The sequence below is a fragment of the Chinchilla lanigera genome, unplaced genomic scaffold (assembly GCF_000276665.1).
Source record: "Chinchilla lanigera isolate Chin_1 unplaced genomic scaffold, ChiLan1.0 scaffold00022, whole genome shotgun sequence".
Lineage (NCBI taxonomy): Eukaryota > Metazoa > Chordata > Mammalia > Rodentia > Chinchillidae > Chinchilla > Chinchilla lanigera.
Genome location: NW_004955423.1, coordinates 4,565,958 through 4,638,046, shown reverse-complemented (window position 1 = coordinate 4,638,046; position 72,089 = coordinate 4,565,958). Strand labels below are relative to the sequence as shown.

General features: G+C 40.1%; 1 protein-coding gene across 5 annotated transcripts; it reads left to right on the top strand.

The window, feature by feature from the left end:
- Positions 1-26,038: 26,038 nt before the first annotated feature.
- Positions 26,039-52,145, top strand: Lrrc8b (leucine rich repeat containing 8 family, member B). 5 transcript variants are annotated; one of them, XM_005385088.2, is made up of 6 exons: positions 26,046-26,175; positions 32,470-32,522; positions 40,591-40,693; positions 40,932-41,129; positions 42,162-44,326; positions 51,569-52,145. In XM_005385088.2, the coding sequence occupies exons 5-6, from the start codon at positions 42,188-42,190 to the stop codon at positions 51,839-51,841; spliced, it is 2,412 nt and encodes an 803-aa protein (XP_005385145.1). In that variant the 5' UTR covers positions 26,046-26,175; positions 32,470-32,522; positions 40,591-40,693; positions 40,932-41,129; positions 42,162-42,187; the 3' UTR covers positions 51,842-52,145. The 5 variants fall into 5 exon arrangements, with proteins under 5 accessions (XP_005385148.1, XP_005385145.1, XP_013369911.1 ...); XM_013514457.1 differs by lacking the exon at positions 40,932-41,129 and adding an exon at positions 35,485-35,746; XM_005385091.2 differs by lacking the exon at positions 40,932-41,129 and having other exon boundaries at positions 26,039-26,175.
- Positions 52,146-72,089: the final 19,944 nt, after the last annotated feature.

Sequence of the window (72,089 nt, the reverse complement as noted above, 5' to 3'; positions counted from 1 at the left end):
GAAAGGATTTCATTCCCCTTCTCCTTTAAAACTTAATTCCACTGTATTATATTCAGAAATCTCTGCTTGATTACCTTATGCTCTTGTGCTGCATACACACAGTAACTATATTTTAAAATTCTTGTGACAAAAAACTCTAAATACTAAATTTCTTTGGGATTTAGTTATGGTTTTTGTTAATGTACAACTGATCATAAGAGCAAGTATGTTAAATCTTGATGAATTAAACAGGTAACATTTTATTGCAAAATTATCTCTTAATGAGACATGAAGTTAAAAATGGTTTATGCATTGGTAAGCATTGTTTATTGGTAGAATAAGATAGATTCCATAATCAGATCAAGTGCTTTTTAAGAAGTACTTAAGAAATCTTTCCACATAAATAAGTGTATGGGAATGAAGACAGTATAATCCCAGTCTATTTTTATTTTATGAAAAAACAACAGACTTCATAACAAAATAATAAGAGAATAATAGTTAATACACTGTGTATCATAATCTTAAAAATAGTTACTCAAAGTTCAAAACTCAAACATAAAAACACCTACAATAAGGAATAGTAGCACAAAACTTTCTTTTCAGTGAACTAAGAAAAACTAATACCTGTAGTATAAATGAAATAAATTAGAATATAAAAATATTTTTGATGCAATAGAATAAGTAATTTGAATTACTTGAACTTCTCCCTACTTCCTGTATATCTTCTCTTGTGTTGTTTATTTGTGTATTTTTTTTTAGTTTCTCATATAGGAGAAACCATATGATATTTAAGCTTGTGTGTCTTATTTTACTTCATGTTATATTCTCAATTTGCATCCATTTGCCTGCAGATGCCTCAAGAGTTTCTTTATGGCATAGCAGCCCTCCACTGAGTATAAATACCACATTTGCCTTATCCATTCATCTGTTGATGGCTATAAACACTGTTCCAAGATGTAGCTATTATAAATTTTCTGCTATAAACATGGGTATGCATATATCCCTGTAGTATGGTGATTTTTAACTCTTGTGAAGATACCTAGAAAGGGCATAACTGGGTCAAGTGGAATTTCTAGTGTTTTTAATTTTCTGAGAACTCTCCACACTGATTTCCATAGTGTTTGTACTAGTTCACATTTCCACTAGTAATGTGGAAGGGTTCCACCCCACCCCACCCAACCCCATCCCATCCCTGCATCCTCAACAACATTTGTTGTTACTAGATTTTTTTAGTGATAGCCAGTCTTTCTAGGGGAAGATGGTAGCCTACTTTTTAAACTACTGAGTATAAGTTACCTAGTGATTGAACACAAAACTGATTGTCAATGTCCTAATGCTGACAATTTGATCAGGTTTTCTTCTGCTATTGCTCTAAGCAAAATATTGGAAACTTTCCCCTAAGAAGGCTTTGCTTCTCAGTCTTGGAAGTCTTTTATTTTCTCAACATCTCTAACCTTTTGGATTTTTCAAAATGACCTTTTTTGCTTGGTCACCTAAAATTTTACACACCAAAGCCAAATACCATGAGCTAATTCCTACGAAGTGAGTGTTTATCCTTGTTAGTAATGTGGGAAAAAAAAAGATGAATTTGGAAAGAGGACAAAAGGAAATAGCTGGAAAGAACCAGCAAACATCAAATGTTTGCCAAGAGATGCTTTTAGGGAATGCTAGATCTGGAGACAGATGCCACTAGAGTAGCTCTTCATTCAAAAAAAGACCACAGACCTCATACCCTAGCTAAAAGATCACTGGTTTGGGCGGCTTCAAAAAAAGTGTACCCCAGCTAGGTGTGGTGGCACACAGCTGTAATCCCAGTACTCAGGAGGCTGAGCAGGAGGATCGCTGTGAGTTTAAGGCCCACCTGGGCTACAAAGTGAGTTCCAGGCCAGCCTGAACTGCATGGTGAAACCCTGTCTCAAGAAGGCAAAAAAAAAGAAAGTACCCTTTGTGATCAAATTATCCATCAATTCTAAGGGGTAAAAGGTCTCTGGAAGGCCAGTTTAAAGATTTCCTCTTGGTGGTAGGACATTCAGTAGGAAAAGAACATGGTTAGATGATATCTTTCTTTTAAATATATCCAGTAGAATCTCATAGGATACCAGAGTGATTTATCATCACCATACATTTTATGAACATATGAACAAACTTTGCTAGAACAGGCAGGAATTATACTGTTTTTCTGTGTTCATTATTAAACTAGCTACAATAAGAACTTTGGTTAAATCATTGAGTACTTAACTGGTAGTCGTCTGGATCAGTGGGGGATTGATTTCTAAGAAAAATCTTTTTTTCCTAAGAAAAGTTTTAATCCTAGTGAAAAGAAAAATGCTTAACATTTTATTTAAAATGCTAATTTCTTCCCCCCAAGGAGGTTATGAAACATGGCATGCAAAAATGTTTGTTCTCAGGCTGGAGTTGGAGTAATGCAATCTGAGAAAGGCTGAGCAGCATGGTTTGCAGTTGACCAAGCTGTTGACCTGTTGAACCAGAAGACTTTCCTGAAGTCTTCCAGTTCTTGCACACTCCCTGTACCCGTGTCGGAGGACACTTCACAGCCATTCCTCGCTATCTTGCTTCTCTCCCCAGATTATAGGAAATCTCTCCTGCCGCCATAAGGGGAACCTACACTACATCCTTAGTTACATCACTTCTAACATCCTGTTGATAGTTCCATTTATTATCCTCCTGACATGCAGAACCTGGGCTGGGTATTATCCCTATAATACAAATGTAGAAACTGAGTTCCGTAGGGGATACATGGCTTATCTAAGCAAATGTCATACTTAGTGGCAAACTCAAATCCTGATAAAGTGACTTTTCCTATGATATTGTTTTATAAAAGACTAAGGATTTAGAAACTTCCTGCAAAGTGATGATATTAAGAGTCAATGAAATACATGTTTGTAAAATGCCTCGTATACTACAAAGCTCATAGCAGACTCCCAGATTTTTAAGCAAGAAAATGTATTTGAGTCTTTGTTCTGATATACTTCATTTTACAGATCTTTAAAAATTCATCAACAGATTTTTTTTTTTTAGCACTTAATATGTGCTAAGTATCATACCAGGTACTGGGGATATATCCAATAGTAAAGAAAATAGACAAAATCTTGCTGTGTGTACCAAATATCATAAGACATGCTATGAAGAAAAATAAAGTACAATGAAGGGCTGGAGTGGTAGGGATCGTTAAAGTTAAATACTACCATTTAAGTCATGGTATTCTGAAGTTAAGTGGAAGAGACCCAAAAAAGTATCTGTTGTTAACCTTTTCTCTTCTAGATATCCTTGAGGGTCTTTCCTAAATACACACATGCTCATTTGCATAAAATTATAACATACCTTGCAATCTTCCTTAAAAGGGTACCACCCCACTCCACCCCACCCCACCCCTGCATCCTCAACAGCATTTGTTGTTACTAGATTTTTTAGTGATAGCCAGTCTTCCTGGGGGAAGATGGTAGCCTCTTTTTCAAACTACTGAGTGTAAGTTACCTAGTGATTGAACACAAAACTGATTGTCAATGTCCTGTTGCTGACAACTTGATTAGGTTTTCTTCTGCTATTGCTCTAAGCAAAATATTGGAAACTTTCCTCTAAGAAGGCTTTGCTTCTCATCTTGGAAGTCTTTCTGAGAATCCCCCTCTCAAAGCTAATGTCTCTATTCCACTTCAGATACTTTATTTTATTGACAGTAGGACTTTAGGGTTGAGAAAGATGAGGTAAAAATTGTCTAGGGGATCAAGTCAAGGATCAGAAATTTTCACAAAGTTGTCAGTTGCCTTCTTCATTAAAATCTGTAACAAACTAGAGTGTCAAGTTCTCTAAAGGCACTAGGGTCAGTGGCTTTGACCTTTGTTAGCCAGAGATGAAAGCAATTATGGTTTATAAGAGCATCGCCCGATTATGTTTTTGTTATTTTTAATGCACTGCTATAGTTTGAATGTCTCTATCCACCCCACAAGATTCATTTGTGGGACTCTGATCCCCAAGTCGGTAGTGTTGAGAGGGGAGGCTTTTGGGAGGGGATTGGATCATGTGGGTGAAGTCCTCATAAATGCGATTGGTGCCCTCATTAAAACAAAACAACAAAAAAGCCTTTTTAGTTAGCTTTTTACAACCACAACAAAGTATCTGAGGCAGTGAACCTCAGGAAACTTACTCATTTAGTGCACTATTTTGGACGCTGAAGGTCCCGACAGTGAGAGTGCAGGCACTGGCTCCATAGTGGTTGGTGGAACATAAACAGAGGAAGGATCCCATCTCCAGCCAGGTGACAGAGAGAGCAGGAGGGGAACCAGGCTTGATCCCTACAAAAGTGTTTGCGAGAGAACAGCTCACAAACCCGAAGAATCACTCAGTAGGCTCCACTTCTTAAAGGTTCCATTCTCTTCCAACAGTACCAACTCCTGGGGACCAAGCCTCACACATGGACCCTCAGGGCACAGCTACATGATGTCCAAACCATTGCACAGCCCAAACTGTGCTTTTTAACATGGGAAGAGACAATGAAAAGTCACTGTCAGATCTGTTAGTACTTTGCACTTGAACTGCTCAGGCTCCAGAAGTGTGAGAAATAAACATTTGTTTTTTGTGGGCTACCCAATTTATGGAACTTCACTGTAGCAACTTGAACAGACCTAAGACGTGCATGCACCGTGTTTATTTACATAGAGTAAAACCTGCCAGTGAAGGGATGGCTCTTTTTCCTGTTTCCTTGCCAGTCACACAGGTGACATTGTTAAGTATTCAAATGTTCCAGAAAATAGCAAGAAGTCAGGCTGCTGGCAGTAAAAGAAAAAAGCAAAGAAATGGAGACCTTGGTGTGGAAGGTTTGCAGTTGAAACATTGAAAGAATGGATAGGAACCTTTAAAACCTCTTGATTTTAAAGAATGAATAGAAAATGATCGAGTGCCTTTGAAGATTTCTGAATGAACAGGCAGCAAATGAGCTAGTAAAAGCTTTGTCCCTCTAGAGGCAGTGACTCCCTGAGGGTAAAACAGAAGTCACCCCCACCAAGTAATTTCCTCTAAGGAGATTTTATACAGTGGCTTGGAAGATAAACTTGTCACTGTCAGGAAAATACTCCTTGTTGCAACTTATCTTTGCCACCATACTTCCTTAACAGATGTTTCAACTTTTAACACTAAAAATATTGAAGTAGTAACCATCCACACTGTGGAATTAGTATAATTTCCAAAAAGAGATGTTGTGTAAAGGTGTTAATTGGCATCTTCAAGGTTTTCTAGTAAAACACATTTAGCTTTAAAACCAGAAGCCTAGCAGGTCTGCCCCTTGTAAACAGATATTTTTTGTGCTTTTAGGGTACTTTCTGTTGTTGTTCTCATAAACCAAAGGAAACTTACTTTTTCAATTAGAGGTGCCCCTGAATGTGCTGAGAACTCTGACAGAAGAAATTTTAGCCTTTTCTCTTACTCAATGAAAGGTCCCTTTTTCAGTGTTCCCCTCGCACCCACCCACATTTTTTGGAATTTCTAGGGTACTTTTTCATCCATGTGCCTTGTTTCTATGGTGATAAGCACCATAAAAATCAAGAACAAAACAGATATACTAAGCACCTCCTGCATGGCTTATTATGCTGAAAAGGGATCTAGGTTTTTCAGGCATTCTTTATCAATGGCAGAACTGGACCACCCCAACTGGGAAAGAACAGAGGAGATAGGGGCCACTTTGGGCTGTACTACTCACATTGGCCTTATTTCACCAGTCCTTTCTCTAGCCAGGAATCATGATGGCAATGAAAGAGGTTGTAGTACAGAAATCAGAACCATAGACGTAGTCGGTGTGCCACAGAAGACAGATACTTCCAGCGAGGTGCATTACATGGCAGGATATCTTGGACAGTTTAATGCTTACCAGTCATTAATTCAGTTGCCTGATTTTTGTATTTCTCAATTTAAACTGATAGAGCTCTACAGAAAGATGAGGATTTTACCTCGTTAAGGTACTTAGTTTGCATTTGATTTTCTTTTAATAAAAATCAATCCTAATTGGTAATAGCTTACAGTATTTGCTTCTGGTCATTGACTTTTTAAAGAAAATAGTCAGTGCATGCTTATTTTGTGTGCATTTTAAAATTACAGTATTCTTTAGACAATATGAAAATTAATGATTTCCATAGATTGCAGAGTGTCTGCAGTTGGTTTTTAACCTTGTATATGAATGTTAATTTATTCATGTATTACATCTTTGTGTATTGTATTTCTACATGTCCTTAATGAATTATCCAAAAATTAAATACGGTATCCCAGTTACTCATTTTCACTGTCTGAACAATTATTTTTAACTTAATTTATCATTTTTGAATTTTTGTATTGCTTATGTGTTTTGCTTAGATTACATGCAATTTAAAATAATTTAATGTGTGTGTGCGTGTGTACATACATAGTCACGATTCACAAATCAAATTTTTGGAGCTAATGAAGCTGACTGTTTCATAAGTCTACTGAATTGTAGCATGAGACCGTGAATTTCCTTTCAGCTCTAAATTGTTTTTGTACCTGGTAGGCTCCTTTCTTTTTTGTGAGGTGGACCTGTATTTGTCAATTTTGTTAGTTGTCAAAATGGCTCCCAAACTGATTTGAAAGTATAGTTGGAGCCAGCCCCACACTTTGACTTTGAAAACGCCTGCATAGTGTATCCCTGCTTGCCCGGGTCAGCTTCTTCCCGCTTGTGGCATGAAGGAGGAGCACACTGGACTGACCAGTGGCTTGACACAGTGTCCCTGGCTGACTCTTGTCGGCCTCTGCCTTGGAGGAGGATTTGTAACCTTACAGACTGCACACAGCTTCCCTAGGAATCATCCAGGAGCACCAGTAAGGTTTTGAAGGAAAAGTGTTAACAGATTTGTTTAGGGAAGTAACACTGGCACTTGTATGGAGGATATTTTGGAAGTGAGGGAGATCATCTTGGGAGATAAATAGGTCAGGGAGATGGAATAGAGGAGACTGATATAAAAAATTTGAAAAAAAGCCATAGAATTAAATATTCCCCTTTTTTATCATGAGTCCTATGATAATTGCATCAAACTATTATAGCTTTACTAGTTTTACTGTAATGTTAGACTTTTCAGTCCTTTCTCAGAGAAGGAATGGATTAAATTCACCAAATCCTCAAGTTTCAGGTTACCAGGGAGTATGTATTATATTATCACAACTCTTAATACCATAGCTTCTAAATGTGACTGCAAATGAGAAGAGATTTGGGAGAAAGAGTGCTTGTTGTGTGGCAAGAATAAAGACTCCTTTTGCAGTAGCGAGTTCCGCTGAATCCGAGTGATTCGTGTGCAGGGCAGCTCATTGTCACCAAGGCTGGAAGACTTGGGGCGTGTTGGATAGCTTTCATGGCTTGAGGAGAACAGAGGCTGTATTTGTGAGGTGTTCCTCTTTCATGGGCTACGATTCTCTGATATCCCTTGGGCGGATGTCGTTTCCATGGCTTTTGACATTATCATCAATGTAAAGGTAGAAAGTAGACCAGGTAGAACATTCCTGTGTTTACCAATTAATAACATGGCATTCAGAGAGACTGTGTAACTCGGCTTGGGTTAAGGCAAAAGATGGGAGTAGGCAGGATTCTCTGTCTTTTTGGGGACCTGTACTACTACACTTTGTGGTTGAAGTAGCCAACTTCGGGCACTCATTTGGACAGAATGGCTTAACAATGCCACTAATCAGATTTTACTGATAATTGTATCAATTTCTCTCTTGATATTTAATTATATCGTTTAAATTCATGATTTAAATTATATTAATGTGATATTTGGATCTTTTTAAAAGTGCTTAAAATTTTGAGAGCATTTGAAATTCCAACATAAACCCAAGGCTCTGCTAATGTACCAGAAAGATGGAATTAGATGAAGTTTGTCTTGGCCCTGAACATACCTTGACCTTCTGGTTATTTTTTTTTATTTTTTGAACCTGTGTGTAGTTTAGGTGAAGGCCTTTTGTTATGGCAAACTTCTGAACTCTGTGCTGCTAACCATGGCCTATACCCGCCTGCATTGTGGCTCCTGTGAGCATCAAGGTTACAAAGTAAGGTGATCGTGCTTGCCCTCCTTCATTTGGAATACTTACGATTGTAATGATATAATTGCATAACTATTTAAATCTGGTCTTCATCACCAGACTGTACATTCCATAAGAGAGGGTTAATGTCTGTTTGGCAGTGTCATCGGTCTTGGTTACCTTTTGTTCATTCTCCACTGCCATTCACCATGTAGTGGCCACTCATTCTTCGCTGAATGAATGATTGGTTAGTCTGTGGTTCATTCCATCCAGTTAAATTGCTTTTTATTTCCCTCAGAGATGTCTTTGGGGCCAGGCATGGTGTTGCATACCTGTAATCCCAGCACTTTAGGAGCCTGAAGCAAGAGAATCACAAGTTCAAACCCAGCCTAGGCAATTTAGTGACTTAGCGAGACCTAGTCTCAAAATTAAAAAAAAAAAAAAAAAAGAAAGAAAGAAAAATAGCCTAGGAATGTAGTCAGTGTAGAGGCCCTAGGTTCAGTCCCAGTGCAACAAAATAACAATAACAAAAAGATCTCTCTGAGGATTAGTCACACTGATGCTGTTTCAAGTATAATAGTTGTATAGGCTGAGGTAAGTCACATAACTCTCATTTATCTCTTATAAAATGAAGAAACCCTCATGAGATTATTGGCAACATTAAATAAGTTCACATGAAGTAGTTAGAGGGCCTAACATAGTTATCTCATGATGAACATCAGCCTCCAGGATTATTACATTAAGCATGTTATACTGCATCAGCCCAAGCTCAACTATATCCTCAAGGCTGTGGGATCTCACACTGGGTTTTTAGGAAAGTTCTGCCTTATTTGTCTTTTAGTGACTTACAATTTGTCGGTTAACTAGGCTTAAATTGCCTTGCTCATTATTTTTAAGGTAGGATACAATTACTTAGTGCTGAAAAATTAGCCTTACCTAGTGGTAATAAGAAAATCAGCAGAGCTAGGTGTGGTGGCACACGTCTGTAATCCCAGCACTCAGGAGGCAGAGGCAGGAGAATTGCTTCAAGTTCGGGGCCAGCCTGGTCTCCATAGTGAACTCAAGGCCAGTCTGAGCTACTGAGACCTGTCTCAAAAAAAAAAAAAAAAAAAAAAAAAGCAAACAAAAAAAGAAAGAAAAGAGAAGAAAAGAAAACAAAAGAAAGAAAATAGAAGACATAAGAGCTGTCCCAGAACCAGAGTACAAAAACCTCTGAATTCAACCTTATTCAACAAATGGCCAAGGGGGTAAACTGTGGTCCTTCCATTTTTAATATATTTTGAGAAATGTGGACTATAACCTTGAAAAGGCTTTTACACTAATTGATCTCAGTGAGTAACAGGAGGGCATAAAACCTTATTTGTTTATGTCTTGTATACCCTGTCCAAGCTTGTTTCTTGTCCTGTATACATGAAAATAGCAAATCAATTGCTCTAGTACTTTCCTTATCTTAAATCCATCTGTACAAGAGAAAGGTTATTTCTAACAATATGATCTTATTTTGAAAAACTCAAACCATGATTTTTAAAATTGTGTGTGTGTGTGTGTGTGTGTGTGTGTGTAAGTAACAAGATGTAAGGATACACGGTTACAGTTACATGGTGTGTGCAGTAAGTAGGGTTTATTGAAAACAGGAAGAGCACAGGAAGGAAATATACAGTTTTGATTCTTTTGTGTTTTTCCTCTCTGATGACTTCTCAAGGGATGTTACATGATAGTCTTTTTCTTTTCTTGTTTTTTTTTATTAAGAAAAGTTCTTTCAAAACAAAATGCTTTCTTCCCTAATGAAATTTTGTATGGTGCTTTATTTTCAATGTGCTGGGAATTTTGCAGTGTTCTCTGTCTACTCTTGTGATTTTGACCTAATAATCTCATTTGGATTTACCAGGCTCAGCAGCTGTTGTTTTTATCGGCTATTGCTAAGTCATATTAAGGTTCAAAATTGAAAACACTTTCTCCACTGTTGACCTAAATTATTCAGAGTTTTATAAAATTTAAGCCTTTTTTCCAACTCCTAAATTTATTTTTTACTTATAAGAAAACAAAAAATAATAATAATATTCCGGAAACTTTTCCTTAAGTTAAACCTGCTGTCTGCACATCTCTCACAAGATAGTAATGAAGTTGGCAGTGTGGTTTGGAGAACAGAACTTCCTCAGCATTCCACTTTTCCTCTATCTACTGGAGGGAAAAGGGCCCTAATTGTAATTTCAATAGTATTCAGCATAATGTAGTAGACACTGACAGTTTGATATTAATGATAGTGCTTTGGTGAAGCAGAGTACAAAGTTGAGAAGTTAAAGATTTTGAGAATGCCCTGAGAAAACATAAATTCAGAATTATAACTGCTTTATTGGGTGATAGTACAGTTCTATTTCAAGAGGAAAACACAGGTTGAATTTTGCCTTTTATGTAATTTAATTGTTTTAATGTAATGGATTTTTCTTATGTAACTGAAAGTATATTGCCCCCTTTGCAATCTCTTATTAAGAGTACTTCAGTTTGTCTAATTGCATCAGTGGTTTTGAGGTCTGAGAAAGACAGCAGGTATGCTCTTACATTCCTGCAGGGTTGTATTCTTGGCTACGAATCCCATCTGAAGTCTGTAGTATCCATCACATCCCCTTTTATCCTTAGGGTTTTATTCTCCTCCTACATCCAGGATCCAAAGTGGTAGCTGTTTTTGTTATCTGCTGTAGATATGGTCAATCATTTCTATGTTTAGAGATAATGATGTATATACATCTCTGTGTGTGTGTGTGTGTGTGTGTGTGTGTGTGTGTGTAATTTGATTCTGACAATTTAGTGAGGGGAATGGCTACAGCTAACTACTGTTTTATGCGTGGGCTCAGAGAAACCACATGACGAACTCAAATACCATGTAAATAGAAGGACAGGGTAAAAAAATAGGCTTTTGAACTCTGTGTCACGCTGTGTTTGCATATCCTGCCCCATGCCATTCCCAAGACATTTTCTACGTAAAACATTTGGTCAATTTGCTGTACAGAATTGTTGTACCAAAATTTAATTAGTTCTGTAAAACTAAGTTAGGTCCTTGCCTACTAAGCATGAATTCTTGTACTATGTGTGTAATGAAAGAAGTTTCCTGCTTTTCAGGCCAATAACATTGTGACTGTCCAATTTAAGAACAATAGAGCAAGAAGGTAGATGCACTAAGAAGACATTTGGCCTAAGTACAAACCCAGTGGGAATAGCGTAGAAATTCAGTCTTTCACGATGAGATAGGACCTGGAAAAATGAAGGAGGGAATAGAAGAGAGATACATGAGCAGAAGTATCCAGGAAAGAGTGCATGCAGTATCAAAATAATCATGGATTAAGTGATTCTCCCTGGATTCACTTCAAAACAAATTGGCATGGGTATGGCATGAGTTGATCATTGTTAGAGGCAGGCAAATGATATATGGAGGATTCTTATGCTGTTATATAAACTTTTACATGTGTTAGAATTTATTCTAATAGTATTTTTTGAAATAAAAAATGGTGTATACCAGTAATGGCAAACCTTTTAGAAACAAGTACCCAAACTGCAACCACAAACCAAGTATTTATTGCAAAGTGCCAGTGCTGCAATTCAGTGTGAATACTGAGGTTTTAAGGTCATGTCAGCACAGGCACAGGTTTGAGGGATATGCCAGGCACAGGCACAGACACAGAAGATTATCTCACATCATTGTAGCAGTCTTCTTCCTCTTAGGATCCATTAGCTTAAGATTTTTCCCAGCAGTGGTCACATTTTCTCTTTGTCCAAGTCCCTCTCCTGTTCCTTTTTGCCTCTTTTCTCTTGGGGGCCTGAGAATGAGCAATACAAACAAGTTAAAAGCATTACTGTGATTCCCCAGTGATAGGAAGCTACATATTCATGAGGGCATTTGATCTAACCTCCTAGAAACAGACTTTAGCAACAAGCTCAGTTACACCCAGAAAGTAGCACTGAATCATTTGGAAAGGCTGTTGGGTGTGACTTTATGAAGCAAAGTTCCCTGTTTCTTCCTTCCTGCTTAAATACTTACTTACCGGTAAGGGAAAAAGAGGGCAGAGAGAAACATGTCAGAGAAATTTGGGTTGTCAGTAATCCTAAGACATGGTTAATTATTTGGATGTCATTAGTGGTATGGTATAGCTGACAAACATAAAGTCTATGAAAACTATTTGCTATATTTTTAGAAATTTTGTAAGCCAATTGTTAAACAATTTAAAAATAAAAAATTAAAGTATTAAAGATAATACTCAAATTTAGGACTTCCTAATTCTTTTACTATAATTTGCTACTATCTGCTCTTCAGGTCATTATTCATCTCTAATGTGTCTGCAGAGGGAAAGTACTAGGGAGTGATATGTTTACACATCTCTTCTCAACTCCAGGTTCAGCGACATCATGTTAGGAGTTTAAAATTGGTCGTGGTGGGTCTAATTACACCATGGAAAATGACGGAGACCAAAAATCAGACCTTTTCGTGTGTTTCAGAGAATTGGTTGGTGAATATCTACCAGCATACCACTATGGTTATAATATTGTGGTTGTATTTTTAAAGACTCTTTCTGCTTTACAAATATATATTGAAATAAAGACAAGCAAAATATATCTAGAATTAGTTTGAGAAAATCCAGTGAAGGTGGATATCATGATTGTTATACCTTTGGTGGGCATATGGGCTTCGTTGTACTATTCTTCCTACTTTTGTGTAGGTTTGAAATTTTCCATAATAAAAATTGAAGTGGTAATTGAGGAATATTAAATGAAAAGAAATATTGCCATAGAGTATGTCCCAGCAGACACAGAATTCCAGTCTGGCTCTTGTCTGTCCCTCGAATTTTGATGCCAGTGTTCCTTGATAAAATCTTGCTCTCAAATTTTAGAACCTTTATTATATAAGTGGTTCATAGATTATTGAATTTAAAGATCTGTTTCTTATTAAATATAATCAAGAAATTACTATGTGCAGTGTATCATGCCCATAAGGGCCCTGGAATCTAATAGTTCCCTCCCTAAGCCATAAAGAGCTCTTTCTTCACAGAGGGGGAGTATACATTTGCTGGACTGCAGCCCTGCTGAGAAGAAACTCAATCATACAAATAGGGAAAAACAAATGATTATTCCTCAGTAAGGCTACTTGTGCCCGCATGGCAGCTGTGTATGTTTTAGATTTATTTTCAGTCTAGCTGATTTGAGTCATTGCCCAAGAAAGGAATGCTGTCGAGTGAATTGTCTTCTGTGCAGATGATTGGAGTCATTCTAATATTACCTCACCAATACAACTGATGTCTTAGAACTATTGACCTGTGAATTAAATAGTCCCAATTTAATGGCAAGAAAGCACAGCCTATATTATATACTGACTACATTTTGCAAGGAGAACAAAAGTACAGTATTTTTTCTAACGTACTTAGATATCAAATGGAAAAATAGTAGTATAAATTACCTGAAACATCTTCTTCTAGAGTTTGAAGTTTTAGTTTTATTCTTAATATAAATTTGGAATATGGTAAGTTTCATGTTAGAGTCTATTAAATAATGACTCATAAAAATGAAATTCAATTGACCAGAAAAAAAGTATAGTATTAAAAATGAGTGGGAAACAGGGTGCTAAGGAAAGTATTAGGTTTTATAACAGGGATAGAGAAAGACATCAAGAACCTTCAGGGAAAAGTAGTCCAGAAAATCTCTTTTGTAGTTTTAGGTAATACGAGTTCATGGTCTGTAAAGAAATACAAGCTTAGGCCGTTCTCAGAGTTTACTCACAAAAAAGAAAAAAAAAAAAAATCAAACTCTTAAGCCGAGAAAACAACAGATGTCCATCTCAGGTAACCTGGGGTCAAAAACGAAACAAAAGCAGGGGCTGAAACAGATACTGCAAACAGGAACTGAAAACAGGGAAACCAGATGTCAGAAGAGGCTGGATGGGAGAACTGTTACATTTCCTCCTCCAAAGACAGGGCTGGGCAGACAGATCACTTGGAGAAGTGGGAACTGCAGGTCACCTTGGACTGCAGTCTGCTCATGTTAATGACTTCGGTCGAGTTACCCTTAGTGCCCAGCAAGGCCACACCACACTGTAAGTTCTGAGCATGTTTCTTTGGAATATATGAATATAAATCATAGCTCAAAATTAAGTTGGAACATGCGACTGAGACATGATTGCTAAAGAAAAGCACATGTTAAGTTAGCAAAGTGGGATAATCATAGACTGATTTATTCACTCTACTCAGATGTTTACTTGGCCTCTACTTTCTGGGCTTGGTGCTGGGGAGACCTCAGTGAACCCCACGGAAAGAAATCTTGTGCTCTTGGAGCTTACCACCTGTGGGTAAAGACAGACAATAGAATCAATAACTGCTGGGTACATTAAACCGAGATAAATTCTGCGGAGAAAAACAGAACAGGAATAATCCTTCAGTATTACATTCCCCAAGGATACATTTTCCAACTCTACCAAAGCTAGCCAAGAAAGGACATTTATATTTATAAAATATAAAGCATATCACCTCTGAAATCCATCCTGTTTTTGTTAACCCTGTTAATACACCAAACATATTCAGTATGTCTACAACCAGTAGTTCAAAGCACAGATTAAAGTTGAGATGGCTTGGGAAAAGTAGTAGCTTTTTTTCATACACATAAAAGTTGAAAGAAAGAAAGAAAGAGAGAGAGAGAGAGAGAGAGAGAGAGAGGAGAGAGAGAGAGAAAGAGAAAGAAAGAAAAAGGAAGAAAAAGGAAGAAAGAAAAAAGGAAACTTATGTCCTTAAATGTTTTGTTAGACAGCTGGCAGTTCATAATCAGGAAGGCAAAAGCACCTGCAATTGAGAGGCTACAAGTTATTTAAAAACAAAATGTCCCCTACTGCTTCCAATTGGGCAGCCAAATAGCAGCTATTTAAAGAGGTGTTTTGGAGGCTGGGGATTTAGCTCAGCGGCACAGTACCTGCATGGCAAGCACAAGGTAGTGAGTTCGATTCCCAGTACCAGAAAAAAAAAATTAAAAAAAAAATAAGTGTTTTGTAGTTGTGTGCATATATGTTTTATAACATACAGACTATATTTTACTCTGTTCAGTTTTCACAAAATCCTCAACCATTAAGTGGAAATATTGGGAAGGAAGTTATTAAATAAATCTCTTAATGTGGAAGATGGTCCAAGGTAAAAATGAACAGCCCGACAAGTAGATTCGTATTCTACTTGTTTTTTCAACTGCCTGCTAAACCTTCTCCCTTGAAGACCCAAAGGTACTGCAAACTCATGATCTTCCTCCACTTCGACATTGTTAGCAAAATCATGGTGGCTACCATCCTTGAGTCCCAGCTCTCTTAATGTCTAGTCTAACACACATTCTTCTGTTGAATGGTGAAGGAACCTTAGATTCCACACCCATCAGCTATTTAGCAGAGCACCTGCTAGAAAATGCTTAAAAGTCATGGTAGTAGGTTTGCTTTTATCCCCTCAGCTGTTCACTCTCATCCATGTCTTAGTTTAAATCTCCTTTCTTATTTAGCCCCTGGACTACTGATCTATATGATCTTTTCCCTGTGTACATTTCCCTTTTTTATTAAATTCTTTATGCTGCTACCAAAGTAGCAAATTCTTAATTTCTAAATGTAGAATTCAACACCAACCATATGCTGTCACTCCCTTGCAGAAATAACTTCGATGGTTCTGTAGCGTGGTCCACATAGCTCTTTATGGTCTAGACCTAAGTGGCCCTTGCATCTCACCTTCTGCAGCTTGTCTACTGGGTTCACTCTTGAGAGCAATAATGAGTCAAAATTTAATAGGAAATAGGGAAATAGATCTTTTGCAAATGGGAAAAGGACCAAGAGATGGAGGGGGAGGGAGGAGAAGGGGAATAAAAATAAGATGTGTTATGTACATGTACCAACTCCCCATGATGAATGTAATCATTACATACTGCAAACATGTTCTAATAAAAAATTTTAAAAAACTGAGCTATGTGAAACCCTTAATAAAGGTGTAACACCTTAATTATGTTAATAATTAGCCTAAGTCAAAGTGAAAGAAAGATTCACACATTGCTTACTGGTCCCCAGTGAGTATTGGAACATTAGCACATTAAAGAGAGAGCCTTTCACCCGCCCAACTTCACGCCTTTTTCCTTCCCTGTTTCTCCCGTCAGCCAGCACCTGCCGGGTTTCCCCCACAGTTCCTCCTAAGTTTCTTCGCTTCTGGTGGTCCTCCCTGACACTCCCCCGTTGTGGAGCCTCGCAACTCTATTGCTGAATCACTGCAGTAGGGCCGGCCCTGGCGCCCATCTTCATTCTTTGGCCCTGCCTTGCCCCTGCCCCGTGTATCTCCTGTGTCCCTCCAGGTCAGTTTTCCTGAAATAGTTCGTTCTTTTAGAATCTGTAATGGTTCTGTGTTGTATATCAGGTCAGGTATACTCTACTCTGGAATCTGAAGCCCTAGAGGGACTCACAGTCTCATTTATTTGAAAAGTTGTCTCTGGCTGTGCAGGTCCTCTCCTAAGTGGATCCTGTTGCTTCATTACTCTTCATTGCCCAGGACTGCTCTTCCTGCCCTTCCCCGAGTGGAGCTGTGTGCTCCCATTCCTGTGTGTCCCTGAAGCCTGGGAAGCACATTAACAATGCTGCTTTCTCCATTCCCGACTGCTGTCAGTCTCAGCAGCAGCGTCGGACGGCTGCAAAAACACAGTGCTTGAAATCAGAGCTTTTAGGCTCAAGCTCTTGCCCACTGGCCACGTGTCTTTGATAACTTATTTTTCTCTCTCTGAGCTGTTATCTTTACCTTAAAATTAAGGGCGTGGTTTAAATAACTATTTGTGAAGAATGCCCGTTTACTGCAAAGCTGTATATCAGTATTCAGTTAGTCAGCTATAGCATTTAATGCTTGATTACCCATTTTCCTGTTCCCTGTTCATTTTGTGTGTAATACTGACAGTCTTCCTAAATTGTATTAGTGTTTAAGGGTAGAAATTAACAAGAAATATTCCTTGTCCTAGCCAGCCCATTCCTTAGCAAATTAATAAATTCTCCCTATCAAGACAATTGAATAAGCAATAAACAACAATAAAGTACCACCTTCTAAGGCGAAACTATGGTGTTTGGTAAAGAGAGTGTGGGAGTAACAGGAAAAAGGTGCCCAGGGGCTGACCTGCCTCATACTAACTCCTATGGTCCACAGAGGCTGTGGATTATATCCCAGGTGAGCTCTTCATCCTAACAGAGTAGCAATAGAAGGAGCTTGCTTTCTTAGGCAGGACACTGTCCATGCCACTTACTATTGTCTCAAATATTTATTGAATTCACTAGATACATGATTTGTGTATTTTATGTGTATGTCTATGTACACACATGCATACCAATAGATTTGTCTGTCATTGTGTATATCCATGGTTACTTTTTCCTTTTAATTTTTTTTTTTTTTTTTTTTTGGTCTTTTTGAGACAGGGTCTCGCTATATAGTTCAGGCTGGCCTTGAGCTCGCTTTGTAGCCCAGGCTGGCCTTGAACTTGCAACAGTCCTGCCTCAGCCTCTGGAGTGCTGGGATTACAGGTGTGCGCCAGGCTTTCCTTTTAAATGTAATTCTGATATGTAGCAGCAGTTTGTGTGCTTTGTCTGCAGAATGATATTGATACAAGGGATGATCAAAATACACACTGAATGTTTAAATTTTAAAAATTTATTATAGTAAAAGACACACTACCATTAATCTCCCCTCAAAGCACGTCCCCTCTTTTGAAAGACACACATCCCATCATTCTCGCCACTTTTTGAAGCAGTTCTGGAAGTCCTCATGAGTATCTTTACAAGATGTGGTCAAAACTGCCAACTGCCATCCAACTGAAAGGCAGGCTTATAAAAACATTACAGTGTATCCTCACCCATTTTACTTACCAAATCTGGTACCATGCAACTTCCGGCTTTTCCTCAAAGTCAGAATAACCATGAAAAATAAACATTTTAATTGACTTAAGGCATTGAGGTTTCTAGAACAGCACAGTGTAAAGCTACTCACAAAAGAGGACTTCCAGAACTCCTTAATACTGTGGCCAGAATGATGGGATAAGTTTGTTGTAAGTGAGGGAAGATGTTTTGAGAGGTATTAGAGGCAGTGTGTCTTTTATGTTAATGTTTGTTTTAATGTAAACATTCGCTGTAGTTTTCCATCATAATGCGTATTTGGATTGTGCATTGTCAATAGGGCCTAGCTGATCATTCCTGAAGTTGTGGATAGTTCAGAAAGTACTTCCATATATAGTTAGATAACTAAGAAACATTCACCAAAATGTTACACTGTATGTAGTATCAAGCTTTCTCAAATCCTGCTTAAAATTTAAAACTGAGAAAAAGTAAGTTTGACATTTAAGGTGTCAACATGATTGATTTGGGAACTACCCACGGGATTAATAGAGTGCACTTCCAGTTGTGTCTGAGTGGGTCACAGAGGAGTGACACTGAGGTCTATATCTGGTCCCTCACCCCTTCTTCTCTAAGCAGTTTTGCTCCACCACGCCCTTCCACCATTTTGGGTTTCCACCATGGAATCAGTGGATTATGGACTAAATCCCCTGCAACTATGAGCTGAATCAAACTTCTGTTCTTCTAAGTCATGGGTGTCAGGTATTGTATCCCAGGAAGCTGACTAATACTATGAGTTCATTTTATTTTTATGTGGATATCTTGTAGGCTTTTCCCTGTACCCAACTTTTCAGGAATAAGGGGTATGGCAATGGAGCCAAAAAGTTGATGGTTCAGTGTTCATCTTTGAAGGGAAATTTTACTGTAACAAGTTTTTTTAACACTCCTTGGGCAGCAGACATACTGACTAGGTACTATTATAACTCTTATTATGCCTGGATCACTGGGTCTTGGTTAAAAAATGAATAAATCAAACAGTAAAATACAGTTCCTGTTTTTAGGGAATTTATAGTAGAATAAAATGTATGTCAGTAATCCCAGCAAAACAATTAGAAATAGAATTTGCCTTTTATCTAAGAAGTAAGATACTTTTGTTCCAAAGCAACTCTTTAAAGACTGAAATTGTTTGGTGTGAGAGTAGATTTACTAGCAGGAAAATAATAGGTTCACCCCAGCCTCCAGTCACCAAGCATGTTGGGTGAGTGTTCACATTTCAGATGACCCAGCCTGGCTGCAGGAAAAGATTTTTGCATAAAAGATTAGGGAAGTTGCCAGACAACATTATGAAGATTTATGCTTTTGAAATTCCTCTTATTTCTGCTTTGATTACATTGGTGTTTCCAAAGGCATGGGCTTCTAAATGAAATTTTAATAGTGCCCCAGCTAAGTCCTAATGTATTCTTTCATTTTACTCAGCTTTCACAGTATGGTCATATTTTGTTTCACTTCCTCATTTGTCCACACAAGCCTATTGGTGGGAAATATTTAAATACCATGTTTATGAAAGATGTTGTTTCATAATGGATAAGGACTCTTCCTTACTTGATTTAAGATTTAAGTTATATAGTAATGTTTATAGAAATAACATTTCTAATACCTACCTACCTACTCTTAAAACACAAGGACTCCTTTGGCACTGAAATTAATTAGGTTACTGTGTGATAAACTCATCTGTTTTACAGAAGTGTTTGATTAAGTACCAGTTGTGAAACAAATGAAATGTTGGTCAATAATTAGAGTGATTTTAATTTGATTTTGAACAGAGCTTTGATTGCCTGGTGAATGATACAATGCCTAATGATTTTTCCAAAGAATAAGGGCACTGTATATTCTAAAGGTGATGGCTTCCTTACCGTAATGGATCCTGGTGCCCTTTTATGTGCATATTTCAAATAGCTATTCTTGTGTGTTTTAGCACTGCGTGAAATATTTGGCTATTCTAAAAGTGATATTTTTATTATAAAGCATTTAATTCCATTGAAGTACTCAGGTACTTTCTAATCTAAAAAAAGAAAAACGCTAATCAAATCCACTTTTCTTTTGGAAAAAATCAGTTCAGATTTTCAGGAGAAGCCTACTTCCTCAAAATCTAATTGCTTTGTCAAGTTGTGTCATTTTACTGACTAATCTAGAAGTTTGAGTTTTTAAATAGCACAGCTATTTTTTTTTTTACTTGGAATTTTCATTTTGAAGTCCATTTGTTTTCTCAAAGTTATTAGATATATACGCTAATATAAAATTAGACTTGCTGCTCCTGATATCAAACTTCATGCAGTGAGTTCTTCATGATTTTTCTGAATTAACTTCCTCAGTATATAATGTCCCTAAGTATATTTTTCCCATCATTCCCTTGTTCAGATACTATCAGTCACTTATTAGTGCTTATATGATCAAGTCTAGATTTATTTCTGTTTATAAAAGTCTTTGACTCTTAAGTCTAAAAGTGATATTTTTATCCCCAAAGCAATAATTTTTCAGGTGCCTGATATCTTCTAGGCCTGGATTATGTCCTAAAAAATTCTTAGCCTGACATGTGCGACTTTAATATTTGACCCTAATATACTTTTCATTCTTACCATCTTTATATCTCAAAAATCCCACTCCACCAGTATGTCCTTATGTTAACTCCTTTAATTCACCTTGGCTTTTTCCTGCACGTTTTTGTTCTTTCATTCCTTCACACAAAATATTATGTACTCTATTGTTAAGCCCCCTCTCTTCTATTTGATATCCTCTCAAAACCCACCTGTACATTTCTGTGAATCCCTCTTGGTCCAGTTCATCATTCCTGTAGAGGGATTGTTATTCCTTTTCCAGTATATTGCCCAAAAACACAGCTGTATAATCTCTTTGATCTTTCTTATATTTGTGCCTTCTTTCACAAAAGCATAAGCTCCTCGAGGATCAGGTCTGATGCTTTGCACCCAGAAGAGGCCTGGCCATGACTGTTGAGTGTAGTTGGGTCAGAGAGGGTGCAACACGTAACATTCTGCTCTTGCCCCTTCTCTTGGTGACCCGTCTCCAGCAATGACCCAAGTTGGTGACACATAGGGCCCTCTTCATTTTTACCTCTGATCAACTAACAGTGACTAAGTTGTTGTCTTTCCTGACTGGATAAAACTCTCCACAATAAAAGCAGATGATGTTGTCAAATATAAATAGGAAAATATTTTTTGTGTGTGGGTGGGGGCGGGGAGAGAGAAAAACACACCATTAGCTTTCTTGGCATGATCTTTCTGCCTTTTAAATTTGGTTGCTAAGAAATAAGTGCAGATTCATATGCTCTGCAGAAAGGAAAAACTTAGGTCACTGACAGGAGACTATGCATATTGTGCCACCCTATTTGTCACTGAACCATGACAACAAGGTCCTACCCTGATTTAGAAGTCATGTGTTAAACTTCCAAATAGAGAATGTGGCTCTGCCTCCTGGAGAGCCATCGGAACTCTAAAATTCCTAGAGAGAAGATGGGCTTTTCATTTGCTAACCAAGTGAAGCTATGGAATCCTCTGAAGTGTGAAGCCAACCCAATTTGACAAAACTCGGCCTGTCACCTTCTTTGCAATATGGGCCTTCTAGATGATTCTGGGTGTTTTTGTGAGTTCTTATAGAAACCTCACCTTAGTGCTGTACTGTGCCCACAGTTGCCCTGAATTATTATTATTAATGATATGGTGGAGCTGAATCCCTCTTCTTACCGGTAGGGCTCACTGGCGTTTAGTCTCTTCTAAAGGACTCAGGGACTTTTGCATGTCGTGTGGAATTTGGTAAATGGAAGGCAAGATGATGTGAAGATTGTAAGCAATTGTAGTTTTTGCTCAAAGCAGGAAATCTAATTTTAACTCTTATTTGTTCAATAGATATGCTGCAGCAGTTTTTGCATGCTGTTATGTTTTTTTAAAAGAGATTTTAAAAAGCATTAAAAACAATACAGAATTTCAAAACAAGATGGTAGGAAATCAACAATAATTGTTATATTGGGTGTTGTCATCTTCAAAGTAGTTGTTCAGATTACCAGGTATAGGCACGCAAAATTGATGTAAAAATTTTTTTTCCTAGATGTCCTTCCGAAGTCTCACGGAATTATAGGGGGCGCTTTAGGGAGGGGATTGGCTGATAGGGCCATTATGGCTGACTTGCTGTGGGGCACTGTGGGCGTGACCTCTGGAAGGTTACATCTCCCTCCCAGCTCCTCTCCTTGACTCTCTGCTTCCCCACCGCCATGATGTGAGCGCTTCTCCCTCTCCTGTGCCCTTCTGACATGCTCTCCTGTCTTAGAGCCAGCGGACTATGCATTGAAACCTCTACAGATTATGAGTCAAAGTAAACCCTTTCTCTTTCAAATTGTAGGTGGCTGGATATTGTGTCTCAGTGACAAGGAAAGTGACTGAGACTCATGCTGGGCCAGTGATCAACATAATTCATACAGACCGGACCTCAGAGAACGTACTGTGGAATGGGAATAAACCTTTAATGGAGCGGTTATGGGTAGACGGGTGATAACTTATGAAGGGAAGGAATAGAGAACATCAAAAACATGTTGTAAAGGAACTAACTGGTGAGGGTATCAAAGAGACATCCCTTAAAAAGCAACTATATAAGTCATTGGCTCAGGACATCAGTGACTTAAATGACTGCCTTATTTGGCTTTGAAAGTGAGCCCGACCAGCTGAGTGAATTCCACGGCACTGCTTCACCATGAGATGGTTCTTATGTAACTCTGTGCTCTGTGTCTAGATTAGGAATAGATATTTGGTCATTGCCCTGGTTTTATGGTATATAGCTCCTAAGCCCTTGGGATTTCCTCATAGGAAGACCTTGACATTCCCAGTGAGCCCTTCAGCCATTCCTGAGTTAGTGCAAATGGAGTGATTCATGTTGAGCCCTTAACTTCCAGATGGGGACTTGTCCCCAGAGGAGTCAACTCTGTGATCCAGGGGTTGAAGCGTTCAGTCTTACCCTGGCCCTTGAAAGAGAAGAGGAACTGGAGGTTTGCAGTCACTGGCGGCCAGTGAACTAAGCAATGATCCCTATGTAATGAAATCTGTAAAAAAAAATCTAAACCAAAGGATTCAAGTAGCTTCCAGGTTGGCGACCACATGGAAGCACTGGGAAGTGGCACACATGGAAAGGACAGGAAAGTTACCCTGGTACCTTGCTTTACACATCTCTTCCATTTGATGGTTCCTGAGTGTATCATTTATAGCAAACTGATAAGCAAAGTGTTCTTCTGAAGTTTGTGAGTCATCCTAGTAAATCATCAAACCTGAGGAGGAGGATGTGGGAACACCCACATTGGTCGTCACATCAGACAAGTGTGGGTAGCTGGGTACCTGGAACTTAGGATGGCATTGAAGTGTGGGCAGCATTGGGGCACCTAGCCATCAAGCCTGTGCAGTCTGGCACTGCCGCCGGTAGTTAGTACAGACTGACATTGAATGTTAAGGCACCCAGCTGATGTCAGAGAAAGTATTATCAGAAGGGATATGCCATTATGCTTCCCCAGAAGTAAACGAGACATTTTTCCTCTCTGGTTGAGGAGCAAATGGCAATTTATGATTTTGACCACCAGCAGTCACTAACCAAGTTGGAGATATGAGTTTGGATTAACACTGAGGTGAAAGTAGACATTTTACCTGAAACAGAAGTGATGTAATAGCCTGTTATTTCAAAACAGACCTGTTTCTCTCTTAGAGGTCTTGCCCAATGCTTCATCACTTCCCACACCTTCTTCCAGGGAAAATAGAAGTTGGAAGAGATAAGCAGTCTTGTCTGGCTAGAAGGTTTTCAAAGGCCTCTGGGTCGGGCAGGTGGGAGCAGCTGTGCTTCCCTGGCACTGTGAGCCCCAGATTTTGAGTGGCCATATTGATTCCTTTCTATTTCCAAGTTCCCGGTATACAGACAATGTGATCCATTATTGGTCCATGACTGAAAGGTAGATTTGAGAAAGAATTTTGTGCCCAAGTTGTTTTATCGCAGTGAAAGGGATTACTAATGTACTGTATTTGGGCCACATATTATTGTCTGTGGACTCCTGGGCCTCTGGGCTTTTTTGAAAAGTTCCTTTTGACTGTGTAATAGGACTTAAATGTTATAGGTAGTCAGTGACCTTGCAACCCTTGCTGCGATGTTTCCTTGGAACCAAAGTGTTGTAAATAAAGCTGACTTCCTAGGTTGTTTTGCTCTAGTCGAAGATAATTTCCCAATTGGCAAAGACATCTTCTCTTTAAATTATTTTACCAGAAAAGAATTGGCCTTCTTTGTAAGAGTTCCCCTTTTCATTTGTCGCTGTAATGATTTCAGAGCGTTTCCACCGTATTTATTTTACCATTAGTATCAACTCTTTGGCTGGAATGCCTGTGTTTTAAAGCTGAGAGGATGAGGGTCTAGATTTAAGGCCACGCAGATGATGGTGGAGGCAGACCCTGGACTCACTCAAGTGAACATTCACCACTGTACCACTGTGGAAAGCCAGCCACTGGTGGAAGCAGTGGAAAAATGATGTGAGACTAAATTCACTCAGCACTTGGCCCCTGGGGCTTGTGAACAAAAGACAGGAAAGTAAATTAAAATGGAGACATAGCTTTTACCTAAAGTGGCTTCAGAACATTTACAGGGCAGCAGATCAGCAAGTAGAAAAAATCTCTCCGTATACCTAGGAATGACTGTGATAGCAGTGACTGCTGCAGATCAGTAAGTGAAGAAAACTTTTGCAAAGATGCCCCATGTTTGTGAGCGCGGACTCGGTAACACATAGACAGAGGCAGAGTAAATAAAGCTTTAAACATCAGTATTCTTCCCTTCATAGCAGTGGTTTAGACTATGAAAGTCCACAGCACAGCCGGCATGATGAGGTGAGAAGTGACTGTAATCTAACTTGTGGAGTTCTTGAGTAGCCACAGCAACCCACACCCACATGGTGAAGTGTCCCAATGATCAGTGGTCACTGTGACTATTACCAGAGCTTTTGGGTGGAAGCCCCAGCTCCCAGGGTCCCAACAGACCAGGCTTGGCCTCCTGTCCCCAAACTCCAAAGAAATGAGCAGTTGTGCAGGACAGAGAAATAAGCATAGCCACGTGAGAAGAGATACAAAGGCTCTCAAGGTCTGTCTTCAAGGTCCTGACAGGAAATTTGAGCTTTTATAGCAAAGACAAGGGTTGGAGGTTTGCATAGCTGGCAGAGTAGATAATCCTGGTGAAGCTGTGGTCTGATAGTTATCTCAAGACTGGTTCTGCAAGGTGGTTCCAGGGAAGACCGTAGGGCTTCAGGAAGAAATCCAGTTCCTATGAAGTGATTACTTAAGGGACAGCCTCAGTTCCACCATGGGATAATTGCTCCCACTCAGAAGGGAGGGGGGTGTGATCTTATCATGGGTTGATTCCAGAAAAGCTCTGCTTTTCCTGGAATCTCAGGGGACTGCAGGTTTAGGACAATGCCTGTAGATTTCTAGGACAGAATCTTGTGCAAGCTGGCAATTGGATATCCCAACAAATCTTGAAGATATAATAACTACTCTTACAATTATATCCTCAGTCTTAAAGGGGGATGAGATAGGCTAGATACATTTAGTACTAATAAACATTGTATTACTGGTTTTTAGACAGACACTCATGTGACTAACCTTCATACATGTAGAACTAAGCAGGGATCTGACCAGAGTTTTAAGGTAATAAAGGAAACAGATACAAAATGAAGGCAGACATGCCCAGTTTTTTTCTGATTTTAGTTAACCATTGGGCATCACTGGGCACAGCTACTAAATCCCTTGTTATATGGAATATACTGACCAAGCCTTGTGCAGCCTTTGGGAGTCAAATCCTAGCATTCCTGGGAAGGAAATGAGCATAGCCACATGCTGTGCTATCTTTCAACTACCCAAGAGCCTAAAGGTAGGAAGCAACAGAAGGGCCGTTTCCCATTACTTTCCATCACCCGGTCTCATAACAAATTGAGACATAGTCTTAATTCTTCCATACGCCTCACTGATGTTGACTTTCCTTCCTGTGACAACCCACCTGCATTTATTACGTTCCTGTCGACCTCCAGTGTACTGCAGTTCATGAGGAAGTAGAGAACCTATTTCTCTCTTATTAAATGAATTTTCATTTGACAGGGCTCACTGTCTCCCATGCGTGCTTTTGGTGGGGATTTTGACTCCACACATCCACAGAGCAAGGAAGAAACAAGCCAATCCTACAAAAATGAGGTGTTTATGAAAGTCTCTGGAGTTGATCTGTTTATTGCATGGAAGTGCTCAGTAAGTAAGTCTGTCACTAAGCCCAAAGGTTGTGGATGCTATCTTTGAACCATTTCCCAGCACATACATACGTGCACACACTCGCACACATGCACACACACACATACACTCAAGCATCTCTGCCCTGTGACCTACCACTTCTACAAAATAATTGTAGGTTTTAAGGACATATATTATGCTGTCTTTAATGCCTTCTGATAGGGAAAGGCTGCCCTTCTAAGCAAGGGGATTTGGTACTTCAAATCTATCTAAAGTTATTACTGTACTAAATGTTGTAAACGTGTGTATGCTTCAGTGGTTATGTTAGGGAAAAGAAACCTTATGTTCATTTACCTCAGTAGTCACTGCAAAATTTTTTACTATCTTAGCTTTATGTGTGGCTATTTATCTACAAAAAAAAAGACCTAAGCATTTTTTAACAAATCTGGGAAATTTATCATCTCTCCTAACTAAGTCCCTTTAATTCACAATCACAATCAGAATTGATAACTAAATATTTGGAATTTATTATAGTATACTATAAGTCATAGACAAAGCAAATTTGACACATTAAAATAATATTTTTATATGTTGGTATATTTTCTAGAACATTGAGGGCTCATATATTTTAAAGCACTACAAACAGTTTTCCTATTTTATATGATTATAGATTTTTGTGATAAAATACATATACCAAACTACACTATTTTAACCATTTTAAATGTACAATTCACTAGCATTAGGCAGATTCACACTGTTCTACAACCATGATAATTGTAGATTTTAAAGACAGCCCTTGGCTTGGGGTTCACTGGTTATATCTGACTTGTCCGCAGCAAAAATCTTGACTGAGATGACAGACATTGTGTCAAAAGGTGAAGATGACTTCACAGACCAAGCTTTAAATGATTAATCTTAGATAAAGCCACTGTTCTGTTAGTAAGTTACCATTTTAAGGGCTTAATTTATACCTACTTCTGTGCATTTAATTGCTTTAATTCTTAAAACAGTTTCATTCAGCAGAAGCCACCATTCTATTTTATAGATGAGAAAGGTGATACTCAGATAGCATGTCCACAATCCAGCAGGTAGTAAATGACAAAGACACAATGATCTTAGCAAGTTTGCGTCTCTCTTCCAGGTCTTCTAAATGTTCTTTAAGATTTTAGAGTAAGAACCAGGCCTAACATTGTAACTTAACATTTTGGCATATGATGTTTATTTAGCCATTCAAAATGAGGCTGTATTTATGTGATAGGAGATTTATTTTAACCTCTGTGTATGCCAAGAAGAAAAACCATGCAAAACATGGTCATTTACAGACAGATTAAACTTGAGTTATTCATCATGTTATTAAATTGGAGGGTACATGTTTCCCTGTATGAGGTTGTGCAAGCAGGATGCAGCATTGCTCCGGCTATCTATCAGGTCAATCTTTATTACTTAATAGGCAGGCAGGATGGAAGAAGCTCTTGTTAGCTCTGTTTTGCTAGAAGGAATGCCAAGTGATGAGCTAGAAAAGCAATGTAGATCTCATTTTTGAATCATTTCTTTTCTCTAAAAGATGAATTACAAATTTGACAAAGAGAGATGCTATATTCTATATAAAACTCCTTTTTATATAGCTTTTGGAGAAAGCTGTGCAGATGGCTCTTAGAGCTGGTGTGAATTCTGGGTTTGCTATGAGCTTGAGCAAGTTTTTTAATTTCTCTGATTCTCTGCTTTCTCACCTTCAGAACTGAGATCATAATACCCACCTCACCCAATACCGTTAGCCTTCCCCTTTCTATCTCCCATCATTCCTTTGCACTCAGTAGATAATTGTTGAGAATTTGTTCTGTTGCTGTCCTGCACATTCAGCTATTCTAAGAGCTCAGAGACAGGAAAGGATTTAAACAGATAGTTGTAACGTACCTTAATGGCAGTATAATATCCTTGCTCCCAAATGCTAAGGAAGTATGAAATTGACCTAGCCAGATCTGGTGATGTATGTGTGTAATCCCTGGACTATGGGAGACTGACACAGGAGATTGCAAGCTCAAGCCCAGCCAAGGCAATGTAGAGAGATCCTGTCTCAAAATTAAAAAAAAAAAAAAAAAATTTAAAGGGGCTGTGGATATAGTTTGGTATGAAATCATAGGTTCAGCCCTCACTAATGCAACAAAGTAAAAAAGATAAAGTATGGTGTGACTACTGATTTGGAGGAGCCAGTCAAGTAGCAGTGTTCGTTTTAAGTATCTTTTATGTTTCAGAGTTGTAGCTCATTGGGAAGGCCCTGCGTTTGATCCCCACTACAATCAATAAATACACATCTTTTGTGCTTCATGATCACTTAGCACCTGGTGAACATGAAGCCTATTTTTTGGTCAGAAGTTAGCTCAAGCTAACAAGTAGATTGGCAGTGCACAGCAATTTGATTTTTGTCATTGTGTCAAGTACTGTGTTATAGCAAATATAGTATTCTTTATAGTGATCACTAACAAAGCTGACCGGCTTTATGACCCTAAAACTATAGAAGGACATACAACATTGTCAACCTCATCATTGCTTACAGGGTTGTGGAATTTTAATATTTATGGAACATCTGACGTATGACAGGCCCTTTGAAGACAAGAAAGATCCTCACTCTCCTGGAGTTTATGGTTTTGAGGGAAAGTGGACAATATAATTAGGAGGCAGAGAACAGCACAGTATGCAACATCCTTGTTTGGGTGATGGCTTGCTGATTTCATCTGAGCGTTATTCCTGTTGCTTTATAAGGCTAATGTGTTATAAAGAAAAATTGTGAAGTAATTCAGTAAGATATTAAGGTCACTTAGGCATGCTGTGGCATTATGCAGTGGCCCATCACTGATTCAAAATGACTCACGGTCATTCTGATGCAGCCAGTCATGCTGAATTTGACAGCAGTTCTGCATTCCAGTTTGTGAGATGTCATGTTCACTGAGTAAGTTGGCAAGTATGAATTTTTCTTATTTCTTCCTGGAGAGTGAAGGCTTAGCCTATGCTGCTGATCTGTGCACCTGCCATGGGGTAATGAAAATGCCTGAGGCTCTGTCCCCACCACTTCCTTTGCCACCATCTGCGTGTACCCATTATGTTCACATTTTATGAGAGCCAGGCCTCTTCCATACTCCTGTTCCTAATTGGGTAATAGAACCTGTTCTGGCGTCATGTCATGTAATCATTCAGCAGTGACTCACTAAAATACTCACGGTGCACACTGCACATTACCAGACATGGGGTCACCCGAGGTGGGTGAATCAGTTGTTACTTGGGGCTCCGGTCAGGCTAAAGATTCGATATTTTGTCAAACTAATTCTTTAAATATTTGTTCACCAAGCACTCTGTGGGGAGAGGAAAGTTTAAGAGCCCCTCTAGTCTCGCCTTTAGCCACTTTCCAGGATCTGAACTGACCAGAGAGAAATAGCACTGAGAATCCTTGTCTTCCTTCCAGTGACTTCCAATGTTTTCTCTTGCATTTTTCAACAATTATGTTTATCGCAAGAAGTTGTACATGTACATAACCCATCTTAATCCTTTTTTTCATCCTGGCTCCTCCCATCCCTCCCTGCTCCTTCCAACTCTTGGTCTCCTCCCCATTTTACAAAAGCTCTGTTTCCATTTTTTTCTTTAACTCTTTTTTTCTGTTTCCTTCTCCCGCCCTCCCTCCATCTCTTATTCCCCTTACCATTTGGGAAAGATCTCGCTATTTCCTATTACCTGTCTTTTCTTTTTATTTTTATTTTTATTTTGGGTGAGTAGATGCTCCTTCAGACAATAATATTAAGTAAAGTAAATCATAAACAAAAAATTCAATATTGCATGGTTCCTCTTATATGAGAAACCTAAAATATAAATAAAAAACTTTTAATGTCTTCTGTAATTGAGCCCTGAAAATACATACTGTGATTGATTTCTGGGTCATAAATAAATAAGATATTGCCCCAGATCTCAGGGAACTCGAAGCAATTAATACACCATAAAACTTAAAATATTTTAAGAAAAATATTTCTAAATATGTCCCATAAACACAAGCAAAGGAGCCATGAATTCAGCCTGTGGTGGTCAGAGTGGCCCATGAGGGTGATTCCATAGGAACCTGAATGGGACAGATGATGAACGGCAGTGTCCTTCTTTTAGGACATTGGTTTTGAGATTTTCAACTTGATGAAATAAGAGAACTTAATATACCTACAACCTTGAACTTACAGATTGCACAAGGCAGAGTGAGTAAGTATGACACGACAGTGATTCCTGCCATAGCTTCACTCTGCCATAGCTGACCTGCGGAGCGCAGGCCTAGGGCTGCACATTTACCCTTTGGTCCTGTCACTAGTGATTCTTGACTGAGGGCTGGGGATGTAGTTCACTGATAGAACATTTGCCTAGTATGTGCGATGGGTTAATTTTGATTTCCGACACCAGAAAAAGAAATAAATCAATAATTCTTGGCTTCTTCGTAGATCTTTCCTTTTATGATTTTTATGTACCTATCACTATAAGAAATTCACAGGAATGGAAACTATTCTCAGATTCCAAAAATGCACAGTAGATCCTTGCTGTACTGTAGAGGAATGTATTTTATTAACCCTATCTGTGCTGACCAGAAGGAAGAAAGCATATCCAGACTTGTCTACTTTCACAGTAAAAGCTTTGGGATCTTCTGCTTTTCTATCAAAGATCAGATTACCATCTACTGTTCCTTATTCCTTGGTCACTGTACAGATTTCCTATGTCCCTTGTTGGGACCCTTCTAAAAGGGCTCTTATTTGAGAAAGAAGAGAATTCTCAGCATATGCTTGTTTTCTCCAAATCTTCCAGGGTACTTTTCTTTAAAGATTGTCCTAGAATTGACTTTTGAAGTTAAAACCCACATATCCTGGGCCCAACCTGTGGGGAGAGAAAATGTTTCTGAGGGGTAGATAAAGCTAGTTTGATGACACTTACTAATTAGCATAGCAGGCCGGCATGGAGCTGGTGATGCAGCCCTGTCTCCACAGCTGGGTCCCCTTCGTATCCTGCCTAGTGTGAATGATTTATTCTATTTAAGAAATATTGCCATTTAGCATTTTCACATTTCACACGTCCATCTTATTACTTTTGCTTTCTGCTGAAGGGAAAGAAAGAGGATAACTTTTGCTACAGTTTTAAAATTGGTTTGAACAATTTAGTTTTAACCTGGATAAAGAAACTGAGCTACATTGTGTTTCTTGGTAGCAATTGCTTCTCTCTGAGAGCTTTCATTAAGTTCTGCATTTATATCTTCTTAGCAAAGTATTCCTTTGGTTTCAATAAATTTGAATAGAGAAGAGGAATGAAACGCATTAATATACATGATGGGAAATATTCAACTTAATTCAAAGAAATGTAAAATAAAACAACAGTAATATCAGTTTTTATGTGTGGAATTAGCAAATGCTTTTTATTTTTTTTTAAATGATAATTCCTTAAAAAATGATAATTCCTATATCTATTGAGAGTGCTACTGGTACATTGTTCAGAGGAAAAAAATTACTGCAACTTTTTTTTGGGGGGGGGAATAAATTGATGCTGTATACCAAAGACTTTAAAAGGTTCATGCTGTTTGACCCAGTACTCATATTTTGGAAATTTGCACAAAAGAAATCATGACAGAGTATAATATACAGATGTTTACATCATTAGGAAAAAAAAGAAAATCTAAAGATTCATTAGGGGAATGATTTTGTGAACTGTGACATACCTGTGTATAAACTACAATCTTCTATCAAAAAGGATGTTTAGAAAAACTTTAACAATGTTAAGAAAGTCCATGATATATAAGGAGGCAAAAGCAAGTCTTATTATTGTATCATTGAATCAAACTAGCAGATCATCAGACAACAAAAATAATTACCAAACTGACTGGAGAAAACTATCCCAAATATTAAGTATTTTCTGGTCATTTCCCCTCTGTTTAATCCAAGAAGCATAGATATTTTCAGTGGGTTTTTTCTTTTACTTGTAAAATAACCAGTGCCTCAGATATAATACTTATTCTTTGTTAAAAATTTAATCACATTTTATGCCTTGTACATTGTCATTGTGAGGAGATTGTATGTGTAGCTTGTGACATGACTATTTATTTCTCTCCCTGGGTAATAGTTAATACCTTTTGTGAGAGTTCAGATGTTCATCCTTTTTTTAACATACTGACCTTTTAAAAAAGTTATCTTTTATATTTTGTAAAATTATTATACATGTTAGAAATTTTAAAGCCATATAAGTGAATAAAAAAATCTCATAGTTCTGTGATGCATAATATATGACAATATGTTTATGATTTCTCTTTAGGAATTCCTCAAATCAAAACTAATTGCAGTTTCTGGTTGACCAGCATTCATAGGGTAAGATGAATGTTTTGGATTGTAAACATATGGTAAAGACAATTGGTAGCTTGGGGCAAAAAATAAGTAAAAACAGAAAGAGATCACTATTCTTACAGACGTTTCAAGTAAAGTCCTTAGGGCATTTTTAAAAATAGGTATTTTAATTAAAATGCCATCTTCCTGTCCTTTGTGGGTTTTGTAAGCAGGAGATTATATACTGTATTTGTACATGTATGATACTTGTCACTTTTTTTAATGTTATAGAGCTAAGGAATAGTAAATATCCTCAAGAGACTTAAAAGCCCATGCCTGTGCCTTCCTGATGTTTTAAGGTAGCATCCCTAATGCATAGTATCAAGTTGCCATATTTCGGTGAGAGATGCCCAAAATTTCTTGACTAGCCAAGTCAGAATTAAACAAGCCCTATATTCTGTTGCTTCCTGCAGACATCATTCTCCTTTTGTAGTTGTGGAAAATTAATCTTGTTAGTTCTGTGGCAGAACTTTTGACACAGACATGATAAATGATGAATGTGTATACTCTGTTAAATAGTACAGCTCTCCAAGGTGAATACAGGGTGTGTCTTAAAAGTGTCATCTGGGGGCTGGGAATATAGCTCAGTGGCACAAGTACCTGCCTGGCAAGCAGAAGGTCTTGAGTTCGATTCCCAGTACCTAAAAAAAAAGTGTCATCCAGCAATGAACATATAATCAAGGGGACTCAGTGATGAGGACAGTAGGTCTGTTACATACTATATTCTGAATACTTTTCTTTTTGCAGGTAGAAGATGAAAATCTTTTTTTTTAATTGGGGAGGGTATATGTCTACATTTCCACTCTGATTCGTTGAGCTGACTGTAAACTTTTAAATGCTAACAGACCTTGCCACCCTCTACTTACAACTCTTCAGTGATTTTTCTGTCACTCCTGGATTATGTATTATTCAGACTCTTTACTTTGGCTGCAGGCTGTCACTCACTTCTCTCTAGGCTTCTGACATTCCAGCCAGAGTGGCCTCCTTTCTGATCCTCACACATCCTTCCCCTGTTATTTCTTCTCCCTGAAATGATCAACTTCAGCTTGGTCTTGTGACTGGCTCTGTGTTAATCTCTATTTTAATGGCAGACCCTCTAAGGTCTTCCCTGATCACGCCATCTAATGCGGCTTTATATTTGTGATGGTTAAGCCTAATCATCAGCTTCTTTACTTTGAATATTTAGATAACATGGTAACCTACTAACAGCATCAAAGAATTGAGGTATTTTCTTTAACATACGATTATCTAAATTAAATATATATTTCAGAGCCACAAGAAAGAAGAAATAACAAAACAATGTTCTTTAAGGTTCAAAATAACTCACATTTTGATAAGATTTCTGGAGTTGTTCCTGTGGTTTTAATTCATTCAGTAGCTATAGGTCCTGTTTATTCTATTTATTTTCTTCAGTCACTATCTCCTGGAGCTTCAGATGATTAGGGTGATTTTCCTAATACTTAAAAAGTTATTTATCATTGTTTTCCAGAACCATTACCCCTCTACAGCTTTGAATAGGAAATTGCTAAATGGTAGATACACATCTCTGGTCTTCTTTGGTTTTCTCTATTTATTTGACAATGATGTCAAGTTCTTTCCTTGAAACTCTACTTTATGAGTACAGAAAAGTGCATGGTTGCAATGTCAGCTACGCAGGAGGGTGAGGTAGGAGAATCACAGGTTTGAGGCTAACCAGGGCCACTTAGTGAGAGGCTAAAGTAAAAATAGCTGAAGGTACAGCTTAGTACTTCCTGGTTCAATCCCCAGTACTGGGAAAAATAAAATGTAAGAAAAGCTTCTTTATCTCAGTGACACTGCTTCTGTGTTCTCTTTTACATTTCGTCTACTGACCCTTCCTTATCTGGACAGAGATTCTGTTCTTCACCAGTGCCAGCCGGTGACTGAGGCACTTTGGACCTTCTGGGCACCCCGCACATACCATATGACACAACTGCCACAAAACAATGAGAAATAGAGAATTGTTGTTTAGCCACTAAGCTTTAGTGTGGTTTGTTATGCAGAATAAGAAACAGAACACCAAAATTGGCACTTGCTATAACAAAATATGTGGCACTAGCTTTGGAGCAGGTGGTGTAGAAGGCCGTAAGGGAGTAAGAATACTATTAATGATGAGTGAAGGTCAGTGAGGAAATTGCAACTGGAGGTTGTAAAATGGAACCTTTGTTTTAATACTGACAGAAAAATTACCAAAAGCATCACCTACAGTAACATGTAACATAGAAACAGTTATGTGTAACAACTAAGATGCAGGTAACATGTGTAACAGAACTATATTACATATGTGCAGCATAAAACAGAAATGTGTAACCTGTAGCATAGAAAAACTAACAAACTTGTGGATCTAAGATTTTTTAGCAGAGTATTTTGAAACCCTCTATGACCATAGTATTGTAAAAGATGGATTAAGAAGAAACTACTCACATTTTTCTTGGACTTTAGAGGAAATGTTTCTAATCCAGAATTTTCTCAGGTTGTAAATGAAACTATTACTCACCCCCAGCTCTTCCACACAACAAAAGTACTCAAGGAAAGAAATGGTCTCATGCCCAAAGATCAAATCTAGAGCACTACTGCCAGTGTAGCGTGACCTCAAGGTAAAAATAAAAAGGAAAGGCACAGCTGTAAGACCCTGTATTAAAACTTCAAAAAAATTTAAGGCTGTTCCTCAGCTAGATGGAAGAAAGGGCTTTTAAGAATCTCAGGGGCATTGTCCTATGCTGGACTTAATTTAGATGGCACAGTCATGGACTTTGTGCCTGACCTGGATGTCCTGGTGGGGTGAAACTTTTGGGAGAGGCCAATAGGCTTGTGTGCAGGAGGAACATAAGTCACTTATGGCCGAAGGGTAGGCTGTGGTGGAATACATATGGCTGCAAGTTCTTTGCCATTCTTGCCACTGAAAGGTAGTATGCTGCTTTTCCTTTAGAATCTGGACTGGCCTTGTGACTGCCTTGAAGAAAAGATTTCATAAGATGTAGCTTTTTGTGGCTTCAAATGCTACAACTTGAAAGGTCTATGGCTTTAGCATATGTGTATGTAATGCACTGTCTCAGAACCCACCGTGCTTTTTGAAGACACACAGAGTACCACGTGGGATCTCCTTATGAAGAAGTTATCGGCCACAGTGGGCAACTGCCAACATGATGAATGAGCACATTTGGACCTCCCAGTCATCATCCTGCTAGCAGGTACCATGAAGTAGAAGAACTTCCCACAGAATCCTGAGAAAAAGAGCTTAATCTTAAAAAAGCCATCATACTCTGGTTTCTCTTCAGATCGTATAAATCTTTTGCCTTTTAAAAAAAGCCATCAGGATTTGGAACATGTAGTGAAGTATACCAAAATCTCTCCTTATATGATGCTGAGTTCTAGCCACATGCCTCCCACGCCAGTTCAGGGCTCTATCACCTTGAATAACCCTGCATAAACATCAAAAGATTTTTCCCTGCATTTTTCATTCTTTGTACGCTTAGTTTATTGTACAGTCATTATCCATTATGTGCTAGAAACTGGAGGGATGTAATAATCATAGGAATAGGATCTAAATCTGTTCGTCTCCCACTTCTCCAAGGACCTCTATCCATGTTGCTAGAAGTGATTAAATTTTAATTCACAGGAACCTAGCTTTTGTTACTGTGATGAAATGCCTGAGATCGTTACATTTAAAAAGGAAAGGTATATTTTGGTGTATGGTTTTAGAGGTTTTTGGTTCAAAGTCAGTTGGACCTGTTTCTTCAGGTCCTATAGTAAGACAGCAGGAGAATGTGGCAGAGGAAGCTACTTAGCTTATGGTGGCCAGGAAATGACAGAAAAGGGAAGGGACCCGGTCCCAGTATCCCCTCAAAGGCATCCCTGCTATAAATTCTTCTCTAACTCTTAAAGTTCTACCCTCTCAGTAGTTCCACGACTGGGAGCCAAACTTTCAACACATGAGCCTGGGGAGAACATTCAAGATTCAAAACATAACGTAACTGTTTCATCTTTTCTCTCTTTTGAAACATATAAAATTTACTTGTCTTATTTCTCACCCCCATGAGTGAAATAGACTTTCAGCTGTCTGTGTTTGTGATCTCTCCTCCTTTAGTCCATCTCTGTTGCTCACTTACTCACTTCCTTTCATACCTGAGTCTGTGAAGGGCTCATGTAGGAGGTGGTAGCTATGACTCTGTGGTCTGTGCAGGGGACAGAGCATCCTAGATCTCTAGTGCAACTTCCATGAAGACTTAAAAGGTAGACGCTTTTGCCAGATAGTTTACTAGCAATTTATCATGTGAGTTTCCTCCTTCCAGGGATAATTCTGGCCTCACCTAGACCACTTGAACTGCTGTGTGGAAGTGGGGCTTACAACTAGGCTTCTTACAAAAATGGTTCCAGTCAGAAGCCAACCAAGACTGAGAACTGCTAGCATAGACTTGTGATTCTCTAAAGCTGGTCCCTGGACCAGTAGCATCAATATTAAATAAGCATTTGTTAGACATGCATAGACCTAATAAATCAGAAACTCTTATTGTGGGCTCTATTACTGTGTTTTACTTTTGGTGACTTTTATGGACATTGATGTTAGAGAAATACTGTACTAGCTAAATCTTAGTTTCCTTTCTTGGTCTCAAAACTGCAGCTAAGGGACTGGGGCTGTACCTCAGCAGCACAAACGACTGCCTGGCAAGCACAAGGTCCTGAGATCAATTCCCTGTACAAAAAAAAAAACTGCAGCTAAGTTGGAAAGAGTGTTTGTTACAAAAGTCTCTGTGCTGGTGTGATGTGAAAGAATTAGTAAGGAACATAAGGCAAGTGTGTATCAGGTGTGTCCTTGCCAGTGGTCACCTAAGTACAGGAGAAACGTCAAATGCTTGTCCGCCAGTTTCTAAAAAGTAAAGGGATTATTTAGCACAAAGAAGAGGGGTAAATTAATCAGAAATACATTGTTTCCTAGAGAAAGAACTCAAAGAGGTAAATTTAAATCTCAGTTAGATGAAGGCAAGACCCAAGAAACGTAGTGATGGGAAGTAGCACTAAACCTTTGTGAAGGATGTAAGATGATTTTTAAATCAAGTTTTAGAGAGTCCTGTAGAGAACCCGCTCTATTTGCCTAAAATCAGAAACAGGTCTTTGAAGTAGCATCCACTCTCAGCATATAATGACTCTAAATGCCATCTGATCATCATTTGTTTATTTTTCACTGGTTATTTTGGAAATGCATTCAGAGTAAAAGAAAGACTACTGGGAAATAAAGATGACTCACTTGATGTTGTTGTTCCAGTCTTAGAGATTTTGGGATGACATTGTCAGATGAATTCATGTGCTTTGAGAAGCTTTTATGACTTTCTGGTGAGATTTAAAAGTTAAAGGAATGGGATTAGGATCATAAAATTCATTTACTCTTAATATTATTTCCTTGAACTGACTTAATGCATTTGTATATTAGAAATGAGGATCTTACTTGGATTGAATCCTCATTATTTGCTACAATATGGTCTGGAAAAAGTATGGGGCACACATCAGCAGCATTAAATGGTATAATGGCTCTAACTCCAGTTAAGCCCTTCAGTTAGAAAAATTAGCAGCATTTGACATACAGGAATGCTTGAAATGTTTCATGGATCCTTAAATCCAGGTGCTATGCATTTGAATATTAAATCTTAGATAATTCAAGAGAAAATATGTAATAGAAAAATATTTAACTAAGAAAGTAGATTACACGGTATGTAGCCATGCAGCTGGAGACTTTGCTGAAAACTAATTTGCATCCTTGTTTTTCAAGATTATAGTGAACTCAGTTATAACGCAGATGTTGAAGGAAAGAGTTAAATAGCTTTTTCTCCAGCATTTGAGAAAACTGAGATGGTGGCATAGTTAATTGGATTTAATGAGGCCTTGTGGTGTGGTGGGGACAAGGCTTGGGATTTGAGTTCTTAAGTTCCACAAATTTTATTTCTTGCCAGCTTTGTTACTTTGAGCAAGGTTGATTCTTTGGGCCAGTTGTTTTCCATGTCTTTAATATGTGAAAGGAGTACCATTTATTCCAATGGCTTGTTAAATGAATATAAGTGAAATACTCTATGAAAGTAGATAAGCAGATATTAGATTATTAATAATAGATTTTTATTTGTTCTTATTGACAAGGAACCCATCAAAGTAAATTTGAATTAGATGGATAGAGGATAGTTTATAGTTTTCTTGTTTTGTTTGTTTTGTTCTAGTGGGGGATTGAACCCAGGCCGGCCAGCTGGCCAACCTGCCTGCCTGCTAAGTTTATAGTTTTTAAAAAGGAAAACAGGAAAATTTCTTTACAATGAATTTTCAAGTTAGAATAATTATGATAATGCTCTATTCATTTGTGATCCTGCTGATGGGTTCATAGTCATTTGTCATTATGATTATTCTAGAATACTGCTGTCAGTTGGAGTTGATGTGTCTCTTTTTCATAGAGACAGAGTCAAAAAGTAGAACATCCCATCAGCGAAGGAGTGGATAAAAAAAGATGGTCTTTTTATGCAATGCAGTGCTACTCAGCCATATAGAAGGATAAGCTAGAGACTTTTATAAGTAAATGGATGCAACTCAAGACCACACTCACAAAGGAAATAAATCAGACTCACATGTGTAAACATCGTTTACATGAAAAGCTGAAAGAGTAAGTAAGGTCCAAAATATACAATAGATACTGTGAAGTGGGAAGAAACTGTTCAAAAGGAAAGAGAAACTGGGATGAGGGAAAGGAGAAAAGAAGAAAGGGAAAATAAAATACATATATATGACAGTTAAAGTAGTTAATAATTAGGATAGTTATTACTAATTTCTCTTAATTCACTGAAAGAAAAGTTTATGCTAATATTGTTTGGATTATTAAATGCCTATATCTTGTACTTTCAGTAACTAAAGATGCAAATTATTAATCATTGTTACTCTTCTATTATCTTGTTTTGAAATTTTGGGATTTTTTTCTCTTTAAAATAATTTTTTTTAAAGTAGAACATATATTTGTAATATTTAAGGAAAGCTGTTACATAAGAATATCATGGCTGAGTAGCATTCCGGTATTATGCAGTAATCCTTTCTTGGCACATTATAGATGCAATGCTGTGGAAGGATGTATAAAATGTTTGAGGTCTCATAGCACTGAAAAATTAATTTTCCCACTCAATTTTTTTTTCAACTTTTAAAAATTCTATCATAAGAGAATTTTCTGACAACTCAGACTTACATATTTAATTTAGCTCTTTCATTATTTAGTAATGGCCTTTATTAATCTACAGAGTTTATGGCTAGGTATATAGGGTTTGTTTTCATTACTGGGGGTTAAACCCAGGGGACATCTACCACTGAGCTGCATCCCAACCTCTCTTTATTTTTATTTTGAGTCAGAATCTCACTAAAATGTTAAATGGCTCATGTTGGGCTGAAACTTGTGATCCTCCTGCCTCAGCCTCCTAGAGTAGTGGGACTACAGGCATGTGCCACCACCCCCGGTTCAGCTAGCTATATTTAATGACTAATAAATTCAAGAAATTTTTAGGCATATGTCTGAGCCATGTATAGAAAAGTGTTATATCTTTTTCTGATGAAACTGGTAGGCTAAATTTTTGGAGCATTGAGACTTCTTATTTGCATAGATGTACAGTTTTAAATCAGGGAACAGAAATTACATGGTTTGACAAGCCAAGCCATCTGATAAATGCAAATAAGACCAACTGTGTATGAGGTTGAGTGAGAGAAATTAGCATATGTAAATTACTGGGAGAAAGCTAAGTGTTATAGATACAGAATTTTAAAATATGTTGCACCTAAATTTCTGTAGAAACTTCTCTGTGATTTAAACAAAGTTCAGGGAGTAACTATGATCTGATGAGTGTGGGTGGTGTCATGAATTACAGCTTTGCCAAAATGGGCTCCTCTGTGAAAAGGAAAGCGGCTTATGGAGATCAATCAGCCGTAACGTGTCTGTTGATGAGGAAGGTCTTTGGAAAGAGTGTCTCCAGTGTTTTTATTTGAATGAGTCCATGTCTTTCAAGATATGTATGTTTTCTCGTAGAATGAAGACAAACTCAGAGATGGTGTGTCTAAGAAATTTCAAAAGGTGTAGACCTCCTGATTGAAGCATAGCTGATATATTTGACTCATTTTTTTCCATTATAGTAAGTATAACTAATTTTGGTCAGCACTGGCTTGTGTTCCTAGTTTCATAAATCTCTTATTTTCTGTCAGATACCTTTATCATCGTGTGAGCTGTTCGTTTTCATTCTTCTGCAATTTCAGTTGCGTAACTTAAGTGAATTTAGCTCTCAGGAACCCATAGAGGACAAATAAAATTATAAACTCTGAGCTGGAAAAGCCCTTTAAAATTACCTGGTGCACTCTCTTTATCCATTACAGGAAATTCCTTTGCAACCTCCTCGATGGATGGTCATTTTATCCATGTAGACCCAGCTGGGGATGGAAGCTAAATTCTTTTGAAGATCTACCATTTCTGTGATGTTCCAGCAACAGACTGGATCAAAATATGACTTTCTAAATCTTGTATCCACCTAGCTCTGCCTCTGAAACAAAGCTGTTTATTCTTTTATCCACAAGGTATTTGCACAAAAATGTAAAGATAAATTCTCAGTTTCTGCTAGTCAATTTTATCTCAGCTGAATATCATCAATTCCCTATTTCCCCTGTAGGGAATGGTTTTAGGTTGTGGCTTCTGATTATTTTGTTGCCTGTTTCATCTCTAACCTGTAATTGAGCATTAGGGTTCCAGGGAGACGCAGAACCCTCACCTTTTATCTGGTTCACTGTCAGCGTGGCCAAAGGTTACGTAACACTGTTTTGGCATAAGAGCTGCTGTATGACTGGCTGAAGTTGTACGTGTTTGATTAAAATCCGTAGGTTTTTTTTTTAAACATGTTTTTTCATCCAGTAATGTTTCTGCTACTCCACCCCTCAACGCTGCATTGTGTTTATGGTATTGTGGGACCTAAGGGCAGAATTATTTATCCCACATACCCTCTTTCTTTGGGGTTTTGTCCATGTCCTTAAATTATAAAACCAGAGCTGAGAGAGGAAAGGAGGTAACCCATTCAGGGACAGTTCACCTTGAGGAGGAATGGGTAGATTCCTGTAAGCCTGAAGGATAGTTTTATAAACTCAGCTTGCTCACAAGATACTCCTTGTGGTGACTGAAACAACACTTAGGCTCCCTAGTTCCTGCTGCATCGTGGGGCAGGGTGTGGAAAGAAACTTACTCAGATCTTTTAGGGGTATGAAATGGACAAGCTAGTAGTATAAAAATAAGTTTTTACCAAGTCAGCTGAAGAAAATTTTTAGTAACCCAGGCCGGAGTTTAGATCTGGGAGGTAAGTAAATAATTACCTCAAGGCCTACCCCAAATCCCTTAATAGAGCGACTCTCTCATGAAATGGTCCCTTTACAGTACAGAGTTGAAGTAGGCTGCAGTTTTAAATGAAACCAGAAGACTTATGTACCCTTGATCAGCCCTGCCTCATACATCCTACCCTTGAGCTAAATCCTACCTAGGTAACACGTTATGTATAAGGATTAGAGTTAATGCATAATTTGAGTACTTATTTCACTAGTGCGTCCTTTCTTTTCCTCCTGCAGTTTTTGCACTCATCCAAGGGAAAGTCATGATTACACTAACAGAGCTAAAATGTTTAGCAGATGCCCAGTCATCGTACCACATCTTAAAACCATGGTGGGACGTCTTCTGGTATTACATCACTCTCATCATGCTGTTAGTGGCTGTGCTGGCCGGAGCTCTCCAGCTTACGCAGAGCAGGGTTCTGTGCTGTCTGCCCTGCAAAGTGGAATTCGACAATCACTGCGCCGTGCCTTGGGACATCCTGAAAGCCAGCACGAACACATCCTCTGCTTCTGAGACACCACTTCCTCTCCCACTCCGAATCCAGAATGATCTCCACCGGCAGCAGTACTCCTACATTGATGCTGTCTGTTATGAGAAGCAGCTCCATTGGTTTGCAAAGTTTTTCCCCTACCTGGTGCTCTTGCACACTCTTATCTTTGCAGCCTGCAGCAACTTCTGGCTTCACTACCCCAGTACCAGCTCCAGGCTGGAGCATTTTGTGGCCATCCTTCACAAGTGCTTCGATTCTCCGTGGACCACCCGGGCCCTGTCAGAAACAGTGGCCGAGCAATCCGTGAGGCCCCTGAAACTCTCCAAGTCCAAGACTTTGCTTTCAACCTCAGGATGTTCAGCTGATGTTGATTCCGGCAAGCAGTCCTTGTCCTACCCACAGCCGGGCCTGGAGTCAGCTAGCATAGAAAGCCCAACTTCCAGTGTCCTGGACAAGAAGGAGGGTGAACAGGCCAAAGCCATCTTTGAAAAAGTGAAAAGATTCCGCATGCATGTGGAACAGAAGGACATCATTTACCGGGTGTATCTGAAGCAGATCATAGTCAAAGTCATTCTCTTTGTCTTCATCATAACTTATGTTCCATATTTTTTAACATACATCACTCTTGAAATTGACTGTTCAGTTGATGTGCAGGCCTTTACGGGATATAAGCGCTACCAATGTGTCTACTCCTTGGCAGAAATATTTAAGGTCCTGGCTTCATTTTATGTCATTTTGGTAATACTTTACGGGCTCACCTCCTCCTACAGCTTGTGGTGGATGCTGAGGAGTTCCCTAAAGCAATATTCCTTTGAAGCACTAAGAGAAAAAAGCAACTACAGTGATATCCCAGATGTCAAGAATGACTTTGCCTTCATCCTTCACCTGGCTGATCAGTACGATCCTCTCTATTCCAAACGCTTCTCCATATTCCTGTCAGAGGTCAGCGAGAACAAACTGAAACAGATCAATCTCAACAACGAGTGGACCGTTGAGAAACTGAAAAGTAAGCTTGTGAAAAACTCCCAGGACAAGATAGAGCTGCATCTCTTTATGCTCAGTGGTCTTCCCGACAATGTCTTTGAGTTAACGGAGATGGAAGTGCTAAGCCTAGAACTTATCCCCGAGGTTAAGCTGCCCTCTGCAGTCTCGCAGCTGGTCAATCTCAAGGAGCTTCATGTGTACCACTCGTCCCTAGTGGTGGACCATCCTGCACTGGCCTTCCTAGAGGAAAATTTAAAAATCCTCCGCCTGAAATTCACTGAGATGGGAAAAATCCCACGCTGGGTATTTCACCTGAAAAATCTTAAGGAACTTTATCTGTCAGGCTGTGTTCTCCCTGATCAGTTGAGTACCACCCAGTTGGAGGCTTTTCAGGACTTAAAAAACCTGAGGACCCTCTACCTGAAGAGCAGCCTGTCCCGGATCCCCCAGGTTGTTACAGACCTCCTCCCTTCACTGCAGAAACTGTCCCTTGATAACGAGGGCAGCAAACTGGTTGTGTTGAACAACTTGAAAAAGATGGTCAATCTGAAAAGCCTAGAACTGATCAGCTGTGACCTGGAACGCATTCCGCACTCCATTTTCAGCCTGAACAATTTGCATGAGTTAGATCTAAAGGAAAATAACCTGAAAACTGTGGAAGAGATCATTAGCTTCCAGCATCTTCAGAATCTTTCCTGCTTAAAGTTATGGCACAATAACATTGCTTATATCCCTGCCCAGATTGGGGCATTATCTAACCTAGAGCAACTCTTTCTGGATCATAATAATATTGAGAATCTGCCCTTGCAGCTTTTTCTATGCACCAAACTACACTATTTGGATCTAAGCTATAACCACCTGACCTTCATTCCAGAAGAAATCCAGTATCTGAGCAATTTGCAGTACTTCGCCCTGACCAACAACAATGTAAGTAAATCCATGCTTGCTAGTCTTTTGAGGCTCTGCTGTGCTTGAAAAAATATGTCAGTGTTGGCATAGTTCAGGCACATAGTAGTTGCTCAACGAATGTTCGTTCTCTGTATCCCCTTTCCCCATTCCCTACATGAACATCACAGTTTAAGTATTTTAAATGAATTGGTGAATTATGGTGGAGCTTACTTTTTATGTTGGTAAGTTCTTCAGTGCTTATAAAGCTTGGTAAAACTCTGCAGCCTCTTAAATGTGCCATAAGAGGATAACTTTTTGTTTAAAAATACTGAGATTATGAATTATTCATAAATCCTTTTTGTGATGCAGTTAAAAAAAGAAAGACTTGACATCTGCTTGGATATCTAGAAACACAATTCAAAATGAAAGGCCTGGCTCTATAATGCAGCACCAGGGCTTCTTAGAAGCCTTTTCCAGCGTCCATGCTTAAAAATGAATCATAATTTTCTACAGTAAAGCCAAGTAAGGAAAATGTAACTTCACTGAAATAAAAAACAAAATAAATGAGTAGTTTTGTAGGTTAAAATGGGAAGGGGGAGGAAAAAGAAAAAAACTTGGGCTAAGTCTGAAGGGGGTAGGAGGGTGAGGATCATGTCCAAGGGGGAACAGAAGTTAGATTGGCCAAGACAGGAAACTGATCTTCCTCTACTTGAAAAGCTGTTTTCTCCGACCCCACCCAAAAATGTATTAACTGCTGTTAATACTGCTGTTTTCTCCGACCCCACCCAAAAATGTATTAACTTCTAGACCTTTTGTAATTCGTATTTCATGCTAAACATAGCCATGAGTGTGGTGTTGGCTAGTGAACACAATTGTCAGACGTTATTGTTGAAAACCGTGGATGTGAGAGAAATGCCAAAAAATTGGAAAATGAGAAGAAAATACATGCTGATTTTTTTTTTTTTTAGAAATCTGAGACTTTGCTCATATATAAAAGGAGAAAGTCTGTTCTAAGATATGTGAGAAATCTTCAGTTATGAAGTTTTAAACCTACATTAGGATCAATCTAGACTGGTAGGATTACCTGAAGAGCTTGTTAAAACACAGATTACCAGACCCCTCCAGGTTTCTGATTGAGTTGTCTGGTGTAGTGTGTAAGAATTTGCATTTCTGAAAAATCTCTAGGTGAAGCTGATGACCAGACTTTGAAAACCTCAAAACTAGAGGTTTATCATTTAGTGCTTAATTTTGCAGTTGATTAACATTAATATTTGGTCACACATTTTCCATTGTTAGGTTAGTAGTAAAGAGGCATAGATAATTATTTTGCGAAGCATTAGTTCTTCTAACTTGTTACAGTGCATGAATTTTTGAAAGACACAACTGATTAAATTGTTACCTGGCCGCCATTATTTAAATATAGCAGCAGGTTAACACTTTTGCTAGGTGAAGTTAGCGAAACCTTAAGAACATTGGTGCTTTTGATACCAGGTTTTTGCTCTTGGCTGAGAGATTGGGGGAAGAATATCAGACATCTCCTTTATTGAATAAGTTCTGCCAGACATAGGGGAAGATAGTACATAGCACATGAAAAGTGTTAGGCTGAAAGTACTCTGTGGGCAAAGCAGAATAGTAGCTTTGAGTGTCCTGTCTCAGAAACCTGAGAAAAGGCGATTGCTAAGCGTCCTCAGAGCCAAAATGAAGAACATGATACCTTTGAATGGGTGAGGAACACTCACCTCAGAACCTAGAATCCAAAGAAACACTGTGAAGGCTTACTTAACAGATGAAGAAACTCACTGGAATCCACATAGAAGACAGCCTCCGGGAGACAAAAAGTTCCTCTTGGATGGAACCCTCCCAACTAACGACAGGGGTGTTGAAGCAGTTGGGAGTGAGATCAGTCTAACATATTGGGCTCGAGTATTTGGAAGATCTACATGGAGAACAATGCTTGTGGGGGGTAACCAGAAGTGTTAGAACTAGAACAACCAGGGAAAGATTTCTAATCATGTCCATACTAGCCACTGAACAGTGGCTAGAGTATTTTAGGAGGGAGAAGGGATTTTCTCACTACCAAAACTCACCAGGTACAGATTACCAGCCACTTGGTGGAAGTGTTGTTAGCAGGAGTCAGGGATTCATGTTCCATGTGGAGATTTAACTATTTTGCAAGGTAGCATTAGATTCTCACGATTCTATGAGACCAAAGTACTTACGAAAATTAGAAAATAAAATATCACATTGGACTCCTAAATATTTAGATGTGACATTTTATTAAAAGTATACTGAGCAACTCAGTACTAGGAAAAGCAAAAAGGCTACAAAATCAAGCCTGGGCTAGTCACACACGAAATAAGCCACACAGCAGTGAGGACCACAGCCAAGGTGAAACACAAAAGTGAGGGTACCCTGCCGCTGCCCACACTAACACACCAGCACTGGACGCCAGTTCTGTCTCTGAAAACTACAGCAGGCCTCCCCCCGAACCCTCTACCCGACCAGAAAATCCCTGTTCCTCATAGTTTCCACCTTGACAGCCTCACTTCCAAGCTCCAGTCTGAGCACCTGGTCAGCACAGTTTTTGAACGTGCACACTTTAGCTGTAAGGGATAAGAATCTGGTGTGTTAGTTTCTGTAGTATGAAATGAGCTCTGCTTCCCACCAAGCCGTAAAGTAGGGAGTCCCCAGGTGGCAGGTACTCACTAACAGGTCATTCCAGAGTTTCCTGCGCAGGATGGTAACAGGTGCTATCACCCAAAAAGTATTTCTTTTCTAACCATATCCCTGCAGGAATCCTCAGCACTTGTAGCATATCATTGTGCACTGTGCTTCTCCAAAAGGAAAACGCAGTGTGCCGCATATACCGGCGTGTTTGAGCAAGACTCCTTTTTCATAATAGTGTGTGGGAGGGTGTTCCGTGAAACACACCTGAAAACACGGTATTAGGGGAATATAAAAGATGGAGCACATGCAAGGCAGTGCAATAGGATGCCCAGGTGTAATACGAGATGAATGTTTAACCAGGTGGGTGAGAATGGGGAGTGGCTGGAAGTGTGCCCTCCAGCATATGTTTGATTCACTGGACAGTGAGTAGGGTAAGACTGGAAAGTGCTAAGTAATCTGCACTAGAACCTTCGTAGGCAGCTCTGAATATGCATGTGGAGAATAGGGAGAGGGCACTGAAGAAGTGAAACCCCATGGAAAGGTTTAATCGATTTTGATTTCAAGGTAGAGATACAGATTTAAAGCAAGAGACAGAGCTGCATCTCTCAAATGAACATTGTGTATTGTCTGCTCCAAAGGTTGCAGCTTAATGGCTTGGGCTCACATCCACCCATAGCCTACTTTTATATGATCCAAGAAAGAGTAGTCTCTATGTTTTGTAATGAATCAGAGAACAGTCAAAAGGATAACATTTCATGACACATGAAAATTACATGGAATTCAAATTTCCAGTGTTCATGAATAAATTCCAGTCTTCTCATCAGTAGGCCTGCATTACAAAAAAGTTACACTCAAATGTTTACATTTTTAATTTCATCACTTAAAAGTGTATGTGTTGTGGGGCTGGGGATTTAGCTCAGCGGCAAAAGCGCCTGCCTGGCAAGCGTAAGGTCGTGAGTTCGGTTCCCGGTACCGGAGAAAAACCAAAAAAAAAAAAAGTGTATGTGTTGTTTATCTCGTTATATAAATGCATAACATGTTCAGATGTTCAGGGTGTGGTGTGGTGTTCAGATGGTGTGGAAGCTGGGAGAGAAGAAACAGTATCCGTCCCTCTCCAAGTGCTGAAAAGTCTTTGGATTATGCAGATTATGTTGGCATCTGTTTTGAGGGAGAAGTACAAGGTGTGGGAAAGGATTTAAGTAAAGTTTCTCAAATGTTATGAACCACTCTGATTTACATACATCCGTCTTTCAACTTGCACATTTGTACATTTATTCCTTTTATGAACTTCTAGCCTTAAAATAAATAATGTAGAAACTCCCTCTGAAGCTCATCTATGACAGTGCCTTTTATTATTGTTTTTACATCACTACTTAAATGGGAATATACCGCCTTGTTTCTTGAAATGATTGACTCCATGGGTTTAGTTACTGTGTCCTGAAATAACATGTATTTTAAAAAGGAAATCTAACACTGAGAAGGATTCTAAAGTGAGGTCCCACCCAGTCTTTGGAACACGGCAGGGTAGGGTACTCAGCTATCAGTGTCAGCCATAGATAAAGAGAACTATGGAAATAGAGACCATGTCCTTGGGACCCTAGTGCATTTTGAAGACACCTGGTTACCAAAGCTATAGAGTGGTAATATAGCCATTTGTTTTTCTATCCTTTTGTTTTTTAGTTTATTATACATTTTATATACGTTTATATTATATAGTATAGTTGATTCTATAAAACATCTTTTTGTGCATTTTATCATCTCTAATGGCTTGTAAATTTTTCCCTTGGCTTTTTAGAAAAACCAGTGGTCAATTTAAAGTAACATTTCCTCTCTGGCTCATGTGTCATGCTAAGAGACAGGGCACACTAAATGAATTAGATATAAATTAATCTTATGAAACATTTTTATAGAATTTATTGATAAGCAAAATGTGTTCCGTGTTCATGTAAACTTCAAGAAAGCTTTTTATTTGCAAGTAAATTTACTCATGATAAAATTATTGAGTTGGAAAGTCTTTGAGTTTCTTAATAAAGTTCCCCACGGTTCGTTAGGAAAATTGAATTGAGGTGGTGTTAGGGCCAGGATCTCAGCCGGGCGCTGGCAAGCAGAGGAAGCCCTGGCAGTGGGAGGGAATCCCACCAGCTACAGCCCCCCGATCACTCCTGGAAGCAGTGTTGAGAGGTCTTGGAGCCTCTGTCGGGGTGGAGAAGAGTGCCAGAACGCCAAGTGAAATCATCTGCTGTAGGATGAGAAGTCCACTGCCATCACAGATTTGGAGATTTGAAAGAGAACTGATGGGAACACAGTAGCGCTGACACCAGACTGGAGAGTAAGGACAGTGGTTTCAGGCTGATCAGCCAGTAGGAAATCAGCCCAGTTAAGCCACTGCTGGCAGTTAAGAGTTGACTGAAGAAGAGGAATGTGTATTCCCTCCTGCAGCTTGGGTTACCGCCCATTCCAGACTCACTCTTTCTTCATGTAATTGCTTCATGTTTCTCTATCTCATTAGACCAGTGCTTCTCAACTGGGGGTGGGGGGTGAGGAGGACTTAATCCGTCAAGGGATATTTACCTTGCAACATCTTCCTTTGTTCCAACAAGGAAGGAAAGTGGTGCCGGTGGGTATGTAGGGGCCAGGGATGTTGCTGAACGCACTACAATGCACAGGATGGCCCCATGGAGAAAGAATTGCCCCACCCAGGTGTCAGCAGTGGCAAGGCTGCGACGTTCCTGGCCACCTGCCTTAGATAAACGTTCTTGTTTGTTTATTTGTTTGGCACCTAGAACCTTAAACATGAGAAGTGCTCCACCCCTGACCTATATCCCCAGCCCTAACCGAAAGTTCATAAAGGCTGTCTTTCTGCTCCACACTCTCACCAGCACCTAGCTTTGAGCCTGGTAAAGAGGCTTTTAGCACATGCTCACTGAATGCATGTGAACTGAGCCTTCCCTGTTCTGTGTGGGTTTGCCGAAGTCATTACTGAGGCTCCACCAGGCACCCTCGGCCCTGGGCATACTCACAGGCCCACCTTTTCCCTCCACACGGGCCCCACCTCTGAGCTGCAAGTTTTCTGACCAGAAAGGGTGGCTTTCAAAGGCGTTGCATTCCCTCTGTCTCTCTCAGCTCTCTACCTCATCTCTCTCAACACTGAAGACCACCTGTACATGTAGATGCACATCCTCTGTTGAGAAGAAGTAAGTGTGTAGATAGTTTTCTTACGTTATACCTAATATTGTATCTTACAATGATCTGTGCAGAGTGTTGCTCTTAACAACAGTCATCTTTGGTTTATTTCCAAAGATAGCCAGCGCTGAATGTATGCAGCAGTGATGCAGAAGAGGGGGTTTCTAAAATAACAAGCATTTTTTTAATCGTTTGATCATCCTTTAGTTTATATGAAGAGTGTCTGTCCTTCGGAGGAGGGAGAGCTCTGGGCGGTTCTGGGAGCTCCTTCCCCAGCAGCGAGCTCAGTGGCTCTGTGTTAGCCCATCAAAGGATGGAGGCTGAGCCCAGGTGCCCGTCTAGCCCTATTTCTAACAAAGCTGCTTCCTGAATCAAGGAGCTTATACAGTGTACCATGCCACAGTGTCATAGGTTCCTCTTGTCCCCGGCCAACACCTGGCATAGGTGTGATCGCTTCTCAGCCGTGTGACAAATATCAAGTGTAGTATAGGTGAGCCGTGCCCCCCAGCAGTGCTTGGTTCAGACGCACCCCCACGGAGTGACGAGCTGAACGGAGCGTGTGCACCCCATTTCTTTGGTGGACTCGCCGCAATGAACCTGTGGCGCATGTGCACTGTGACCTCCCTAGAAACTCGCCTGGAGCCTGCCCCCCATACAGGGGAGCAGTCCCGTGGAGCAGGCTGTTTATTATATTTAAGTTACCCCTCTGACATGAGCTGTTCAATTGAAACCATGCCAGAGCACAGGAAGAAGGCTAAATACGCCAGAAATGGCCTTGTTAGAGACAGGGGTGAAAGGACCCTGGGCTCAGCCTGCATCCTCCGATGCACTGACACAGATCCACTGTGGCGGCTGCAGGGAGCGGGGTGGAGGGGATCAGAATGTATATGCATATATCACATCCACTTGTCTGTGCTTATGTAGACTAAAAAACAATCACGTTTCGGTTTATACCAAGGAAAACAGTATAGGAAGATTTGCGCCTGGTTTTAGGATGTTTTTAAGGATGCTGCTCATTACATACGCAGTAAACTCTTTATGAGGACTCTTGAGAGTAATTTACTTCAGATCCAGGCCTCAAGAATAATGATGATTCTCCTGAGTTACTGGGTTGTTGTTGTTGTATTTTAAACTTAGGACAGTGAGTTTGTTTCATTAAGGCTTGCTGGTTAGAATGCGCAGAGCCGAATCAGCTGCCCACCCTTGCACAGCAGCACTTCAGATGTTGTAAGAGCGTCATCCTGTATCCCGACAGTACTCTTGTCCCTACGTTCCCCACCTTTGTATCTACTCCCTTATCGCCATTGTTGATGTAGCCTTGTAAACCTGCAGGTGTGTTTTTAGAGTCATGCAGCTCAGGTCTCTAAGCAACTGAATGTACCATCGCGGTACCTCAGGCCAGGTTCACCAGCTTCTTTTCTTCCTCCCCAGATCGAGACACTACCAGATGGGCTGTTTCAGTGCAAGAAGCTCCAGTGTTTGCTTTTGGGGAGAAACAGCCTGACCGAGCTGTCCCCTCGGGTGGGTGAGCTGTCGAACCTCACTCATCTGGAGCTCACTGGGAATTACCTGGAAACACTGCCTCCGGAGCTGGAAGGGTGTCAGGCTCTGAAACGCAGCTGTCTGATCGTGGAGGACAGCTTGCTCAGCACGCTTCCGCTCCCTGTGACTGAACGTTTGCAGACATGCTTAGATAAATGTTGACCTAAAGATCAGGGACCCGCGTCTCAAGAGCAGTTTTGAAATTATGTCCCATTGCTTTAAAGGAGAAATAATTCCTTAAATTATAAAACTCAAAAATGGGTGATGATTATGATCCACCAAGTATCTTGCTAAAGCAACTCAGTGTCTGTCCTGAAGTTAAATAGGTAAAAGTGTTAACGCTGAACTGCAATCTTGTAAGTAATTGATTTTTAATTTATTGAGATATTATAAGAAGTATACATTGAGGATGGATTGAGAGGCATGAAATTATTAAATCTTTACCTTGCAGTTTTTACCCTTAAAACTACAAGTGTTCTTCTTTCTTTCCAGTCCCTATTACTTATTTGCACACTCGCTTTTACTGACTTCCTGCTTTGATGTTTGTCACCGAAATCACAACTCATCAGTATAAATTTCCTTGATGTATGCTCACCGCTGTCTGTGATTTATGCTCTGACATGTTTTTAGGCAGGCTGTATTACGCTTGGCAGAATTCCCTTTGGCTTAATTTTTACTTCCTTTCCCGGCTTACTTGAGTCTTCCTTAATCTCTTTTTCTTTGAACAGCCATGAGAAGCCCTGAGAAAAACGCCTGCCTTTGGCCTTTGCCTGGACAGGGTCGTTAAGATTTGTCATCTTTGGAGCATTCCAAAAATCAATATATTCTCAAAAATTTCTTCGTGTCTATTATTGTCAAAGCCTTTTTATTTGTTAAGAATTTTATATGAAATGTAAAACAAACATTTTCTACTGCGTGATCTTGGATCCTATTCTGTGAAAATGATTTTTGTAAGGTACAGAGAGCACACACACTTCTGCAAGAACTCCTAATACTTGGTTTGGTCTGTTTATGATTCTCGTGTTTGTGTGCATTCTGTACCAAAATGATTTTTATACTCTGCCACTAATTACTTTCGGATAACAAAAGGCTTATGTTTTATGCCCTAAAATATTTGGGGGTTTCCTTGTGAGAGGATGACTACATCATCTCCCTCTTCTACCCCCGCTGCTGTGCAATTGCATGGGTACAATTCTTTTTGTGTGTGTGTGTGTGTGTGTGTGTGTGTGTGTGAGACAGGATCTAAGTAGCTCACACTGGCCTTGAACTCGCTGTGTATCCAGGCTGGCTCAAACTCATGGGGATCCTTCTGCCTCAGCTTCCTAAGTCTGAGATTTGAGGTATACCCCACCACCCGCAGCTTACAATTCTTAATTACTTGTAAAACCTATGGTGGAGAAGAGAGAGACCGATTTAGATTTTAGAGCTGATTTTAAAATACTTTGTAGAAATTCGGTGTTAAAGCAAAATGCATTGTTTCCCTCCATCTGCATGACGTCTAGATGTAATAGAAAACACTCAGTGTCTATTCAGTATCTAAGATGAGCTTTCAGAGCTCACATAGAAATGAACCCAACTGAAGTTCATCTCTTGCCTTTAACTCTCCTGGAATACACTTTGCTCCTCTTCGTAAAGACCTTTGCGTTTGACCTTTTATTATGCACACTGTTGAAGAAATAAAACTGACACACTCACTTTTGGGAAATGTGCATTTTTAATGTGTTTTTCTCTAATGGGTCTAGGCCTCATGATGCCACCTCATTTTAGATGTAACTATGAAGTAATCTATTGACCATCTAGATAAAACTGGAAAATAGTCTAGAGAGAAAGAGCACTGTAAACATGGAACTGTGCTGTGGGGTGTATGTTTTCTCTAGCTTTGTTCCAGCAAGGTGAAAGTCAGCGTTTAGCCAGGCGTGGTGGCACACGCCTGAATCCCAGCACTTGGGAGGCCCAGGCAGGAGGATCATTGCGAGTTTGAGGCCAGCCTGGGCTGCAAAGTGAGTTCAAGACCAACCTGAACTGCACAGTGAGACCTTGTCTCAAAGAGACAAAAAAAGAAAGTAAGTGTTCAGAGCAGCGGCAGCAAACCCATGGCACACGTGCCGCAGCAGGCTGTTTGTTCCGGAAAGCTCTGAAAGCTTTGCCATCCCTGGCGAGTATGACAAATGTAGCTTCTCTCACCTGCCACACATGCCTGGGCTGAAGTTCAGAGACAGAATTATTCACGTCAAATGAAATTTGAGTATTAGCTATAAAGAATATATGACACCCAAAACTGCCTAACACAGTGTTGTGTATTCTGAGTGGGAAAGAATGGTATAAAGATTTGCTTCTTACCAAAACTTGCCTTTAATCAGAACATGTACGTTCTCAGGAATCCAGGCGTAACTGACGAAGCTGTCTTTCAGGACTTCACCAAACAGATTCTGACTCTACCCAGGGCTGTGTTATTCTCATTTACTACAATGTGAGTTGATGGTATTGTACTGCTTCCTAGTAGCACTGCTGTGTGTACCGATTCCAGGGTCAGATAGGAATCTCTTAAGTTTTGGACATGAGTGTAAAGCACGGAGAGATGTTTAAATGTTCTTGGCCACATAATTACACATAATGTGTATGAGAAACCTTACCCTGTTTTACAGTTTTCAAAACAAAATTCGAATGTGCTACCATTCACCAAACAAACTAGAACTTCTCCGTGACGAAGCGCAGGTTCTGTTCAAGTGCAGATGAATCTCATCACCTGTGAAGGTTTGGAGAGCAGCTTGCAGAGGATGAATAATGAATGTGTACGCTGCTTCCCACACACTGAGGTGGTTGCTCTGCAGACTGTGTTGCTCTTGATGCCGGAGCTTTCCAGTGTCTTTGTCATTTAGATCCTGCGCACCAGAGTTGCTGTAGGTTTTGACACAGCACAGCCCTGCTGCAGTAACAGGGACACTGCTCTCTGGTGTGGGAAGATGTGGTGATCCTGCGCTGACTGCACTGTTGGGGCAGATCTTTATTTTACAGGTGTTCATATTCACTTAAGAGCATTTTACATTTAAAAAACGAAGTTTGCTCAGTTACAATCATGAGACTTTGGTTCGCTTTTGATTTCCAAGAATGTATTTTCCAAAAACTAAATGTAGAGATTTAAAAACAGTGTTTCTGGGTTAGGCAGGCAGTGGCATTGGTTCATTTCATTTGCACATACACACTCGCATAGAGACACACATGTTCCATGTACGCAAACTGTAACATTATTTTGCAATATGGAAAAATTGCAAGAGGTCATAGACTAATATAAGGATAGAAGTCTTTATAAATTCATTACTTGTAATCAGGAAGTATTCTGTCCCCTTGTAAGAAACCAAATACTCAACCTCAGTTTGAGAACAGAAGTGTTTGGAGCTGTAGTGTCCTTTCCCTCACCTCCGTCAGGGTGTCTGTGTGGAACAGAGGTGCTGTATTTTCATTTCCTGCCCTCAGTCTTAGCCTTTTTCCCCTGCATGTCACCACAGTTGACTATCACCTGACATTCACGTTATGTAAAACAGAGTAAATGAGATCTTCAGCGTGTCGTTGTGGCAGAGCTCTGATAGGTGTGCTCTGGTGTGCAACAGTGATTTCTGTGTATAACTTGATCATTTGATAGTGAAATACTTGTTTTTCAAGTATTTCATGACTCAGATTTTATGTTTAATTAAAACATTTCATAATGTTGATAGATTCATTAAAATAATCAATTATTCTGTGGACTTGACAGTATTTCTCTGTTTTTCAATAAAATTACCTTTGTGCCTTTATGTTCTCTTAGCACTGTACTGTCCACATAAGGTATTTTGTTTTCCTTCGACATCCACATACCCCACTAAATCTGATCAGCGCTTGTATAGTAACAATGTATTTGTGCTAGAAGATTTGCAGTGATACCTGAGCTTGTTTATTTGCAAGGGAGCCAGCACTGTAATTATACCTGAGTAGTTCTACTTTATCCATCCCTTTCATATTTTGAACTGATCATAGGATCCTTCATCACCAGAAACTACCAAAATAGCGTAGGTCCAGTTTGTTTTAACTGTACATTACATCAGAATCTGTTTCTTTCTGGAAACAAGAGAAAGACTGGTGGAAGGGGAAAGGAGTTATTTTGTATCCTGGTTTATATTCTGAAGGTATTATGTATGTGAAATGGTATAAACCAATAATGTTGCAAAATGCCCTGGATATCATTAGTTCTTATCCTCAGCCAGAAGTTAAATGTGGAAGCAGTTAAAAAAAAATTCAATCTTAGCTGGGTGTGGTGGTGCAACACCTGTAATCCCAGCCCTTGGAAGGCTGAGGCAGAATCACCACAAGTTCAAGCCCAGCCCAGGCTTCATAGTGAGTTCATGGCCAACCTGAACTACAGAGTGAGAACCTGTCTAAAAAAAGAAAAACTTTGGTCTTATTTAATTGGTCTCTTCTTCATTGCTTCTGTATCAAGTGATAACTATCTTCTAAGTACCTTTGGTAATGGACTGCATTTTTAAAAATTTTCTATATGAACAGTTTAATCAACACTAAAGCATTAACACATATATGAGCCAAAGTAATGAGCTGAGACAGCCTCTGGTTGAACTTTATTTCATATTTAAATTTTGCATTTAACTGATAAACATACTATTGCAGAGAAAATTACAAATGCCATCTGCATGTTTCACATTATCTCTAACAGAGATGGTGCAGTTTTAAAAATACAAAGGCGTAGAGAGTTAGAATGGATTTGTTTGTGCACATGTATGTTGTGTGTCAGCCTCAATGCTAACATTGTACAAGAAGATTTTTTAAATTCTTGAAATATTTTGCTCTTAGTGACATAACGGGCCAGTCCTGAGTAGGCGTTTTGTTAGTTCACAGGAAGGGACAGCATTTATTATTGTATCTTTGTCGCATATTTGGAAACTTGTTTAATTGGTTTTGGTTCTGGTAATAAGTTATTAGAAAATGTAAGATTTTGTTCACTGTTTTTGGCCCTCAGGTTTAAACTTCTACTGAATCCCTCAGATCCAGTAGATTTTTGGTAAATTTTACTGTTTTTAAAGTATCTTTTGTGCAAAAATAAAGGTTCAATTTTTATAATAAATGGCAAATAAAAACATTAAATTCTGGAAGGTGTTGGCTGTACTCATTTTTATCTGTGTTCACTTCTCGGGGCCCAGGTTGACCCCTCCCCCTGCGCATCCCTCCCTCACAGCTGGGCCATTGTTTTCCTGGTGGTGAGTTCAGATTTACGTGTGAATCTCATGACAGAGTTTTCAAACTGTACCACAGTGGCCACAAAGCAGGGTGCTGTCACTTTTGTGCTGGTCTCTTTCAACAGTGTCTGTCCTTGAATTTTTTTCAGGGACGGATACCTAGAAACCAACCTTCTCTCACTGTCAACACCTATTCCTCGATTTAGTATTAATGTAACAGTAACACAGGGTGGTGGACCAGATACGTAAAACCAGAGTAACTGCGAAGCAGGTCCTGCGGAAAATAGGAAAGGGAGAAGAAAGTTAATCAGTGGTAAAATATGCGTATGATAGTTGGATGTTTTGGGTCAAAATTTCTCAGTCTCACATGAATGTGCACACGCACACACACATCGGGCCCACAGTAGAAGGATGCTGGGGCTTAGATCTAGAATGTCCCGCAGAAGTCTCGTGTTCAGAGGTGGGCTTCGGGGAGATGACTGGATCATGGGGCCATGATCCTCCTCAGTGGCTCAATGCACTTATGGGTTCACAGCTAACCGTGCTGTTGGGCAGGGCCGGTTGGCAGTGTGTGTCTTTGGGGAGCCTCTCTAGGTGACAGCTCCCCACTCAGCCCCACCCTACGCTCTGCTTCCTGATGGCCCAGAAGAGCGGCTTTCCTGCACCATGCCCTTCCACCGTGGCGTCCGTGCCTGGGAGCCAGCCGTGGGCTACGCTGTGCGCGCTCCCGCTGAAAGCTGTGTTTGTCGGCTGTTGTGTCCCCACAGCAAATGACCAGTATGACAGCTGCTACCCGAACACTTCTGGGAGATGAATAAATATATGTGTACATATATATGAAGTTCCAATTTTTCCCTGGCTACCTCATTCCCAAAACGATGCTGTCCTCCCCCTAGCCATGCCTGCCTTAAGGGTGCAGCAGCCTTTTAGGGAGTGCTGGGTGCTCTGAGAGCTGGAGTCCTGAGCTGAGTCCCCACCAACACACTGTTGCTATGGTTTCATGTGCATCAGCATTCATGTCCATCTTTCAAAATGGCTCTTCACAAATATGGCCATGAAGGGCTTGACTGTGGCAGAGAGGCGGGGTGGGCGCCGTTGAGGGGAGGGTGTCCTTGTCTGGAGCTGCACATTTTGCCCTGGTTTCTCCTCCTGTTCTACACACAGTTCCTGCCTCGTGTTCTCTCACCCTGAGTCTCTGAGGTCTAGGGAAAAGCAGTTTACCCAAAAGCTGCAATGTCGGACCTTGAACTCAGGACCCATATTTATATAACTGCACAGGGCATATGCCAAAGAAAGGTCAGGGAAAAAAGCCATATAAAAAATATACTCTGGCCTTTAAATTTCTTCACCATTTTATCTCATCTCTCTCTAGTTAGGTCTTTCTGCCTCCTACTTGCCAATGATTCATTACAGCACCCTGCCTGTCACTGAGATTATCAAGGTGTGTCGATACACACCTTAAATCCTGTATGCCTTTTTACATGTTGCTGTTGTACGGCTCAGCCCACACCGTTTTTTACTCTCTACCTCCCCCTGGCGCCGAGTGGAGGATAAGTCCAACAGAAGCGTGCTCGGGTACCCACTAGGAAAGTGCACTGTAGCTTCTTTCCTTTGGGAAAATCACTCTCATGCTTACCTGGCCTACAGAGCCAGCAAACGCGTTCTGCTTCCTGTCAGCACCAGACCTCCTGGCCAGCACCAATTCCTTGCTATTCACTTCCTAGCCCACTTGGTTCAGCTCTGCATGTCCCACATTCTGCTCCATCCAGTAATTTCTCTTACACAGATTGTCAGTTACTTATTGCCAGGTACAGTGATGTCTCCGTCTTAGCCTCCATAGGCAAAGGGAAAATGCTTTCTGGTGGTTTATCACCATGTACAATTATTTGCGTCAACACTCCCACCGTGGAGGGCCTCTACGCCATGTGTAAAACACCTATATAGTCATAAGTCAGCCCTGACACTAGAGCAGTTGTCTCGGAGCCAAGTTTCTCTTTCCTGATATGGCTTTTAAACCACTATCCCAGCTTCCTGCTCTGACATTTAGGTTTGCCTTCCCTGCCTTTATCAAATGCAGCTCCCCTACCCCCCAGGTAGAGTTTAATATTAGTCCCAGTGACTCAATCTCAAATTAGATGCCCAGAGAAAATCCTGTGCAGTGCCTGAGGTGAAAAATCAGAACCAGAGGTGCATCCCCTGGGTGGCTAAGAGTCGGGCAGCCCTTTAGAGAACATGCTTTGAATATTGCAACAGGACTGGGGACGTAGCTCAGCAGCGTAAGTGCTTGCCCGGCAAGCCTGAGGTCATCAGTTTGATTCCTGGTACCAAAAAAAACCAAAATATTCAACATAAGTTTGGTAAAGATAGGAGACTTGGTTCCGTTTGTTTTTGATACTGGGGATTGAGCCCAAGACCTTTAGGCTGAGCAATATCACCAGCCTTTTATTTTTTTTTTTTTTTAATTTTATTTTATGACAAAGTCTTCCTCAGTTACCAAGTTGTCCAGGCTGGGCTTGAACTTGTGATCCTCTTGCATCAGCTTCGCAGCATGCTGAGTTTACTGGTATGTGGCACCACAACCAGTTTGGGAACTAGTTTTTTGTTAGTAAAAACCATGGACCTGTATATTAACTGTCTTCTTCTCTTCTTTAAAAGTTAAATTCTAGGGGCTGGGGATTTAGCTCAGCGGCACAGCACCTGCTTGGCAAGCACAAGGTCGTGAGTTCAATTCCCAGTACTGGAAAAAAGAAAACCAAACAAACAAATAAATAAAGTTAAATTCTAGCAAGAGTAGAATTTAAACATGATTAGCAGAAAGACAAATGGAGATTGGGGCTGTAAGGAGAGAGGGTTCCCACGTCTCACAGCATTTCAGTCAAATACACGGACTAACATCTTCCCCGAGACCGCCTGAGCAGACCTGCCTGCGGCTGGGCATCCCTTTCCTCTCCCAAGCACCTTACCTTACCTCCTCCCTCTGCCCCCCCCCCCGCCTTCCCCGCATTCAATCTCTCTCTCTCTCTCCCTCTCCATCCCATTTCCAAGAATATTAAATACCTAACCTATTATCTTTGGTTTATCTTCACCAAAGTTAATATATTCTTCCCGTCTAGAGAGTAGTTTGTTGCCACAGTTTCAAATTCAAAATAGATTTACTCAATATGCTGAACAGAAGGCCAACGTCCACTTCTTAGACTGGTGACCTGTGTTGCCTGAGTGGATGACCCCATATTTCAAATTATTCTAATAACGTTTAACACCTTTTGTAAATTAATACTCACAGGCACATGTCTAAATGGAATAACCTTTAGCTCAGCTTATCCAGGAAGATGAGTGTTTTGATCCTGGCCATGGTTATTTTTTTCTCAACATGAATCAGCAAATGACCACTGCAGGTGAAAAGCTATTTCCCCCAGTGAAACAGGGTTGACAGGGTTAAGGACTAAGTAGGGGAAAGGTTTCCCTCCTGAAGTTCCCAAACTGCACCACTAGGGGGAACTAAGTACCACCTCTGTGAAGGGAATTTCCCTCTGTCCCCAACTGGGTTGGATTGAAATCTTTTGTCTTGTTAGCCCCAGGGAAATGCATAAGGAAAACACTCAGATCCTTTGAAAGGAAAAAACGACAGCCATCACTTTGCCAAGTCGGTCCAGCGATCCTTTTCATAGTAGGTGGACCCTTGCTTAGCCAGATGCTCTGTGAAAAGTAAAGCCAAGTGAAGAAGACCTGATTCAGCTCAGGTTTATGAGACCCGAGAGAAATTTTCTGGGCTTGGGATATCAAGGCAGAATAATGCACAACATAAACCTCTCTCATGGCTTCAAATTGAGAAAAGATGAAGATCTCACCATATAGTCCATGTTCCTCAAGCTTGGAAGCCATCACTGTAGAAGGAATTAACTGTGTAGGGTACAAGGTAACTTTTTTTTAATACCTTCTATGTGCCAGGTACTCTACTGGCTTTTCACATGTGCTGTCTCAATCTATTAAGTGTGTTGTTCCCATTACACAAGTAAGGAAGCATATGTTATACACATGTACCAATCCCTACAGTGGATGTAATTATTATACACTCCAAACAGGTAATATGATAAAAAAATTTAAAGAGATAGGAATCTTAAAAATTATAACTGGCCAGGCATAGTAGCACATGACTAATCCTAGCACTCTTGAGACTGAGGCAGGATTACCAGGAGTTCAAGGCCAGCCTGGCCCTCATAGTGAGACCCTGTCTCATAAAAAAAAAAAAAAAAAAAAAAAAATTATAACCATACCAAGGTTTCACAACTGCTCAGAAGAGGAACCATATTGAACTTAACAGGTCTGCACGGTATATTTCTGCAGAGATTGAACTGAACACTGTGCATTACGATTTTATCCTCTCCTGTCCACCTTGTTGCTTTGAAAACTGGTTTTCAGAGCTCAGTGGTCTCTTCGGTTCTGTTTCATGCCTGTAGTTTCTTCCTGTTCCATTTCTGTCCTGGTTTCAGTTTTCCGAGCCAATGAATTACTTTGTATGCCTTTAATTTTTCCTCTTTTCCTCTAATATAATCCTGGAATCACAGAACCATGAGACATGAGAAAGGACCATGGAGAAATTTCTGAGAAGGAAAAGTTAAATGGCACAAGGAGCCAGTGTGTAGGTCTGCGCCTGGTCTTCGTGAGCACGCTCTTCACCATGCTGGGCCAGCCCTGAGAAGCACAGATAATGTGCATTTAACCAAAGTCTGTGGAAGCGCCCAGACTAGCATGCACATCTCCTGCCCAACACCAGGTTCAGTGAATTCTCCAACAAGCCGTATTCGTATTAAGGAGGATCTCAGTCATGATGAGAAACTGTCACTGTGTCCAAAGCACCTTGGGCTCTTGTTCTCACTGGCTACCTTCCTCCAGTAGCTACCATTACTGAGGACGACTACGGCACCTGCCGTTGACTTTAGAAAGGTCACTAATATCTAAAGCTGCTAAGTGGGCATGAACTCCATTATACAAATGCTAAATGATCTCAAGCACATTACCATACTAGATTAGGTATTATATATCAAACCCATGATAAAGCCAGGTTTTGAACCAGACTTTCTAGCACAGATTTCTACTTTTTATAATCCACCAAGGTCAAATGTCCAGCAAGTGGTGGGGTTGTGAGCACAGCCATATTGTCACCTAACCTGGTATTCTGTCCCTTACAATGCATAGACTCTGAATATTCTGGGAAAGAATTGATATACATGTCCATGGCTGCACACACACAGTTTTAAACATGTGTTAGTATAAATATAATGTCAAAAATGACTATTTTTAAGCCTTATGGTTATTTTTGAACATACACAGCTTTTAATATTTGAGCCTAAAGTATATTTAGGCTCAAATCTATAAGCATATTTGCTTTCATTAAAAGAATTATGCATATCCCTGCTGGATTTCTGACCCTGAGGGTGATGTTGAATAAAGACCCCAACCAATTAAAGACATGTAAAGGTGATACTTTATATATTTTGGAGTTGCCAACGTGGCACATAGTTTGGTTTTTTTGTTTGTTTGTTTGTTTGTTTGTTTTTTGGGGGTTTTTTTTGGTGTTTTCTCCGGTACCGGGAACTGAACTCACTACCTTGCCAGGCAGGCGCTTTTGCCGCTGAGCTAAATTCCCACCCCCTTGGTTTTTTTTTTTTTTTTTAAAGAATGGAAGTTACAATTACCTGCCTGACAGTCCTGATTTATTATAGGAAAATGCTGGCAGACATTTTAGACTTGTAAAATGAATTCCTATCACAGTTCAGGGCTAACTTCATTCTTCTGCTGCTGATTTAGACAGCTGGAGCATGAGGAAGAGGAGGGGGCTGTCCTCACTGAATTCATGCAGTGTTCCAGATAGGAAGCTGTGTTCTTGGCTGAGATGCTGCCGTGACCCCGGCTTTGCCCTGGCTGTCTGCACAGCCAAGCACAGAAAGCATCGACCCAGGTTCTCACAACCTACTTCCTTGTGGCACTGCCTCACTTGGCATTTCCTGCTTGCTTCTTCCAAATACTGGCCCTTAGGCCATGTGGCATCTTTGGGCCACCATAGAGCACCTGGCTCAGCCATCTCTGAAGCTCAGAGAAGAAACTGAAACGCTCAGTTTCTTGCCTTGCCTCACCATGGAACTTTGCTAATAAAAGGAAGATGGAAGAGGACATATTTCGAGACCTTGCTGGCACTTTGCATAATTACATCAGTTGTCTTTTGTTTTCTGCTAGAAGATGAAAGAAGTTGGCCCTTCTCCCTCTTTCTTCCCTTCCTTTCTGGTTTGAATGTAAACCTGGGGCTCAGCAGAGAGTGTCCAGAGAGAATACTTTTTGCAAGGCTGGAAATGAGCCAAATGGCTTGGGCATCACGTCAGATGGGAAGGCCTGCGTTGAGCCAATGACTGGAGGAGCCCGGCAAAAATAACACGCTTGTCAGGGTGAGCTGTGACTCGGAATTTCAGTGTTGAGGACACTGGAGGCTGTCTCAGAGAGGGAGGGAAAAATGGGGCTCTGGGCTTCAGCTGCCACCCAGGATCCTGCCACTTGAAGTGCGATCGGCCCTATGTGGGTGTGCCCAGGTCCCACCCCGAGCCTAGAGATGTTCCCTAGGGGCCTTCTAGCTCCAGCATTCTGATCTACATAAAATGCTGAATGAGTGGGAGTGTTGATCAGGGTTAACACTGAGTAATTTTCTAAGAGCTAGAACATGTCATACATTTCTTTTTTTGGCTTTTGACATGATTCATTTCTCTGACACATAAAACTTTTCACTGGAGAACCTGAAGCAGAGGAAGTGAAGGAGGATGGAATCATCCTAAAACTAAAGGCTGCTTTTCTGCAGAGACTTCATCAGGAGAGCCAAGTCTATGTTAAGAACACATAAATCTATGATTACTGTTTCTATCTGTGGGGTATTCTGTTCTTCACATGAATGTTTCTTTTCACTCCTAACAATAAGCATTGCCCTGAAATTTATTTTGTCTGGTATACACTATGCACTTTTATTTTATTAGTATTTGTCTGATGTAACTTTTCCTATTTAAATTTGGTCTATATGATACCATTACTTCTTAAGCATGTCCCTTGTAAACAATACAAAGCTGAGTTCTATTTTAAAAATTAAATCTGGATAACTATGTCTTTGAAAAGTCAAAAGGCCTTTTAGGTGGTAACATTTGTCATAATTATGGATCTTGCTAGACGCACTCTCCCACCATGGTATTCCCGAGATTTTGGTTCAACATGGTTTTTTCTTGTTTGTTTGTTTGTTTTGCTTCTTCTTTTCTCCTCTACTAACTTCTTATGTTTTGATAATGTTTTCTTTAATCCTCAATTACTTTGCTGTATTGGAAGGAATATATTGCATTCTATTAACTTTGATTCTTTGATTTTTAACAGTCGTAGTTAACAATAATAAAATCTTCCAAGAAAGCCAAAAAAAAAAAAAAAAAAAAAAAGGAGAGCCAAGTCTATGGTGCACAGAAGCTGCTTAGGCTAGGACACATGAGAGCACTTCCAGCAGAGCCTGCACAGCACTCAGGTTACAGTTCCCAGTAAGGAGAAATGTCCTGAGGTTGCAGGGGTCAACAGGGGACCTGTGAGGTGCTCAGCCCTCTTGGCTTTAACACCAAAGCTGGAAAGCGGAGGCTGACCTGTTCCACTAGCATCCAGCCCAGGGTCCTTCTGATGCACCTCTCAGCGTGGGAACACTTAGGAGAGCCTCTGCCTGAACCTAGTACGTAGGCTGCAGAGCAGGCTGTGCAGTATCAGGCCCATCCGCCACGTGCTAGGGCATCCCGGGCCTGTGTGTCACGCGTGCAGCCAGGACTCCTAGATCCACAGATCCTACTGCACCAGGAGAAAGAGAAGGCAAGATCTGGACAGAGCCAGGTTGTCCGCTGGCATCCCGGAAGGCGCTCATCTCTAGGCTGCGTTGGAGTCCTGCTTTCATCAGTAACTTTTGGTCTAACCTTTATCTCTGAGCCTCAGTTTTCTTTTCTATAAATATAAACTTCTGCAAATACTGATGTGGCTGCTACTATCCAAGTGCTATGTGAAGTACGGAGGATGTGGGGCTGGGGGAGGAGGAACAATGGGGACAAACAGGCCCCAACCTTATAGAAACAAACCTCACGGATTTAGGAGTGTTCCGTGTGTATGCTAAAGGCTTAGCTTCTCGTCTGGCCCTGGTGGGTGCTGAGTAAGAACTTTCCCTCCAGAGATGGCAGGAAGTCTTTCAGGCAAGCCCTTTGCACTTTGGTCTGTATGGATGTATTTCCTTCTACCTAGAAGTTTCCTCCTCGCTCTGCTCATTGTCTCCTATTCTCCCGGCTCTCAGTATAAATGGCCACATCAGGACTTCTGACTAAAATGTCACTGACTCTAGCTGGGCCTCAGCTTTCTCTTTCATGAAATGAGATTTGAGGCTGCATTATACAACCTGTAGCAGCCCTCCCTCCTGTGCTTTGTCCCCGTCATGTAAGTCTCAGTCAGACATACACGCAGTCCTCTGACGTCAAACGGAATGCCCGGGTGGAACACGTCTGCAGATGCCTGGGTTCAGAATGAACTCTCAGATGAAGAGTTCCCACCCATACCACTGAATAACACCCTGTTGTTTGGGGCTTCTTTGCTTTTTTCATCAAATCTGTGCAATCACTCCTTTGATTTGGCTTTTGTTGGGAAGGATCTACCCAGTGCCATTTTTGTGAGACACTCAGAACAAGATACGATCTCATTATAGCCAGCTACATAGAGTGAACCTTTTAGAGCATAAAGAAACATCTGTCCTCCATCTGTGTGCCTGAGAAAGAGCACTTTCAATGGAGTACTTTGTAGGACACTACCACTTTTAAAGGGCAAGAAATCCATTTCTGACCAAAATCTTGAAAAAAAGTCTAACAGAATATTTTCATTGTTCATATCATTTTCAAAGAGTATTTCAAAGGCCAGAGTAGCAGAGTGGCTTAATAAGAACATAATTTCTATATTCAGCCAGATCTGGGTCAAAGACTTAGTCTGTCACAATGATGGCGAATCTTTTAGAGACCAAGTGCCCAAACTGCAACCCAAAACCCACTTATTGATCACTAAGTGCCAGCACTGCCATTAAATCTGAATCCTGAGGTTTTAGTTTAGGAAAAACACTCATACTTTAACATCCTTTGTCTTAAATGAAAACATGTATAGGTTCTCCACCACTGGTTTAAGGCTTTGTCAGGGATGGAAAATCAAGGGAGTACTGGTATCTACCCTAAGAGATATTTTCAAAGAGACAGGTGCATAGTACAGCACTAAATAAACATCCACTGTTACTCCTCTTTTGTTATTGCTGCTGTTAATATAAGGGGTAGAATGGCACAGTTCCTGGTGCAGCTGTGAGAACGCAGTGTTTGGAATTAGAAGTCCTGAATTAGCGCTCCATTGCCACTACTGAGCCATGTGACCCTGGGAGAATCACCCAATGTTTCTCAGTTCAGCTTCTTCATCTGTAAACCAGGGAAATAAAAATAGCTAATACATATAACAACCCTGAGGTTCAAATGAGGTGACTTATGTGAAGTTACTTTGCCAGCTGCTAAGTAAGCATACTAAGTGTCATGAATGCATTATTTTGCTATCGTCAGTGTTATGAACTACATACTGTAGTTGTGACTCTCTTGGAAAGCCATGAATTGAAACACTAACCCCAATGAGGTGTTACTAGGAGGCTGGGCCTTAGGGGATGTTTAGTCTTAGATGACTCATAGGGGATCCTGAACTTGGAATTCGGAATTAGTGTTCTTATAATTAGTGACTAATAGGTCTCTCTCTCCCCTCTCTCTCTCTCTCTCTCTCTCTGTCTCTCTGGAAAAGAACCCACTGGCATCTTCACCTTGCACTTGTAACCTAGAGCCGCAAGAATCAAATGTCTGTTGTCTAAATTACCCAATCTATACTCTTTGTTCTCAGACCAGAACTGAGAACACTGTAACACCATCACCATGACTGAAGACGATATCCAGCTTTTTATTCAGGAATTTTCATTTACAAAATGTCTAGTAATGTGCTCAAGTGATGATAACTGATTCTACTTTGTCAAAGATGTGCAAAATCCCTCAATGGACTAAAGCGTAACGCTGAGTATAGAACGCCTGCCTTCCCAGGGAACACCCATGATCGCTGTGCACTTGTCTCCCGCTTGTTTCCTGGGAATGTTCAATATGGATTCCAGTCCACAGCCCACATGTGTGAAGAGGTGCTGAGGGCTGCCGACCTGCCTATTGCATGCTGTTTCTGATATTGGGAAGGTTAATTTTCCTGATTTTGTTTCCCTTCCTTTCCCAAAGCACTTCAAACAACTTTCTGTCCACCTAGGACACAATACCCTGTGTCATTGCTCTAAAGTCACTGGGCTTGGGATTTTAATATCAGCCTGACATAAGTTTCAATCCTGCCTTCTCAGCTTTCCAGCTGTGCTACCTTCAGCAAGCCACAGAATCGTTCTATATTTGGCTTTCTTCCTCTGCAAAATGGGGAGGAATGGTTCATAGCCATTTTGCAAGGTAACTGATTAAAACAGCCAGTTTTAAATTCAGAGAGTCACAACCTGACTCCAAATAGGTGCTCGTCAGCTTCACCCTCTTACCCTGATCCTCCTCAATCACTTTCAGTCCCCGTACCCCATTATGAACACATCTTTGAGGTCCCCTCTGCTCTCATCTCAGGTGAGATGACTACTGACTGAGTGTATAGAAAAATGTCCCTCACCTAACCTGGTGAGAAAATGTCCCCAGGGAAACAATCGATATTCCTAAACTAAAACTTTTGCCCCAGGTCTTCAAAGGCTTGGAGCTTGGGTACACCTCAGCAAAAACAATGCATAGACTCCTATTGAATATACTTGCTAAACGAATATAACAATGTTTCAGTCAATGATGAATCACATTGCGTATAACTCTGAGAAATGTAGTTGTAGCCATCTTGGTTTGTGTAAATGCATTCTATAATGCACAGCAGATAATAAGAATGCATTGCTCACAGCATAGCCTCTATTCCATTTTAAGCAATCTATGATTGAAGGTGTGTGGGTGCATGGGGGGCAGAGAACTTGGATATTCATAGAATATTTCCAATGCATGTACCAAAAACCTGGTAATATCATATACATTTTCTCTGCATGTTTTTTTACTTCTCTTCAATTCTGTATCTTGTGCATGAATTCCTATTTCAAAATCAATTACTTTTAAAATGTCAGTGATGTTGGAGTGAGTTCTTGCTATGGGCACTATGAACTTACTTCTTTCTACGATTCTGGTCTCAAACCAAGTTGGTTGCAAACAGAATCAAATTTCCCCATAAGGTCAACGTTGAACCTAACCATTGAATTTGATTCAGTTTGTAACTAGAATTGCGGAAAGAATAAGTTCGTGAACTGAACCACCACTGTATCTCTAATGCCTTGAAGATTAATACAGGCTCCAAAACTTTCCAGTATATCATATTACTCATTTTTCTTAGTTGCTGGTACGAAATTCCTGACATGCCTAAAGGAAGGAAGGTTTGTTTTGGTCATGGTCTCAGAGGACCCGGTTCATGCATGGTCAGGTGGTAGGACAGGAGATCCCAAGGCAGAAATGACATGGCATCAGGGCATCGCAGAGGGAAGCTGCTCAACTCCTGGCATCCAGGAAGCAGAGAGAGAAAAGGGAGGAGCTGGGACAAGAACACACCCTCCCAAGACACGCCCCTAACCGCCCCCGTCTTCAATCAGACCCTGCCTCCTTAACAGCACCTTCAGTGAACTCATTGTGATAGTTATCTCTCGTGTCCGCCTGAGTAAGACACGCCCAACTAAATGGGACCAGCATAGTTCTGATGTGGCTGAGGGGATTTACTGGAGATAAAAGACCCACCCTACGGCAGCATCTTGCCACCCTGATGGTATGCAGGAGAAACGAAGAAGGAAGGCTCGCTTCTGCTTCTTCAGAGGAGCTCCAGCCTTCACTGTCACCAGGGACCTCATTTCCTGGCTTGCAGGGCAGACGCTTCAGCCTCCCCTGCCGATCCTCCGGCCCCTTGAAACAAACCTGCACGGGACACTACGGTGGCTCCGGGCCTTCCACTGGATCCTTCGGTCTCCAGTGTACAGATCTTTTGCACTCCTCCGTGGGCAGCCATTGTAAGCCAAGCTTGTAAGTTCTTCTGTATTTGTGCACCTTGCATTGCATCTGTTCCTCTAGTAGTCACTGACTGAGACACTCATCAGTACAGCGCCCATGACCCAACCACCTTCCACAGACCCAACCTCTGAACACATGAGACTTCGGGGGAACATGTTAGATCTAAATCATAACAAACATGGACAAAAGAAATTGATTCTTCAAACTGAAAGCCACTAAGAATGAAGTTCTAATCCTGTGGGCTGTTTGCCTTAGAAATGTTTGCAGCCTTTTCTCTCTAGGTTTACAAACTAACTATTTGTTGCCAATAATAACAGCAAAGTATACTGAGAGTTCACTATGTATCAAGCTAATTTTCAGACAATCTCATGAGGTGAGTCATATTATATCTATAGTACCTTATTTTAAAAATTGTATCTAAGAGATTTTCCTAAATAGCAAGCCACGGAGCTGAGATTCAAGCTTAGGTCTATTAAAAGGATTAAATGAATTACTATGTGCAATGCATTTAGAACAGGATTGGCTGTGGTCAGTGAAGAATTTTATAAGATGGGAACATGGTTGAGTTCACAAAGTACATAAAGTCGTTTTAAAAACTGAAATGTAAGTCATGGTTTCATTTATTCTGTGACTAAAAGTGTTATACCTTTCTAAATAGTTTTCCTTTTGTTTTTATTTTCCTTGTGTGCTGTTTGCTAGACCTCCTGCTATCAATTCCAAGTTGTGTCCCATTCATTTTTTTATGTTTTTTCATCACAGAGAGATTTTAAGATAAAATCAGAGAAAATAACATTTTTTTACGTAGCCGAAAGAATGATTATCCACACAAGCAAAAGTTTATAAGTAGCATATGCAAATCCCCTTATCTGCAGTCCTACATTCCATAGTTTCAGTTCACAGCGGTCAACTGAAGTCCAAAAATATTAATTGGAAAATTCCATAAGTAAATAATTCATATGTTTCAAATAACTTTTATTTGAAAAAATCCATTTTTCTTTTATTAGTTATTAATCTTTGCTTTTCTAATGGACTATTATTATTAATCTCTACTAAATTTATAAACTAAACTTTATCATAGATGGTATATATGTGTGGGGAAGAACATAATATGTATAGAGAGAGGGTTCAGTACTATCTGCAGCTTGGTGCACCCACCAGAGAATATGGAACACCCCACCCACATGGAGAAGGGCCTCCTGCACTGCTGGTGATACTGCATCTTGCCTTTACTGTGCTCTTGAATGGGTCGTGTTTCCACTTGTGGGAAGTGACAGCAGGTAGAATAGGGTAAAAGTCTGGAGATGCTCCCTCTGTTCCTATGTGTAGTGAAAGGGCAACTGAGTAACTGCTTGCTGTTTAAGCAAAGGGACAAGTTATTTCTGAGCCTGACTTGCTGAAAACACAATGTCTGAAGCCAGATGTCAGGCCCTCCAAAATACAAAGCAAGTGAAGCAAACACCCCTTATTGCCCCTACAGTTGCACCATCGGATATGATCACTAGTAGCCACATGTGGCCACACAGGTCTTAAAATGTGCCTTGTTGAATGGAATGTTCAATAGGCTTACAGTTCATACTGGGTTTCAAAGAATTAGTAAAAAGACTAAAATATATCAACATTTTGGTAGTGATTATATGTTGAAAGGGTACTGTTTTAATTACATCAGGTCTAAGTACTATATTATTAAAATTAATTTCATTCCTTTCACTTTTAAAGATGCGGATACTAGAAAACTTAAAACCTTCTAGGTGGCACACATGATGTTTCCATGAGTCTGTGCTGTTCTCGAAGAAAATGTGCACCTTACCTTGTCTTTGGTAGTTTAGAAACATTAGTTCAGAAAATGACTTGAGAGTCTGGGCTCTGCCTCCCTGACCAGTGTGCAAGGCAGGAGAAACCTCAAGCACCCTCTGGGCCTCGGTTGCTACCCGCCACACCCATAGTGTGTTGCCCCAGGCTGGGCTGAACCGCGGACATCTTCAGGAAGCCCGGTGAGTCTGGGCTCTGCCGCCCTGACCAGCATGCAAGACAGGCAAAACCTCGGGCACCCTCTGGGGCCTCAGTGGCTACCCGCCACAGCCATAGTGTGTCAGCCCGGGCTGGGCTGCCACCACTCACCAGCACAGGAGCTGCACTGAGCACTGGGGATCTTCAGACTCTTGCCCTGCCACTCACCCACAATCAAGACAGTAACACTGAAGTACAGGGAGTGTCTGGTTCTTCAAAAATGACAAAACGAAGGAACAAAGTGCAATCTTAGACCTCCACACCACCCAAAATAAGTCCAGGAGGCATCAACACAGAAGAGCCTGGAAGTCATACACCTGAAATTTCTGAAATGATAGCAACTGAAGTAAAGGAACAACTCCATCAGGCCATAGAAGACGTCAGATTGGAAATAATGTCTCAGGTGAGAAAAGAAATGACAACAATAATGAAAGAAATGTTCAGCATATCCAAAGATGACATAGACAAGAAAATAGAAGAGCATAAACAACTCAATGAAACCTTCAGGAAGCAATATAAAAAAGAACTAGAAGGTATGAAACAGACACAAACAGATATGCAGGAACTTAAAAGTTCCACTGAAAGCTTGCCAAACCACCTGAATGAAGCTGAAGATAGACTTTCAGACCTTGAAGACAGCATTGCCACCAATGAACATGAAAGGAGGGATCTCTTAAAAACAACAAGGAACCAGGAAATAACAACTCAACAACTGCAAGACTAAGCAAAGAGAAACAATGTCAGATTAATAGGTATAATGAAACACCAGGTGCCAACACAAATGACAAAAAAAGACTATTTGCAGAAATAATAACAGAAAATTTCCCAGGCATGGTGAAAGAATCAGACATCCAGATAAGTGAAGCATATAGAACTCCAGTTAATCATTACCAAAATAAATCTACACCCAGACATATAGTGATCAAGATCCTGGAAACTCAACAAAAACTCAGAATATTAAAAACTGTTAGAGAAAAGAAACAGATCACCTATAAAGGAAAGCCTATCAGTATCACG

Excerpts from the sequence above, each read along its gene's own strand:
- Lrrc8b (XM_005385091.2), top strand. The coding sequence starts at position 42,188 with ATGATTACACTAACAGAGCTAAAATGTTTAGCAGATGCCCAGTCATCG. Across the intron at positions 44,327-51,568 it reads TCGCCCTGACCAACAACAAT|ATCGAGACACTACCAGATGG; the intron begins GTAAGTAAATCC and ends CTTCCTCCCCAG.